Source organism: Humulus lupulus, chromosome 1, assembly GCF_963169125.1.
Source record: "Humulus lupulus chromosome 1, drHumLupu1.1, whole genome shotgun sequence".
Taxonomy (NCBI): domain Eukaryota; kingdom Viridiplantae; phylum Streptophyta; class Magnoliopsida; order Rosales; family Cannabaceae; genus Humulus; species Humulus lupulus.
In genome coordinates, this window is record NC_084793.1 from 212,254,597 (window position 1) to 212,326,685 (window position 72,089).

Sequence of the window (72,089 nt, forward strand, 5' to 3'; positions counted from 1 at the left end):
TTATGTTAATTGTTTTGGTGAAATCAATTGCATGTAAATTGCTAAGTCTTAAATTAGTTAAAACTTGGTAAATCACACCATAATAAAGGCAATAATTTTTATAGGCCTTTTAGGATGGATTAATTCAACTGTGTTTTTTTTTCTGGCTAAAAATCCTAAAGATGCTTTTAATGAAAGACGATCTCCTCCTATGCCATCATGGGATGCATAGAAAGAAGAACATTAGAAATATGTTGATTGGATAGGATCGAATCACATGGCAAGATTTTATATCCTTAGTGCCATGGAAGAAAACCTGAGGAAAAAGTTCGAAGGGATTGAATATGCACATGATATGAGGGATGCAGTCTATGAAGATCTACAGACAAGACCACATTCATGAAAAGGTAAATATGATTTTCCTTAACCTTAAGCTTGAATAGTGAATTATAATGTATCATTCTCAATCTTTTATTTAGAAACTTAGTTTCCTTATCTATGTTACGTGAACAATCTTTTGATATTTCTTTTGATAATAATGCGATTGTTATTTTGAAGAATGGTTTCAAGATTTGTGAAGTGGAACAAACAAATGGATTGTATATTCTCAATCCAACTAAACGATCGCTAAATAACTCTGAGTTATTTGAAGTAGTTAAACCAAAAGGTAACAAAAGATAAAAAAAAGTTTCAAAAGAGGATGACACATATCTATGGCATCTAAGACTAGGTCATATTAGTTTAGACAGAATAAACTGGTTAACAAAAGATGGGTCATTGAGAGAAGTAACTATTGGAACTCTTCCGATTCGTGAATCCTGTCTAGAAGGGAAAATGACCAAACGCCCTTTCTCAGCGTAAGGAAATAGAGCCAAAAAACTATTAGAGCTTGCACACAGTGATGTGTGTGGTCCAATTAATGTACAAGCTAGAGGTGATCTTGAGTACTTCATCACTTTCATTGACGATTACTCAAGAAATGGTCATACTTACCTAATGCTTAGGAAGTCAGAAACACTCGGCAAGTTTAAGGACTTCCAAACTAAGGGTGAGAAGCAGTTAGGTAAAACTCTTAAAACGCTTCGATCAGATTGAGGTGGAGAATATTTGGATTTAGAATTCAAATATTTCATGTTGTAGCATGGTATTCTATCCCAACTCACAACACCTGGAATGTCACAGCAAAATGGTGTTTCAGAGAGAAAAAACAGGACCTTGTTGGACATGGTCAAGTCTATGTTAAGCTACTCATTTCTTCCTCTCTCATTCTAGGGATATGCACTTCAAACGGAGACTTACATTTTGAATGTAGTCCCATCTAAGACCATAAGAAAGACGCCACTAGAGTTGTGGAATTGTAACAAACCTAGTTTGCGTCATTTCTACATTTGGGGTTATCATGCTCATGTTCTTAGACCTAAGTCAGGGAAATTTGACTCAAGGTCTAAAGTGTGCATTTTCGTGGGCTATGCTCTAGAGACACGAGGTGGATATTTCTATAGTCAAAGGACCAAAAGTTATTTGTTTCCACAAATATGACATTCCTTGAGCATGACTATATGACTAACTATAAACCTCAGAACAAGGTATTTTTGGAGGTACTCACAGCTGATCAAATTCCATCACCATCATCATCATCATTAACTGATAAATGACAAATTGAAGAAACCACTATTCTTGAAAAGGAAGCCCCAGTGCAATGTCATAGTGGGAGGATTGTGAGACAACCCATTCGCTATGAACACGAGGTACACATCCTTGTTTCTGAAAAAAAACAAGGACAACCCATTGAACTTTAAGGAGGCAATAGAAGATCCTAAAAAGGAAAAATGGCAAGAGGCCGTGAACCAAGAAATGGAATCGATGTATTCCAATTATGTCTGAGAACTTGTATACCCACATGAAGATGTCAGGCCCATTGGGTGCAAATAGATCTTCAAAAAGAAAAGAGGTGTAGATGGGAAAGTAGAGACTTTCAAAGCGATTCTTGTAACCAAAGGTTGCACTTAGAGAGAGGGTGTCGATTATAAAGAGACATTTTATCATGTTGCCATGGTAAAGTCCATATGCATCCTCTTATGCATAGTGGCCGCCTATGATTTTGAGATATGGAAGATAGACGTCAAGAGAACTATTCTTAATGGCTATCTTCAAGATAGTAACTATATGGTACACCCAGAAGGGTTTGTAAAGAAAGAGGAAGATCATAAGATGTGCAAGTTGCTAAAATCCATTTATGAATTGAAGCAAGCATCTAGATCTTGGAACATTACCTTTGATGAGACAATTAAAACATATGGCTTCGAACAGAATGTCGACAAAGCATGTGTATATAAATATCTCAAAGGTAAAGTAGTGGTTTTCTTACTTCTTTACATGGATGACATTCTTCTCATTGGAAATGATGTAGAGACACAATCAAACATGAAGAAGTGGTTAGCTGAAAAGTTCCAAATGAAAGATTTGGCCAAAACGAGCTATGTTCTGGGAATCCAAATCCTAAGGGATAGGAAGAACAAGCGCTTGGCGCTTTCTCAAGAAAATTATATAGATAAAGTGCTTGAAAGGTTCTCAATGGAGAATTCCAAGAAATTTCAGTTACCGACCAGACATGGAATTACTACTTCCAAGGAGCAATGTCCAAAGACACCTCAGGAAGAAGAGGACATGAGAAAGTATCTCTATGCTTCAGCAGTTGGTTGTCTAATGTATGCTATGATGTGTACTAGGTCTGAAATATGCAATGTAGTGGGAATTGTAAGTCGTTATCAATCAAATCATAGTTTGGAACACTGGATTGCAATAAAGAACATTAAGTATCTTTGGAGAGCAAGAGATTGTATGCTTGTATATTCAGGGGGTAAGTTAAACCTTATAGGATACACTGATTCTGATTTCCAATAAGACAAAGACAGTCGTAAATCGACATATGGGTCAGTATTCACCCTTGGTGGAGGAGCGGTAGTTTGGAGAAGTGTCAAACATCTAGTATTGCATATTCAACTATGGGAATCGAGTATATAGCGACTTTTCAAGAAGCTAAGGAAGCGATTTGGCTCTGGAATTTATACACTGATTTGGAAGTAGTTCCAGATATGGAGAAGCCACTAATCACGTATTGTGACAACAGTAGAGTGGTAGCTAACTTAAAGGAACCTAGAAACCACAAGAAAGGTGTAACGTCTCAAAGTTCCTAATAAGGCTTAGTGCCTTGATTAGGGTGCCGGGAAGGCATTATTGAAATATTATGTGATATTATATGATTTGAGTGCATATTTATGTGATTATGTGAATTGCATGAGTTATACTATAATATGACTGGTTATGCATGTTTAATTATATTAAATGTGCCTAAAGGCCTGCTTTTATTTAAAGGGACATAATTGTAATATTGACTCGCAGATGGTATAATTGGGATTGTATGTGAATTATGTGATTGAGACCACATTACTATGTGGACATATTTGATATATTCAATAGGAGTCGGTCCTTTTGAGCAAAATAGCAGTAAAGTCACAACGGGGATAAATACCCGGTTCGAGGAGAGCCAAGAGGTATTTTGGTAGTTTGGTGAGTTACCGAGACTCATTGGAGTATGATTCGTATTTGGGTAAAATTAGTGGTATTTCTTGATTGATGGAATTAATTAGGGATTATAGGTGAAATTTGAGGTTTAGCGGGATTGTGGTGTCAAATGATCATTTTGCCCTTAAGGGGCTTCGAGAGGAGAGTTGAGGCGCATGGGCATTTTTTTCTTTTGGACCATTTAGTTGATATAGCCCACGGCTGGGTTAATTAACTCAAGTCACCTTCACTCTCTCTCTCTCTCTCTCTCTCTCCCCCTTGGAGGTTCTTTGATTTTTTTGAAGAATGCTTGAATTCTTGAGTCTAGAAGGAAGCTTGGTGGGGTTTGGAGCTTGTGAAAGTTTTCAAGCTTGGGAAACCATTAGGGATTCGAATTCTCGGAGGTAAATTCAATCCTAAAAGTCTTTAAGTTTTTGTTTTTGAGTGTTCTTGAAGAATTTTTTTAATTTTGGGTTTTGGTTGAGTTTTGAAGGTTGTTTATTGTGTATCTGTATTGTTGGGACCATTTTGATGGTCAATTCTAATTAAAACTAGTTTTTGGATTGGATTTGGGAGAGCTACAATTTTAAAATCGTTGGTTTTCTTGGTTTGTAGGGTAGCATCGCAACGCTTGGTATGAGTGTCACAGCCCGCTTGAATGTCTTCGAGGCTGGGGGTCGCCTCGAACTGCCTTGGTGTCATGGCCCTTAATGGGTTGCGTCGCAATGCAAATTGGAAGGAAAATTTGGTGGGTTATTTGCCTAGTTAGGCTTCGTGGCCCTTAGTGGTGGCCACAGCGGTACGAATTGGGAAAAATTCAAAAATGAGGTTTTGGGTTATGGGAACCCAAATCTAAGGCTTAGGAATGATTCTACTACCCGGTTTAGTAGGATTTAAGGTCCTGGAAGCTAGGACTTGGTCTAGAAGCTTTTATCGGTTTGATTCTTGATGAATATCCCTTGTTATGGTTTGACTAGGGTGTACCGCTAGGCTTAGGAGGAAAGGATCGCACTCAGGGTCGTTATATTCACGTGCTCAGGACTCGAGGTAAGAAAAATGCACATGGATTGTGATTAGGGCTTGAGCCTCGGTTATGGAACATGGTTATAACCATGCTTAAAATGTTTGATTAAAACATAATTGAATTGCACTATGCATATCTGTATTAAGTGATAAATGCTTATCTATTTGTATCTAATTGAAAATCTCGGCTTATAAGTCGTGGTCAGAATTAGCGTGCAGAATGAAGGTCGTTATGGTTGGGCCAACCCGAAAGCGTGATATACGCTTGCACAGCTCTATAGCCGCTTGGAATATAAAGTGTGGCTCACGCTCAGCCGTTTCAAAAGGAATAGTGCGATGGGCACATGTTTGGCTCTATGGCCGCTTAAATGTATTGAATGCATCCCTGAGTGTTGGTTATAAATGCTAAGGATGTTATTTATGAGTTGTAATCTGTTGAATAACTGTTCATGAGTATATCTATGTTTTCTTGCTGAGCCTTGGCTCACGGGTGCTATGTGGTGCAGGAAAGGGCAAAGAGAAGTTGGACCAGTCATGAGTTGGAGAGCATCAAGGGTGGAGTTTACATATTCGGCCTACTCGGCAGCCACAGCCGAGATTACTTGCTGGAACTAAGGTTGAACCCTAGTTTTTTTACCTACGTCAGTCCTTTGTATTTATTTTGTGTCTGTATCAGTTATAACTCTTGTTGGGATCCCGTGTACAAACTTAAACCTTTTTAATGAAATGATTACTGTTTGACCAAAAATTTTAATACTTGATCCTTCACTTAGTTTTAAGTACATATTTTAAGTCCAAATGACTCATTTACCGAGTTAAGCACTATTCAAAACACACAGTGTAACATTCCTGGATTAGTATGGCGTTACAAAAGAAGAGCATATAGAAAGGAAATACCATCTAGTAAGAGAGATTTTGCACCGTTATGAAGATAATGTGACAGTTATGAAGATAGCATCGAACCAAAACCTGGTAGACTAGTTTACCAAGACACTTCCTGCAAAAAATTTCATGGGTCATGTACACACTATGGGATTGAGAAAGCTGCCTCACTTGCTTTAAAGGCAAGTGGGAGATTGTTAGGGTTTGTGCCCTAAATGCATGTGAAAAATCATTTTTTATTTGAATAAAAGTAAATTTTATTATATTTGAATATTTTAATTATTACTTGAATAATTTGTATAAATATTAGAAAATTCCATATTCATTTATGAGAATATGATATTGTATCTCTACGAGAGAATTAAGATCATATATAATGAATAAAATTTCCAACAACATATTAAAGTATGGAATTTTTAATGAATTGTTGCTAGTACGATTTACTAAACATATGGGACACAAGTAATCTAAATTCGAATTACTGATGTGGATAGACATCTTGGTAAAGGTATTGTATATAATAGTAATTATATATGACATGGCCAATATGAATTAACTATCTTTATAAACTTACCGTTTGCCATAAATATTTAATTTATATCATAATAGATGATTATTTGTAGATCAGTCTAAATCTTGAGTAATCAATAACTCATGTTTATGTTTATGTTTATTGGATCCTTTGATTCATTCGTTAAGGTCTCTTGACATAATGAAGCTAGTGACTTTTGTTTTGGAGATTCAATATCACGAATGGTTGGGAACATGATGTAATGCCCCGACTATTTCTAAGACCTCGAACCATTAAAACTACTAAACATAACTACTATTTTGAAGTACATTCATATGAAATAGCATAACTTTATTTAAAACCTAAAATATTGTACGAAATACAAAATATGGTGTGGGATCCCATTGTTATAAAACATAAACAAAAAATTTAAATCAATTGTTTAGAATACTAAGTGTGAAAATACATTAAAACATAAATTAAAAGACTTAAAAACAACGTCATCCTCGATCTTCCAGCAGTCCATTCAATTCATTCATCCTCAACACACATGCCAAGCGGCCCCGAATCTGTCTCGCCTTCCATGTTCATTTTCCTGCATCAAGCTAAAAAGAAAGGAATGAGCCTAATGCCCAGCAAGAAAAATCTACTAACAACATATGTCATAAATCATAAACATAAGACTATATCATAAACATATACTATAAAACATATGAGTACAAAAACGTATATCATATAGGACTACAATATTAATGGCCATTAACTCATTACCGTAGCATGTGATAAAACCATCTAGGTCCTCAGTCTACTAATCGAGGTAGGTTAGATCACAAGGTAGTATATGATAACCCATCTAGGTCCTCAGTCTACTAATCGAGGTAGGGTAAATCATAACTCTAAACCACGATAATGATAAAAATCTTGGGGTTTGCTATCTAAGCAACTATGATCCCTAAGCGACTAAAAAGAGATTCATATAGTGATAAAAATCTTGGGGTTTGCCATCTAAGCAACTATAAGCCCCAGGTGATTAAAAATGTATTCATACATATATACATAGCATATCATAACACATAAACATATAAACACATATAATCTAACCTATTTTCCTTACCAAAAACTGGGATATGGAGACAAGAACGGGATTTGGAACACTCCTAAAACCAATAGTAAAACCATGAGTTTCTAAAGAAAAGGGATGAAAAAGAGAACTAAACCATCAAAGAAGAAACTTACCAAAAATAACCTTAAGTTTCAAGAAACTTAAACACCTAATCAAGAATCATAAACAAGAGTTAGGATCTGAAAGAAAATAAAAAGAAAACTAAAGAACTATGAAGAACTAAACATAAGGATAGGAATACCTTGAATGAACGATGACTTGATCTATACCTCAATACCGAAATAACACTATATCTTACTTCCCAAGTGTTTAGAAAAGCATAGATTAGAAAAGCTTTTATCCCAAAACCCAAGTGTTTCTCTCTATAGTAATCTTAGCAGCTTGGAGGCTCTAAATAATGCTTGAAGAATGAAGGAAATGGCTGAGTACTAGGCCCTATTTATAGAGTTCAAGGAGTGAAACTAACCCCTTTTAATTTGAATAAATAAATGAATATAAAATGAAAAATATTTGAATTTTCATTCAACAGATGCCCAGAACTTGGTCAAAATCGTTCAAAGGCAGGTCCAAGTGGTTAAGGCTATTTTTAAATTTAAAATCCTCATGTATTCAAAAATGTGTGCCAGGGGCGATATATCACCTACCCTGGGCGATATATCACCTAGACCAATATCCCGATCCCCGTTCGTTCGTTCGTGCGAAGTCGACGTGTTTTCCGTATCTCTCGTAGGCGATATATCGGCCCTTATAGCTGCGATATATCGGCATACGTTTATATATCAAACACGTATTTGCACTTTTTCAGCATATTTTGAATTGATTAAACAGCTTTGACTGAGTCAAAACGTGATCCTAACAGATGCTGGAAGGTTTTAGAGCTTCTAGATCTTTCTTTTAATTAATCTATTCAGCATAATACTTAAATCCTTAATAAACATGATTATGACAAGTGTCACATTCTTAATAATTCTATCTACACCTTAGGTTGTAATAAATAATATTTCTAGGACCAACAATATTAATCAAACCTTATGTTATAATTAATATTCTTAAACTATAGGCTAAACTTATAAAATCCATAACTGTAGCTATGAGTTTCCAACTAAGTCCCGGCTTGAACCAAAATCCACGGAAACTAACATACTACAAATTAATACTAACTACTACAACAATCTAGCTAAGTAAAATTCTAAGACACTACAATTCTCCCCTACTTAAAAGAATTTCATCCTCGAAATTTACTTACCAAACAATTCCGGATACTGTGCTAGGAAGTCTTCCTCCAACTCCCACGTTGCCTCCCGTTCAAAACTATTACTCCATAAGACCTTGACTATCGGAATACTCTTAGACCGTAATTCCTTCATCCCTCTATCTAGAATGCTAATTGGTCATTCCACGTAACTCAAGTCTTTCTAAAGTGTTATAGTATCGCACTTGAGAACGTGAGATGGGTCTGACACAATCTACGCAGCATCGAGATGTGAAATACATTGTGGTTATCTGCTAGAGCTGGCGGTAGGGCTAATCTATATGCAACTGTTCCCACCTTGTCCAATATCTCAAAAGGACCTAAATACCGAGGACTAAGTTTGCGTTTCTTCCAAAACTGTTTCACACCTTTCATAGGAGATATCTTTAAGAAGACTTGATCTCTGACTTTGAATTCCACATCACGCCACTTGGCATCCGCATAACTTTTTTGTCGGCTCCGAGCCGCGAGCACACACTTTCCATTCAGCGCCATTGCATCCTAAGCCTCTCTAACAGCTTCAGGTCCAAGAAGTTGTCTTTCTCTTACTTCGTCCCAATGTAACGGTGATCGACACCTCCTTCCATAAAGTAACTCCTAGGGTGCCATCCCGATCGTTGACTAGTAGCTATTGTTGTAGGAGAATTCTATAAGTGGAAAATACTTACTCCATGATCCTCTGAAGTCTAGTACACAGGCGCACAACATATCTTATAAAATCTGTATGGTACTAACCGTCGGTTTGAGGATGAAATATTGTATTAAGACTTAACTTTGTACCCATAGCTTGCTGCAAGCTTCCCCAAAATCTCGATGTAAACACCGATCCTCTATTGGATACTATGGTCTTAGGGATTCCATGCAGTCGTACTATTTCTTGAACATAGATGTCTGCGTACTGGTCTGCCATGTATGTTGGGAAACTTTATACAGGATCTTTATTTATTTTCATGTATATCTAATATTAAACAAATTAATATGAGATAACCTAGAACATGTTTCTAAAATTGAATTCGAAGAGAAACAATGATGAGAATACTTATAGTATACGCAACGAAATGAATGAGTCCTTCCTTCGGTTTCTCTAACCCTTGTATCCTTTCTGTCGCAGAGTATTACCAAGAAACTGAACCGATCTTCTATTATCTTCACAGTCTTCCAAAGTATCCTTAGAATCACCTAGACTAGAGTGGGCAATTCTCAACACATGAGATAGATACAGAGAGAAGAAGAGAAAATAACAAAGAGGCTTAGAAAAGGGCTTGTGTTTAGAGAGAATCTAAAAACTATCAGAAAATCTGACTTGTGACTTGTCAAACTTATGTTTTGACTTCTCTCTACGCACTCCTTTTATAGACTCAATTAGGCCATTTAATTTAATTAAAAATCAATAAAATAATAGCCAATTTGAAGCCCTAGGTCGAAATTATCATGGGCTTTAGGCCCGTGAAATTTCTCATTTGATTATAAGCCCATTAGACTTAAAATTAAGGCATGTATTATTTTCTATTGATTTAATTAATTAAATAATTATTAAAATCCTTTATAAAATTAATTACTTATAATTTGAACCTTGATTTAAGCTTATTTATTAATTTAGATACCAATTTATATTAATTAATAAATATGCCCTAATTTCTCTTTTCTTCTCAAAATTACATAACTCTGTGAAACTATCCAAAATGGACATGGTCAACTTTGATAATTCTAATTGATAATTAAATCAATTAATTGATGCAACCTAGATGATTTTATCCAAGGTACAATGGGGACCATGGGCCTATGAAATCAAGCTCCAATAAGTTATCATAAATCTAACAAATAAATTTACTAACTTATTAATTCCTCGTGACTCCACTAAAGACTTGAAATTGCACTCTTGAATTCATAGAACGCCCTATAACAAATATAGATGCGCTATTAATTATCCATTGTTACAACCATAATTGTCACTCAATCCTCTATAGACGGTCTACAATGAGATGGGACTAAAATATTGTTTTACCCTTCATTGTATTTTATCCTTAAAACACTGAGTTCCTTGTAAATGATATTTTAGTAAACTAATATTAATTACTGAAATGAGATCTCTATCATTTAGCACCTTGAACCAAACTAAAAGGAAACCATCATTTCACTTCTTCATCAGAAGTTATGTCTTCCCACTTCCATTCTGGAATACTAAGCGGTTGCAATAAGCCTGCAGGTTGCTGATGTTCTGCTTTCACTTGCTGGCATACTAAGCATTTAGACACATATTCTGGTACGTCTTTCTTCATTCCTGGCCACCAATATAATGCCTTAAGGTCGTGAGTCATCTTGGTCGACCCTGGGTGAACTGAGTATGGGGTATTGTGTGCCTCTTCTAAAATCTTCATCTTAATCCCATTGTCATTTGGCACGCATACCCAACCCTTATATCTCAAGAACCCTTGTCCTGATATCGAGAAATATGTGGTCTTGCCTTCTTTGACTGCAGCTATGTGAGATACTAATGTGTCATCATGCCCTTGTCCGATCCGTATATCTTCTAACGGACTTGACTGGATGGACAAGTTAGCCAATTGACCAATGACTACCTCTATTCTGACATTGATCATCTCTTGCTGTAGCGACCTTTCTATTCCGGAAATTGCTGCTAGATTCCCGTAACTCTTCCTGCTCAGCGCATCAGCAACTACGTTTGATTTTCCTGGGTGGTATAGGATTTCGCTGTCATAATCCTTTACTAGTTCTAACCACCTGTGCTGCCTCATCTTGAGCTCCTTCTATGTGAAGAAATACTTTCAGCTCTTCTGGTCTGTATAAATCTCACACCGTTCTCTATAAAGATAGTGGCACTAGATTTTCAATGCGAAGACCATTGCTGCCAACTCCATATCGTGTGTTGGATAGCGTTGCTCGTATTCCTTCAGTTGCCTTGAGGCGTGGGCTATCACTTTATCATTTTGCATCAGCACACAACCTGAACCTTGCTTCAACGCATTACAGTTTACTACAAACTTATCATTGGGTGTCGGTACACAAAGTACTAGTGCTGAGCATAACTTATCCTTAAGCAACTGGAAGCTCTCTTCACATCTATCCGTCCAGTTGAACTTTTGTTGTTTCTGGGTCATGTTAGTAATTGGAGTGGCTATCTTAGAAAAACCTTCTACAAACCTCTGATAATAGCTTGCTAGTCCGAGAAAACTTCTAACTTCCTATGCATTCTTAGGTCTTGGCCAATCCTTCAAAGTCTCTACCTTTGCTGGGTCTACAACAACTCCGTCCTTGGATACTATGTGGTCGAGGAACGCTACTTGCGAAAGCCAAAATTCGCACTTCTTGAACTTGGCATAAATTTGATGCTCCTTCAGTTGCAACATGGTCATTCTTAAATGTTCCTCGTGCTCGACTTCATCCTTGGAGTACACCAAAATATCGTCGATGAATACTACGACGAATTTGTCCAAGTAATCCTTGAAGACCTAATTCATTAAATCCATAAATGCGGCTAGAGCGTTGGTAAGACCAAAAGACATATCCAAAAACTCGTAATGTCCATATCAAGTTCTAAAAGTTGTCTTGGGAATATCCTCTTACTGTACCTTGAGCTGGTGATACCCGGACCGTAGATCAACCTTAGAAAACACGGTCGCTTCTCGGAGTTGATCAAATAAGTCCTCAATCTGGGGTAGCGGGTACTTATTCTTAATTGTCACCTTATTTAGCTCGTGGTAATCTATACACATCCATATGCTTCCATCCTTCTTCTTCATAAATAGAACTGGTGCTTCCCATGGCGAATGGCTTGGTCTAATGAAACCAAAGTCTAAGAGTTCTTGTAGCTGCGTCTTCAACTCCTTGAGTTTGGTAGATGCATATGATATGGTGCCTTTGAGATAGGCTCGATTCCCGGTACTATTTCAATTGTGAAGTCAATTTCCCGAGTCGGCGGCAACCCTGGTAAGTCGTCAGGAAATACTTTTGGGAATTCCTTTATAATGCGAACGTCTCCAACCTTTAGTGGAGTTTCTTTTGCAATATTTGTGACGCTTGCTAAGAATGTGTGACATCCTTTCTCTATCATCCTCTGAGCTTTGAGAGTTGAAATAAGCGATGACCGTAGTCCTGAAACCTTTCCCATAAAACATAGTCTCTGACCGTCAGGAGTTTCGAACATCACTTGCTTGCGTCTACAATCGATGGTTACGCCATGCCTTACTATCCAATCCATGCCTAGCTATCCAATCCATGCCTAGTATTACGTCAAAGTCTTTGATTTCTAGCTCTATCAGGTCTCCTTCTAGTTCTATGTCCTCAATTTTGATCAGTATGTCTCGTACTATCCGTGATGATAGGACTACTTCGCCCGAAGGCAATTCTATCACAAACCTAGTTCTAAATCTTTCACAAGGTTTGTCTAATTTCTCTATCATTCCTAACGAGATATACGAGTGTGTTGCTCCCGAATCAAATAATACTGAACATATATTATCGAGGATAGGAATCTGACCTGTGACCACTTTGTTAGTAGCTTCAACTTCTCCCTGTGTCAAGGCTAAGACTCTGGCTGGAACCATCTTGTTATCCCTCTTCTCTTCTTGCTTGAGCTGTGGACATTCCCTCTTCCGATGACCTTCCTGGCCACAATTATATCATCCTTTGGTGTGTGCACGACACTCCTAGGATGTTTCTTTTGGAATTTGGAGCAGTGCATATATTCTACATAACCCAACCTATTGCTACCATTGCTTGTTTGTGCTCTTTTGTCATTTTTGGATTGCCTATTGTTAGGATGCCTTCTCTACTGACCATTATTGTTGCTATGCTGATGATTGTTGTTGTGGTTCCGACCATTCTGAGGTTGATTCTGCTGATTGGGTTCAAGCTTGCTGGCTTCCTCCTTACTAACATTTGCCTGAAGCCTTTCCACCTCTATAGCCGTTTCTAGAGCATCGGCGTAAAAAGTGGTTCCAGGATTTGCTAGCTTGACTCCTAGCTCAATCTTTGGTCTGAGTCTTCTAATGAACTTGGTGACTCTCAAAATGTCGGTCGGGACCAACTCTGGTGCAAACTTGGCTAGTCAGTCGAATTGTCGAGCATACTCTGCTACTGTTAAGTTACCTTGCTTCAGACTGGTGAATTCTTCTACCCTTATAGCGATAACTGCTGAGTTGTAGTACTTTTTGTGAAAGAGCTCCACAAATCTAGTCCATGTCATGGTGGCGACATCGTGAGTCTGTTGTACTAAATCCCACCAGATTCTAGCATCCTTCTTTAGAAGAGATGAAACGCAGGATATGCGGTTCGCATTGCCGAGATTCATGTGTGCTAGGATCGGCTCTACATTCCTGAGCCATTCTTCTACCTTGAAGGGGTTGGTTGTCCCTTCAAAGTTTGGAGCGTGTTTCTTACGAAACCTCTCATAGATTGGCTCTATGTACTGAGCTGGGTAAGGCACATAATTCGCCATTGGCCATCCCCCATAAGGACCTACTTGTTGGGGTGCTTGAGCCATTTTTGAGGATGCGGTTACGGCTGAGGCTGAGGCTGCGGCTGAGTCTGTTGTCATTGTTGCTGCAACAATTCTTCCACTTGTTGCCATTGTCGGACAATCTCATCGGTGTTGTCAACCGAAGGTGGTGCACTTCTATTGGCAGCAGCACTGGTAGCACGCATTCCCCTTCTTCAAACTGGAGGGGCTTCGTTAGTCTTGTTGGCGGTATTGGAGGCATTGCCGGCTATGAGTGTAGACCTTCTGAGTGACATCTTCAGCAAAGTTCTAACAGTCGATAAGAACATATTAGAACTTACCCTAATAGGCTCTAAGACCAAACTTAGTCTAAGCAAACATAACTCGGACCTATTAGTTATGATTTCTTATGAAGAATTATGTAAGCCTTCTTTATAATTAGGGTGTGTTTCTATACTTAGAAAATCATTCATCTTTATTATTTTCTAAGTTTATTTCTAATCATCCTATATGACTTAATTCTCAGGCTCGAAACTCGTCGTTGTTCCAAAGTTAATTATATTGAGGGAGGGCTGGGATCAGTAAAATCATTCCCACTACTATGGCCCCCTAAACTCTCAATATAAAACCTGGTCCATTGATTTGTATCCACCCTCACCGAACTTGGTCATTATTTATTGAATTTATTATTTATTATGATTGTAAAAAAAATCAAACTCGTACATGTCATTCAAAAATAATAATAATATTCATTTGGAAAAATATTTTCACAAGTACAATCATAAACGCAAAAATAATAAATAAAAAAATAAACTAACATAACTAGGGTAAATCTAAAAATCAGGATCTTCTACGTCTGACCCTTCATCTAACATGTCATCATCTATTTCTTCATATTCATCATTATCTTTAGCCTCAAAATTACCTCGGGGAAGATTCATAAAGATGCTATGCTTTTGTTCATTAGTGAATTGAAATTCCAACTTAGAGGTGAACCTAAGTATGAGAAAATAATATCTCATGGCTACTGATAAATCATCATCATCATCTATAGTCTCCCATATTTCTTCTAATGTTGAAATTACAGAAGGAAAATCTTTAAAAAGCCTAATTACTATGACATATTGCTCCATAGCTCTCATCATAATTTGCTTATAGTTTGGAGGTGAACTATCTCCTTATGGAATAAGATAAATCTCTGAGTGATTCTTTCTAACACTCCTACAGTATTCCTTGGCTCTGATATCCTAATAGGTCAAGGCTCCATCCATTCTTAACAAAAAAAATAATGGCTAACACGTTAGCTAATAACATAAACATAATAACCATAACATAAACACTTACATTGGCGGTTAGATTTGGAGCTTGTGCGTGTGTATCAAGGAGAACTTCATTCATATGAATTGTTTCTCTGATTCCAACTATAATGCCCCGCCTATTTCTAAGACCTCGGGCCATTAAAACTACTAAACATAACTACTGCTTTGAAATATATTCATATGAAATAACATAGCTTTATTTAAAACCCAAAATATTGTACGAAATACAAAATATGGTATGGGATCCCATTGTTATAAAACATAAACATAAACTTTAAATCAATTGTTTAAAATACTAAGTGTACATTAAAACATAAATTAAAAGACTTAAAACAACGTCATCCTCGATCTTCCAGCAGTCCATTCAATCCATTCATCCTCAACACACATGCATAGCTACCACGAATCTTTCTCGCCTTCCATGTTCATTTTCCTACATGAAGCTAAAAAGAGAGTCTAATGCCCAGCAAGGAAAATCTACTAACAACATATGTCATAAATCATAAACATAAGACTATATCATAAACATATACTATAAAACGTATATCATATAGGACTACAATATTAATGGCCATTAACTCATTACCATGGCATGTGATAAAGCCATCCAGGTCCTCAGTCTACTAATCGAGGTAGGTTAGATCACAAGGTAGTAATAACCCATCTAGGTCCTCAGTCTACTAATCGAGGTAGGGTAAATCATAACTCTAAACCACGATAATGATAATAATCTTGGGGTTTGCTATCTAAGCAACTATAAGCCCCAAGCGACTAAAAACATATTCACATAGTGATAAAAATCTTGGGGTTTGCTATCTAAGAAACTATAAGCCCCAAGTGATTAAAAACATATTCATACATATATACATAGCATATCATAACACATAAATATATAAACACATATAATCTAACCTATTTTCCTTACCAAAAATCGGGATATGGAGACAAGAATGGGATTTGGAACACTCCTAAAACCAACAGTAAAACCATGAGTTTCTTAAGAATAGGGATGAAAAAGAGAACTACATCATCAAAGAAGAAACTTACCGAAAAGAACCTTAAGTTTCAAGAAACTTAAACACATAATCAAGAATCATAAACAAGACTTAGGATCTGAAAGAAAATAAAAGAAAACTAAAGAACTATGAAGAACTAAACTTAAGGATAGGAATACCTTGAATGAACTATGACTTGATCTATACCTCGATACCAAAATAACACTATATCTTACTTCCCAAGTGTTTAGAAAAGCTTAGATTGGAAAAGCTTTTATCCCAAAAACCCAAGTGTTTCTCTCTATAGTAATCTTAGCACCTTGGAGGCTTTGAAGAATGCTTGAAGAATGAAGGAAATGGTTGATTACTAGGTCTTATTTATAGAGTTCAAGGAGTGAAACTAACCCCTTTTAATTTGAATAAATAAATGAATATAAAATGAAAAAGATTTGAATTTTCATTCAACAGATGCCCAGAACTCAGTCAAAATAGTTCAAAGGCAGGTCCAAGTGGTTAAGGCTGTTTTTAAATTTAAAATCCTCATGTATTCAAAAAATGTGTGCCAGGGGCGATATATCACCTACCCTGGGCGATATATCGCCTAGACCTATATCCCGAGCACCATTCGTTCGTTCGTGCGAAGTCGATGTGTTTTCCGTATCTCCCGTAGGTGATATATCAGCCCTTATAATTGTGATATATCAGAAGAATAAAACAGTAATTCTTGACCATCTCTAATTAACGAACCAATAAATGGAGGATAAAACTACATTTATTGATTACATCAATGGACTACAAGAGAAAACTTTGTAATATAATTCTATAATTACTTAGAGTGTTATTCCACATTTATAGCGGAGTAATAATGGAATTGATAAAGAAGATTATTTAATTAAAGAGTTTAATTAATACTCTTGTTTATTGGAGCTTCGTATTATAGGTCCGTGGTTCCCGGGTCGCTTATGTCCTACACTGCCAAGGGTAAGGATGTCACATGCAAGAATAATGGAGAAAATGGCTAAATTGCAAAGGAATTAATTAATCAGGGCAAAGTGATAATTATGTTCAATTAATTAATTATTTAACTAATTAGATTTTATTTGAAAAACTTTGTATTAGCTAAAATAAACATTAATCAATGTTTGAATTAATAATTAAGAGAGTTAATTATTCTCTTATTATAAGATAATTATTCAAACTGATAGTTCTTAAGATAAGGTTAATTTTTAATTAACTGATATTTATTTTTGGAAAAAATATATTGTCTTAAAATTAATTAAACAAACAATTGAGAAAAACTAGGGTTGAGCATAAAATCCGGAAAAAAAAAAACCGAGTACACCGTCCTTTCGAACACCAAAAAAACCAAAACCAACTAAACCGAACACCAAAAAAATTGTTAACAGCGTAAACCGCTACTGTTTGCTCGGTTTTAAAATCTGGTTGGACCTACCGGTTTGAGCCGAAACCGACCGACACATATAAAATTATAAATATAATATTATATATTTATTAATTATTAAAATTATTGAATAAAAATAAAAATCAGAAAAATTGTTTTTTTCTTTAGTTTTAGGGTTAGGGCACCCGAATGTCTCTCTCTCTCGTATTCTCTCTGACCCAGTGACCCTATCTCATCTCCTCCCTCTTTCTCTTTCATTCTCTCCTCCTAAACGGACTAGCCGGCGGTGCCGCGGCAACAGCATCAGTTGCATGGCCCAGTCGCACGACCATGACCCACGCACGTAGCCGCCAGCCTAGCCGCACGACCCAGTCCCACACACGCATGGATCTCCCTGTCTTCCTGTTCTGGCGACTACTTCACTTCACGGAGTCCGACTGCTTCACATCATTGAGGTATAAAACTTTAAATACATTTATCGTAGTTTATATCATTTTTTTTTGTCTAATTGATAAGTAGATGTATATTTTATCAAAGCATTGAAGTTTAGACTTTAGACTCGACAATATTTTGCATCACAGATGAGTTACATGGTTAGTGTGTACATATTTTGCATATGCAGCTATGACTCTATGAGTATGAGATCATTTCTCAAATCACTAATTGGTGTTCTATTATTTAGATATATATTTTAAAAGAGAATATACAATATATACACATTTTCCAAGGCTTTGTTGATGTGTTGATGCATTTATAGTCAGTATAAGTAATTTTGTGTTTTGTTATTTTATTGTGATTTTGTGTATGTTTATTATTATTTCATTAGTAAGACAATTTCATGAACTCACTTGATTATGCCTTATATTTGTTACTGAAATTGTGTTTATAAATATGTAAATAGATCATTAACATGGATAACGAGGAAAATTTAGAAGGGATGATAGGGGAGTGGTTGGAGTATGTTGAAACTAATTTGTAAAGTTCTTATGGAGAAGAACAAGCAAAGGAAAGGAAAAAAGAGAACGTTCGAAAGAAGACGAATGATAGACAAAATCAAGATAAGGAAAAAGACAAAGAGACCGAGAAAGAGGAGAATGAAAAAGAAAAGGGGAAAAGGGTTGAACGCCCAGAAAAGAAGCAAAGGGTTGGAAAGAAAACATCGAGTGTGTTGGATCATTACACTATGTTGCCTAATTGTGATCCTAAGAAGCCAAGGGCTGCCTGCAATTATTGTGGCACATATTATGCGGCTGATACAAAGTTGAATGGGATTAGCACACTATGGGCACATGTGGAGAGAAAATGTAAGAAGTGTCCTTTCAATGACTAGGTTGAGTAAAGTAAGAAGCAACAATCAACTATGGATAGATTCACTAAAAAGACAATAATTTTCAACGAATAAGAAGTTGCTTCAAGTGGACTGCCACTAAGGTTTAATCAAAATGTTGTTAGGAAAGTTATCGATGGATATATCATTATGGATGAGTTATCCTTTAGGCACGTGGACGGAAACGGATTTCAAAAGCTCATTAAACATTTCTGTTCCCATCAAGATTTACTGTTGCGGGAGATATTTATAATGTGTTTCCAGATTAGAAGCAAGAGTTGAAGTCGATTTTGGTGAAGCACAGAGTGTCGTTGACCACCGATTGTTGGACATCAATCCAGAATATTAGTTATTTGTGTTTAATTGCACATTGGGTTGATGATAATTGGAAAATGCAGAAGAGAATTATCAACTTTATCAAAGTTCCTAGCCATAAAGGGGACTTGGTGGGGAAAGAGTTGATAAATTGTCTTAATGAGTGGGGTATCTCCTCAGTTTTTGTAGTGACAATTGACAATGCCTCCTCAAATGATGTTTTTCTTAGAAAATTGAAGGGGCACTTGTTGGACAAAGACAATACCAGTCCATTGAATGGAGAAATGTTTCATATGAAGTGTTCAGCTCATATTTTGAATTTGATAGTAACTGATGGGTTGAAATAGTTAAATGATGCAATTTCAAGCATTTGAAATGTGGTGAGATATGTGCAGTCATCTCCAGCTAGACTGAAAATATTTGAAGAAAGTTGCAAGGATACAGACATTGAATCAAAAGCCTTGTTATCCCTTGATGTGGTTACTAGGTGGAACTCCACCTACTTGATGTTAGAATCTGCTATAAAATTGAAGAAGGCTTTTGAGAATTTGGAAGCATATGCGAACTACACAAAGTATTTTGATGAAGAAAGAATGGATGGCCCACCAACCAACCTAGACTGGGAAAAAGCAGATGTATTTGTTAAGTTTTTGAGGAGATTATATGACCTTACGAATCGATTTAGTGGGTCATTATATGTCACACCCAATCTATTCCTTCCAAATATTTTGAAGGTTTAAGCTAATTTAACTACTATGGCTTCTAATCCTGATACTTTGTTAGGGGCTATGGCAGTTAGTATGAAACGAAAGTATTACAAGTACTGGGGAAGGATTGAGAAGCGGAATATGTTGACATTTATTGCCAATATCCTTGATCCAAGGTATAAATTAGAGGTTATGAATCGTGATTTCAAATTTGTGTACACTTCAAGTGAGGCTGAAAAAATGATAAAGTTGGTGACAAATACTTTGGCACAACTATATGCCTTTTATAAACAACAACAACAACAACAACAACAACCATCTCAAGCTCAACCATCTCAATCTCATTCTCAACCATCTCAGCCTGTTATCAATTCCACCACAGAATCATTTATTCAAGGGCAACTACAGGTTAGTGATGACAATGAATAAGATGATCTTGAATACTACTTGAGTGATCATCGTGAGAAGCTTGATCCTACCTTTGATATTCTATAATGGTGGAAACATAATGGATTCAAGTATCCAACAGTTGTGCGTATGGCAAAAGATGTATTGGTTGTTCAGATGTCTACAGTAGCATTTGAATCAAGTTTTTCTACTAGGGGGAGAATCTTAGATTCATTTAGGAGTTCCTTATCCCCGAGGATGGTGGAGGCTTTGATTTGCTCTAAAAATTGGTATACTTGTGAGTCTGAAGAGCCTGTTGTGCTTCGACAATACATGGATGAGATTGATGGTTTAGAGGCATGTGAACAAGTTTTGCCAAGTATTTATTTACTTAATAGCTTATGCTAATTGAAATATTTTATATATATTATAGCTTATTTGTATTAATTGAAGATCTGTCAGGTGATGACTCATGTATTACCTATATACCTGAGAATCTTGGTAGTGGGTATGGGAGCGAGAGTGGGACCGATAAGAATAATTTAAATCTCAAGGTAACTAGTTGAATTCTAAGATTGTAGTTTAGTAGCTTTATTTCTCTTAAAAGTATTATGTAGCATGTTTCATACATTATAATTTTATTCTTTCTTTTGTCTTAGGAGCAGGTGGTCATGGTTGCTTGATACAAGCCATGAAATGAATGCTGGATTTTGGATTGGACTTTGTTTTCTATCTACTCTTTTGAACTTGATTTGTGTTGTTGTAGTTGACCAAAACTTAGATTTAATTTGTGTTGTAATGGACTATGGACTTTGGACTTTAAGTTTAAACTTTAACCATGTGTTGTGATTTGTGGCTGTAGGCTAGGGGTGAGCATCGGTCGGTTTGGTCGGTTTTTTCACAACATAAAATACAGAATTCGGTTTTCGGTCCGAATTGGTGCAATCCAAAAACCGACCGACCAAACCAGTTAAAAGAAAAAACCGACCGTTTTGGACCGCGGTTTGGTCGGTTAAACCGACCAAACCGAATTTATTAATTTTTTTTTTTGAAAGTTTTAGTTAAAAAATTAAAAATTTTGGACTGTTTTTTCGTTTCAGCTTCTTCCTAACCATTAGTCACACACACACACACATATATATATATATATGTGTGTGTCAATTCACTCTGTTTTTGTTTCAGCTTCTTCTTTATGATGAAAGACTATCTCCACATGTTATTACTTAGTCTTATTTGATTTGGTCAATTTGGTTATCATTCAAAGTTATATATGCTAAACTTTAGGATTCAGTTTTAGCTTTTACGCTTTATCAGTAATGTATACGAGTTATTTGTTATTCTCAACATTGTATATAAATATGATCATTATTAATAAAATATGCAGTGGTTCTGCATATATCTATTATGGTATCACAGCCTTAAATCGATCCAAATATTTTTTTTCTCTCATGGCCACCACCTCTAATACCAGTCCAACCATTCTCAATACAAATGAACCCAACAAAACACTAATCAACTTCAACGTTGCTGCCCAAACTCCACTCAAACTAAACTCTACAAATTATCTCTCTTGGAAACTACAGTTCCAAAGTCTTTTTATTCCTTTCTTTCATAACCATTAGTCACACACACACACACACACACACACACACATATATATATATAATAGATAATTAATAATACAATGGCATACCTCGGGTCACTGTGTCCGTGAAGCGGTCACCGGAGTGGGCTGGGCAGTGCTGCCGCCGAGTCGCGTTTACTCGGTCCATTCCGTTCGTTTGGGCTAGGAAGGAGGATAGCGACACAGAGAGGAAGAGGAGGATATGAGATGATGAGGGAGAGAGCCGTTCCGTTCCGTTCGTTTGGGCTGGGAGGGAGGAGAGAGCAAAACAGACCAAAGACAGAGAGGAAGGAGGCGACACAGAGGGGTTGAGCTGCTGAGTATATGCGAATGCTATAGAGACCGAGAGAGATTAGATTTGGTGCCCTAAAAACATATCCGATTTATTTTTATTTTTAATTAATAATTATATAATATTATATTATTATATATTATAGTGTTTGGTCGGTTTCAGTTCCGTCGGTCGGTCCGGGCAAAATTTTCAAACCGACCGAACAGTGGCGGTTTGCACCGTTGGCGGTTTTTTTGGTGTTCGATTTAATTGGTTTCGGTTTTTTCGGTGTTCGGAAGGTCAGTTTATACGGTTTTTTCGGTTTTTTGGATTTTATGCTCAGCCCTATTGTAGGCTTTGGGTTTTAATTGTGTTGTGTCTTGGATTGGACAATAGACATTGGAGTATTGGACTTTTGATAATGTGTTGTGATTTGAGGTTATGTTATGCTTATGGACTTTTAATTATGTTTCAAACTTTCAAATTTGTGAATGTAACTATTTTATATTTATTTATGTTTAAAAAAGCACAAAAATGGATTCCAAAATCCAAAATCTTTAGTTTTTTTTAACTAAAACTTTCTCAAAAATTATGAAAAAAATGAACTTCGGTTTGGTCAGTTTGATTGACCAAACCGCGGTCCAAAACAGTCGGTTCTTTCTGTAATTGGTTTGGTTAGTCGGTTTTTGAATCACACCAATCCAGACCAAAAACCGAATTCTGAATTTAATAATATGAAAAAACCACCCAAACCGGCTGATGCTCAGCCCTAAGAAAAAATAAGGAGCCTACAACAGTGGCTCACGCCACTCACTATCTGGCATAGTGAGTGACGCCACTTTAGGTGCTAGCCTATTCCTGGGATTTTAATTTTAAATTTAATTTAAATAAATGATTAAATTAAGTTATAACTAATCTGTTTTGAATTAATAAAGTTAAAGAACAATAAAAATTGTTGTTTATCTTTAAAAACCTAAAAAGAAGTGATTGTTTTCATCAAATGTAAAATTTTGTTATCAGACTCTCTCAAAAAAGTGTCGATAGAATTTTCTAAGCCTGAAAATTCTAGAATTTTCTACATCTTCTCTTTTCTCCAAACTCTCTAGATCTCATGTGCTGAGAACATCTAGAGAGCTTAAATAATCAATATGTGGATCCTACATGCCCACACACGTCCTTGTGTGTTAGTGGAACTACTTGGAAGGCTAGGGTGTGAGTCTTCACTGGATAGGAAGATCGTTGATTATACAAAAAGACTCAAGAAATCTTGATAGGCCAAGAGGTAATCTCTTTTTCCTTATATGTGTTGATTTAATGTATAGATATATGTATTGATACTCGGTGGTATTAATGATTTTTTCAAATCCCCTCCCCACCTTCCGCTACGTCCCTGATTTTATTATAATTAATACCAACAAAAAATGTGTATTTAACGATTTTGTTTTTTCAACGGCTTTTTTTAACTTTAACAAACTATACATTTAAAACTAATTAAATATAAATATTTATTAATTATATTAATAAAAATTCAAATATTATGAAATATCATTATTATAATGATATTTAATACAAAACTACATATTTAATAATTATAATAACATAAATTCAAATGTTATAAAATATAATTATAATAATATATAATCTAAAATTAGGTAGAACAAATATTTAGTAACTATATTAAAATAAATTCAAATATTATAATAATATTTAATACAAAATGATATTTAACAATTATAAATTCAAATGTTGTAAAATATTATTATTATAATAATATATAATACAATTTTAAATTTTATTAAAAAAATTATCATTTATATTTTTTTTAAAAAAACCTATTTTTTTATTACTTAATCCACAACTTATATAAATATATAAGACAATTCTTCTATAGGGGTTTCACTTTAAGCCCTACTGGTGGGGCTCTTCAGTGTTCTCAACTCGTGAACAGTTTTCGGCGTGATTTTTTTTATGACCGTGTATATTGTAGTTGTTTAGAGCTTCCTGCAAATTTTCAGAAAATTCTGAATAGTTTACAATACCGAAAACTAGGTTCAAACATGTTACTTTCCACACTCATAAAAAAATGTAGTCACGTGTGCAAAAATATATTTGAACATAGTTTTCGGTACTGTAAACTATTCAGAATTTTCTAAAAATCGTGTCAAAGCTCTAAATAGCTACAATATACACGGTCATAAAAAAAATCGCACTGAAAACTGTTCAAATGTCGAGAACACTGAGAGCCCCATCGGTAGGGCTTAAAGTGAAGCCCCTATATGAGAAATTTGGCGCAATTTATTTTATGACCGTGTATATTGTAGTTGTTTAGAGGATCCTACAAATTTTCAGAAAATTTCGAATAGTTTACAATACCGAAAACTAGGTTCAAACATGTTGCTTTCCACGCTCCTAAAAAAAATTAGTCACGGGTGCAACATTATGTTTGAACCTAGTTTTCGGTACTGTAAACTATTCATAATTTTCTAAAAATCGCGTCGATGCTCTAAATAGCTACAATATACACGGTCATAAAAAAAAATCGCACTGAAAACTGTTCAAAGGTCGAGAACATTGAGAGCCTCACTGGTAGGGTTTAAAGTGAAGCCCCTAAATGAGAAATTCGGCGTGATTTTTTTTATGACCGTATATATTGTAGTTGTTTAGAGCATCCTGTAAATTTTCAAAAAATTCAGAATAGTTTACAGTACCGAAAACTAGGTTCAAACATGTTGCTTTCCACGCGCATAAAAAATATTAGTCGTGCGTGCAACAACATGTTTAAACCTAGTTTTTGGTACTGTAAACTATTCAAAATTTTCTAGAAATCGCGTCGATGCTCTAAATAGGTACAATATACACGGTCATAAAAAAAAAATCACGCTGAAAACTGCTCAAAGGTCAATAATACTAAGAGTCTCACCGATAAGACTTAAAGTAAAACCCCTGTAAGAAAAATTCCCTAAATATATATTCATAAATACAATTTAACACAAAATATCATACAAGAGCTCTTTTAACCACATAAGTTTTTCAATGTAAGACCTTGTTGACTTTTTATGCTTGATACTTTTATTAATAAAACCATCACATGAGTTTGCATGTAAGAAAGATGTCACAATCAAATCAAATATGATGAGTTTAAAACTAAAATAAACTATCAAAGTTTTAAAAGAATACCTTTCAAAAAAAAAAGTTTAAAAAGAATAGTATTTAGCTTTTCAAAAAATAAAGAATAGCAATTATAAGTTTAAACAATTTTTTTTAAGGAAGTTTAAACAATATTTTTATAATACAAATAAATCACAAAAAAAAAGTCTTAATCGTGTTTAGCAACAAGAAAATGGGCACAGGTATTAGCTGATCTTGAGCTGAAGAAAATCCACCAAAATTACACTTAATTGACTTCTATTGGACTCGCACACAATATATATTTATATCAAATGAACATAACGCAAAATTTGTTTTAGTTGACAAAATCGTAATGATAATATAAAATCTGTCTACTTATACATAAAAACAAATACTAAAAAATATAAAATAAAACAATAAAAAAGAAATTGAGAATTTACATTAATTATAATAGAGGTCTTAGTTGATGGTGATGAATCAAATGAGATGGATGTGGGTGTGTTGAAGAAAGTGGAGAAGAGAAAGGTTGGGCTAAATTGGAAGGCAGATGAGTTTTGGGTTCGAAGGTTGGTTGCTCAACTTGTTGGAGTAGGTACTAGGTACTAGGTGGCGAGCTCATCCCCGTTGGCTTTAGCCATTGCAACTCTATCAATTATAGTGGCAGCAAGCAATAGCCACAATCATTCTCATTCCAAATGACTCCACACAATACAATGCTTGCCAACTCGCTTGGGGTTGACGATGTTGGCTTAATTGTCAATTCAGTTGTCTTGGCTGGTTTGGACAAAGTTGACTCATCATTGTTTGGAAATCACAACTACTATATGCAATTTTTCTTATATCATAATCTATATAGAATATGCATATATCAATTTCAATCAGCAACCCAAATTGATTTGGATTTTGTATCAGATTTGTTGAGGAGTGATCTAACTCATGCCACATCACCTTTGCTGTTAGTTGACAGTCAATTCTGTGAACTATTTTTAGTTTTATGTTTTTGTCCAAAATGTATAAATAGGCTAGTTAGTCATTTCATTCATTCAATTGCCTTGTACAGAATTCTAACTAGTTCCTTAGATTGTTTTATTTTTCAAGACTTGTAAATATCCTCTTGTAATCCGAGTAAGAACATCATCAATAAAAGTTCATTCTTTCATGTTCAATTGATGTCCATAGCTGTTGTGTTCAATTGATGATTACTGTTTCAATTCGATTGCAGCAATACAAATCACTCACCAAACCTGTTGGTTTTCTTCTTTTTTGTACAAATATAACTAAAATATAAGAACAAAAATTTAAGTTACATAAATTTCAATTGGTTCATATTTCAACAAGTTTCCTACCTAATTTTATCTTCAATTGAAGAAGACTAAACTCATGCTGGTGATATAATCATTTTCGAGTAATCTTTTTCCTTGTAAACTGAATGTTGTCAACAGAAATTGCAAATGTAGCCGAATCTTAAAATGCGATAAGAAATTCTTTAAAGGAAAACAAAAAAAAAAAGCTTAAAATTTATTTTTCATGTGAAATACATATAAATTCAATATTTTTCAAATATATTATTTGTCCAATATTTTGTTTAAATTCCCTTACTAAAATAATATTGTAAGAAATCTCAAAAGAAATTGTTTTCAAAATCTTATCCGATCGTCTGAAATATAATAATATACTCGTTTTAACATGGAGGTAGGACCCACTTAATATCTTATGGTTCGACAAGGAAGAGAGAATAATGAAAATTGTTGACTTAACTCCACCCAAGTGCCACTAAAGTTACAATAAAGTAGAAACTACTAAATATACGTGCAATAGACACCATAAACTCCAGCGAGACCCCATTATCTATTGAATCGACTACGACCTTCAAGCAAAGCCCAGAGGGACCCACCCCGCCAGCCCGTGGGCCCATTTTAATCCCTACCCTTAAATTGCGTTATGAGAAAACCGCGTCTGACTTCGGAGTTCGGAGGCATTGTCTTATCCAAATCATTTAGTCCCAACTTAACTCCTAAAATTCACATAAAAACGTCATTATATATATATTAAAAGCCCTTCTTCTCCTTCTAGTATGTACATGTTTGGCTGCATTCTCACTAGAGAAAATTGGCAAATTTTTATATTTTTCTTAAAGTTAAAAAGAAACTATTGAAGAAAAAAAGTTTTTTTTTTTTTTTGCCTCATAAAAAATGTAATAGAAAAAGATAAGCAGTTTTCAGTCTTTTTCTTTCTCTTTTTTTGTTCTCCGCTGACCCAAAAGAGAGCCTTTGTTATCAGGCATCACCAGTGCCTGCCAATAGAACTACTGCTCCCACCTTTGTTCTTAGCAAAGAAGCCATTCTTTTGCTTTGCTTTTGGGAGCTCGTGGATGTCCATCACTTGGATAGTTCTTTGCTTCTTAGCTTCAACCAATAAAGCACAAAGTAAAAAAATATTCAATACGAATTAATTAGAAAATCCAAAGGTTAAAAAACGAAAAAAGGAATAAGCAGAGTAAATCAAATTAAATCAAACCATTTTCAGCTTCTTTGTAATTCGCTTGGAGTCGTTTTCTTGCTGAAGCCAGCTTTGCGGCATCAAAATTGATCTCTCTTTGTTCCCTTTCTCTTTGTTCCCTCTTTTGTCTCTGCAAATTGCCAAAACAAGTTAAACTTGATGACGATAATAATGCATGATTTCTTTATGTCACTTCTCATGTTTTTACACAATAAACTTCACAATGTTCAGCACCTGAGTAAAGACTTACACCTCTAATCAAACTAGGCTAAGATTTCAAGTATTTGGCAGGGTTGGGTTGTGTTTCTTATGTTTTTGAGAAATTTTATATTTTCTTCCTCCAATTTTCAGAATCCAAACATAGAGTTAGAAGACTCTAATTTGGAATCCATACATTTTGAAGAGCTGAATCAGAGTGTAGGGCAGATGAAGTGATTGGTTTTGATGGAGTTTCTCTCCTAGGAGGGACTGCTTTTGGCTTGCGTTCAGGCTCTGAATTGTTCCTCTCTGATCCAGAACTTCCATCTGTGTTGACAAGAATTAAAAATTAAAAATTAAAAGGGAAAATACTTAATCAGACCAAACTGAAAGTAGGAGCTTTGGATTTGGAATATGATTCTACTCACTGTGTGGGTTAGGAGAGTATGCAAAATCAGGAACCTAAGAACAAAATTAAAAGGCACAAAAGAATATTAGAAAGCATGACTAGAAAGACAGATTTTCCACAACTTTGTACCAAAAAAAACCAATAAGCTAGCAAAAGGAATCTCTCCAACCTGGTGATGACCATTTTGGGGAATTCTCTGTGGCGGTGAGTCTCCATCTACAGCCAATCATATACCAAATTAGAACTAACACTACCTTGTTCCTCAAGGTCAAAATTCAAACCTAAAAGATAAACTAAAATGGGAAAAAGGGTTATACTACTGACCCATGATTGCAGAAGCACGTTCTCCAGGTTGATTCAATTTTACCCATTCATCCACAATATCCTTCCATTTCCTGAGAAACAAACAGCCTTAAATCCAAATAAAAACCCAACCCAACCCAACCCCAATTTTTTTTATTACTCTTTTTCATTGCTAGCTCAAACAAAGAGAAAAGTTTCATAAAAACCTGACAAGTTGCTTCACCAATCTCCGAACTTCACTTGATGAATGCTTCCTCAAATGATTAACATGTCTCCCAATATCAGTTTCCTATAAATTACAAAAATTAAAGAACATTGCATGAGAAAAATAAGAGATAAATAGCAAACAAAACAGCAATGGCCACCTCAAAAAAATTACCCTGAGAGCTTGGAAAGTTATATCCATGTCGGCAAGACCTTGAAGCAATCCAACCAAGCTATCTTCCGACTGTATAATACAAACCAACCAATTCAGACCCAAATAAGCTACAGTAATAACATCCATGTGTAAAGGGATTAAATGAAATAAAAAGGTGAAACCTGGTCAGGATCTTCAAGAAGTTCCTTGATTTCTATAATCTTCTTCTGCTCATCGTCGAACAAACCTCCATAGGGATCTAATCCCTCATCATCGTTATCTTCCTCTTCCACCCTTCCAATAGACTCGGGCGTCGCCGGAGAAACCCTCTCCTTTACGGCGGAGGGTTTGGATTCCCTGTCATATTGCCGAGGAGGAGAAAGACTCCTCCGATCAGTGGCATCCATGTTTCGGAACCCAGCAGTAGTATTAGTAGTAGGAGCTGAAAAAGTCGCAGTCGCCGTGTAGAGACGCTCAACTATGCCGTCTCGGCGTTTCTTCAGATCGCTGCCGTAATCAATGGAAGCTACAGCGATCGCTGTGTCGATAAGGGTCCACACGTCCACGCCAGAGCTATCTACTATGGTACGCAAATCATCGTAGTCCATTCTCGAGATTCTGATCGACTGATCAACAATGGCGAAAAAGAGAAAATATAAACTCAGGTTCCAAACAGAAGGTAGATCTGAAAACCCGGATGCAAGCTCTAAAAGTCGTCTTCTTCGTCTTCGTTGTCGTAGTGGTCTCAATTTCGGCGCGAAAATATTATAATCCCTGGAAATTTTCCGGGAAAGCTGAAACTGGGTCAGAGGATTCTACGCGGAAAGTCTCCGATTCTTTCTGGAAAGCACCGATTCATTGATCTACCTCGAAATTTCGATTCATCCAAACAAACACAACCCTAATAATAATATCAACAAAAAGGGAAACACAAACTTCCTCTTTGGGGTTGAATGAAATCTTTATGAAATTGATTTTGGATTTTGGGTATGCTGAGCTAAGATGAAGCAGCTAGCCACCACGATATTGTTGGATGCTTTCTCTCCCTCTTGAGGTTTTGGTTTAGTGTGGGTTATGAGAGAGAAAGAAAGACAAAAAAAGAGAAAAATTGAATATATTATAATAATTTATAATTATAATAATAGTAATAATAAGGGATATATAATTGGTGAGAATATATATATATTTTTTTTTTTTCTAAGGGCTATCTCTACTCTAAAATGACCTGTATTTGGGTAGCAACGTAAAGGTGTAATTATAGCTTCATATTTTTTTTTATTTTGATCACAATACAAAAATTTACACTAAAAATATATTCTATATTATTTTATCTCTTATATAAAATAACATACATATATATTTATTATTAAATATTAATACTCAAATAGCTTAAAGCATAGTAATAAGATAAATGTATTTCGGTTGAATTGTATTGTGATATGATATTAGCACTATTTTGATATTTTGCACTGTCAGTGTTGTGGTAGCATTGAGAATGAGATGAGAATAGGAATACACATTTTTCCTATGGAGATAGGGTCCTGCAGGGCCTTGACCCTAATGAAGCGGGGAATTCCAGTCTAAATAGGGAACAAGGTAAGGACAAGGATAATTTGTAATCACTAAATATTAAATGAAGCGAGGGCGGGAATAGACTCCCCGCTTCAGTGCGGTCCTATTTAAATTATTATATATTTTTCTAATATTTTATATTTTTTTATATATTATTATAATATATTAGTCATTTTTTTAATATTTTAATTTTTTTGAATTAATATTTAATATTTTAAATCATAAATATATAATTTACTATTTTTATTTTAAAATTTTAATTTAAAATTATTTTTTTAAATAAATAGATTTTTGGTGAAAATTTTGTGTCCCAATAAGAAATTCTCTACCCCTCCCCAACGGGAAATAAACAAAGATAGAACTCTCCGTGTCAATTCTCCGACTCGTGTGTACCACGAGATAGGAATTGTGTTTGGAGTTTTTATTATTTTATAAATTAATTGGTTTTGGAATGTTAAAATTGATACTCACTGATTATGTTTTAAGTAAATATATATTTTTTTCTTGGTATTAGCAATTAGCGTAATGCGCGTGATTAAAAATAAGTAGCAAAGGCTATTATGTTTTCAATTCAATGGACCCAAAAAGTCTATTCGAATCGCCACTCATAGCTTAGCATAGGCCCATTTCTCTAGAACAAACTTATCTCCAACAACAAATATAAATATTATTATTTTTATAAAATATATTTTGATCTTTTTATTTGGGGTAAAAATATATGTTTTTGTGGAGATACATATGTTGTAGGATAAATGTCTATTTGGTATTTGGTGTGTTTTATCTTAATATAAATTTGGTACGTAATGATTATTTGGTACTCTTTACATATTTTCATACGTTAGTGTGTACAAATTTCTAATATTCTCAGTTTACCCTCATTTGAATTGTTTTTAAATAATTTAATTTTTTTAATTAATTCAACAAAAAAAAAATGTTTAAAATTACCCTTTAATAATTAAAATAACTAGAGCATAATTATAACTGAAAATATGCTACCTACAACATATTTACCCAAATTTATCATTAATAATACAAAAACAATCAGAGTTCATAACCAAACAATACACATATCACTCTTCTTGATTTTCATCATCATCAACAAATTGTTTCACCACTAAGAAGTGCCTCTGGCTAGCAGTGTTTCATAACCAAACAATACACAGACGACACTTTTCTTGAGTAAAACATGGCCTAGGCAAACCATCGACCTTTGTCTCATACTCAAATTCTCTCCATTCTGTGTAACTGTAAGTAGGAGCCACATGAACATAGATGTGAGACTTTCCATGACAACTTCGTAATAAGATAGATACTAAGTGGGTGTTTAGCTCCTTAATTAAAAACTTATTTTATATTATTAAAATTAAAAAATTATTTTCTGAAAACAAGTAAGTATTTTGTTATTGATTTTAGAAAATAAATTATATAAACAAAATTACAAAAATAGAAAATTTTGAGAACAACCAAAAAGTTGTTTTTAGTTGTTCTCAAATTTTTTTCTCACAAATTTTTTTAATTATTATATCTCATATCACTTTATCCTCATTAATTTATTTTTCCTGGTTTTTTCTCCCTTCATTTTTTCTAACATCACTTTCTTTCCATTATTTTTGTTCTCTTTATTTTTTCTCTCATCACTTATGATCTCATTATTTTCTCTCGCATCACTTTCTATATCCTAATTTTCTCTCTCCTCATTTTTTATCTCACATTTTCTCTCTCATTTTTTTGTTTGCATGACTTTCTCTCTTGTCAATTTTTCTTCCTCAAAATTTCTATTGGAAATACCGTTTTTAGTAATTACTAAATTAATTAAACCATGTGAATTAATTAAAGTGCGGAATTGTAATTAACTGTTTAAACAGATTGCAATTCTGTCAGAACAGAATCCGAACTTGTCACGACAGAAACTGAACACAATAAAAAGACAGTGCAAAACAATAAAGAACACAACGAATTTTTACAAGGTTCAGAAACACTTTCGGATAACCTACTCCTTGGGGCCACACCCAGAGAATAAAACCAATTAATAAAGAATCACAAGTACAAAATATTGACTTAAACAAAACAAGACTCCATCTTGAGATTTGCCACAACTTTGTTGTACTTCTCTTCACTAATCTGATCTTGATTGAAATGCTCAACCACTTGAACTCCCTTCAATGCCCAGCGAGTGCTTGCATCCTTCTGACGCAAGGCTTGTAAAAATCTTTTGCCGAAAACTATAAAAGTTGTGTTTAAATTACAATGTGCATTCACTCATGTACGTAGTATAAACTCACTACAAAAACCTAAACACTCATATTTCTACAAGATCATGTGAATACAAATAAGGAACTCTCACAAATATTACAATACACTCACAAATTATGCACCAAAGAGTTCACTATTTCTCACTGCCTTTAGAGCTCGATTTATAGAGTCATTTTTCGTGCTCATAAAGGCTGAGAAATAATCTCATAATAAATACAAGAATAATTGAAGATATTCTTGATTGATGAAGAATTGTCTTTTTTAGAAGATGATGATCTGACATATACGATTTTGGTGTGGACAGCTCAGATCTATGTCGGATCGAAAACATGCAATAATAGAAAGAACAATTAATGACATTAAAGATTCAGTTTCCTGAATTTTAATTCTTGAGCTGCACGAAAATATAATGTCAAATATTATAGTACTGATTTTGAGTAAATACTGAATATTTGTAAGATATTACTTTCCTTTATAATCAAATAAAATTAAATAAGAAATGTAAATAATCCACAAATCACAAGAAAGAGAAAGTTTAATTCTGAAAAATACAATAAAGAAAAACAAACAATTGATCTTTTAATAAAAAGATATTTCTATGAAATATGTCAATTTTTAGGATTTACACTATCCTTACTTTCTCTTTCCTTATTTTTCATCATTTTTTCTTTTACATTACTTTATCTCATTATTTATTACAAACTTCTTAAAAAAATTCTATTTATTAATTTTTTATTTAAATTTTTTTAAATAAAACTAAAAAAATAATTTTAGAAAACATTTACCAAACACGGGTTGATTTTTGAAATCTACAAAATCTATTTTTTGTTCTCATTAAAAAGCAATTTTGAAAACAAAAAAAAACAATACGAAAACAAGTCCTAAGTTTCATTAAAACAAACCTATAGAATGAAGCCTCCATTTTTTCTTCCTTGTTTCATCTCCAAGTTGGCCTAAAACATGTAACATGTTGAATCAACCTTCCAGAACTCGATGTTCTTATGCCATCATTGCCCCCGATCTTGCCGTCGGAACCCTCTCTGATGTACTCATCCCACCGCTAACCACGACGTCAGCATCCTCACGCAGCTACAACCTCACTCAACTAGAAGCTTTCTTCATCGGCGCTACTGAGCCTCTGACAAGATCTCTCCATCCCGACGGTTTCAAATCTGTTCGCAACACCCAAATCCACCCAAATCTCGCCCTTCGTTCGCGAGCTCCGTTCAAAACGTCGTCATCTCCATCAACTCCACCCAGATCTGACCCTCCCCAATTACGCCGATGTGCCCTCCTCAACAACTCGACCCATCTTTGGCAGATGAAGAAGAAAGGGAAGAAGAAAGAGAAGAAAATAGGGGAAAAAATTGTTTTCATGTTTTAGTTTTGTTAAATTTTTTTTAAGAACCGATTTTATTTTCAGTTGATGTTAATTAAATATTTTTTTGTTTAATTAATTGAAAAAAACATTTAAAAATAATTAAAATAATGGTAAACTGAGAATAATATAAATTTGGATACACTAAAGGTACTGGGAATTGCGTAGAATTTTTGAACATATGGTACCAAATGATCATTATTATAAACATAGGGTACCAAATTTGTATTTTGATAAAAACATATGATGCCAATGGAGTAACAATTTAAACTAGTCAATTACATTTATTAAAATTAAAACTCAGTGTTTTAAAAATAGTGTCACGTCACTTTGAGTGTATAATTTTAGTATACATATCATATCATTACTTTTTTTTACATCAAAACCACTCAAAGTTTTTTTTTTTTTTTTTTTGCATATGTAATTCTGTTAAGTGTTGATTAATTTATTTTAAAATTATAAAAATTATATTTTAAATAATAATAAAATATTAAATTTAATTAATAATATGTTTTCAATTTAAAAATCAATTAACTAAAAATAAATTCTTTTAATGATTTTTTTCATTTCCTTTCTTCCTTCATCCTCTCTCTCTTGAACCAATCCCCACCTTCTCTCTTCTTCCTTGTTTCTTTTGCAAATCAACCAATCCCCAACCCCTTCTTTCTTCATCTTTATTTCTTTTACAAATCAACTAATCTCTTACCCCAATAACCCCAACCCATCTCCCTTTCGTTCTTTCTTTTTCTTATCACTATTGGCGTCCATGGGAAACCTCATAGACAGAGGAGCTCAGGGACTTTGATGGGTGGCAGCTAGACTTCTACTGTAACATTCCAAATTACCTAATAAGACTCAGGGCTTGATTAGGGGGCCAGGATAGCAAATTATGAAAAATTATGTGATTTAATTATGAAATATGTGTTTATGTGATTTATATGTGTATCATTGTGTGTTTACGTGAGTTATAGTATAATATGACTAGATATGCATGTTTAAGTGTATTAAATATGCATGTGAACTCACTTCTTATTGGAATACATGTGCATATATGTGATATGTGTGTGAGACCACATTATTATGTGGATATATCTGGGTTACTCGGCACGAGGCGATCTTAGGCAGCAAGTTAGCGGGAAGGTCACAACAGGACCTAATACCCGACTTGGGGTGAGCAAGGGGTATTTTGGGTATTTAGTATATTAATGGGATATCGGGTAATGGGGATAAATATTCAAGGATATATTCAGAGTTAGTGAGATTAGGAGGGAATTTTTACCATTTTACCCTCGGGGACGTTTTCGGTATCCCAAGCCTCGGGATTTACTTAAAGTTACTTGAACTCTCTCTCTCTCTCTCTCTCTCTCTCTCTCTCTCTCTCTCAATTTGTTGGGAAATTCTTGCGATCTAGGAGGAATCGAAGCTAGCTTAGGCTCGGGATTGCTTGGGGAAAAGCTTAACTTCATTGTGGGCAGCAGAGGCTATCGCTAGGGGCTCAGAACCGGGATCGTGCTCGAGGGTCGTTCTTAATATACATTGCACTCGGACTTAAGGTAAGAAAACTGCACCCAATACGTGATATATGTGATTAGGGCTTGGCCCAGTTGTTAAATGTAACTATGAATAGGGCTCAGACCCCTGAGAATGAACGTGATTAAGGTTATTTTTTGTGGTTGCTGATTAAGTATGCTTGAATGCTTTGTGCCTGGATAATTGTTTAATGATTTCTTGCATTGTCTACATAATTAGGGCTCGACCCCGTTAAGAAACATGGTTATTACTATGTATGTATTTAATTGGCTGAAATATATGATTAATATGTATGCATACTTGTATTGCCTGAAGTATGCTTATCTGTATATGTATTTGTTTGTCTGGTTATCTGAATATTTGGTTAAGGCCTTGACTTATTAGTTAAGGGCGACAATAGCGTGCTGTGCTAGTTGAGACGCTTAGGCCTAATCAGGGACGTACTATTACGTTGGCTGACTCTTTGGTCGTTGGAAAACAAAGCGCTTGGCTAGCTCTATGGCTTGTTACTTAGAGCTAGGGCAAAGGGCCCCGAGTGACTCTATGGTCACATAGCTAGGGCATAGGACCCCAGATTTACTCTATGGTCATCTCTTCAGGGCAGTGAGCCTCAGAATGATCCTATGATCATTTATTTGTAATTGTATGCATGCATGAATAGGTTATTACTGTTGGACATGCTAGATATGCATATGACATATGTATTTTATGTTCATGCACTTGTTTAAGTTTTCTTGTTGAGCCCTGTCTCACGGGTGTTATGTGGTGATGGTAAGGGAAAAGGAAAGTTGGACCAACCATGAGTTGGAGAGCTTCAGTGGCGGTGTGTACACATGGGGCTGCTCGACCACCATGACTGAGGATATCTCAGAGGAACTAGAGTTGTATCTCTCATTTTGCCGCTTAGGTCAGCTCGTTGTAACTTTTGACTTGTATATAACCTTTTAAACATCTGTTTATATTATTTTGGGATCTCATGTATGTACTAAACTTTTAAATGAGAAATCAAATTTTCATTTTTACCAAAAATTTTAACCCCAACCCTTGACATTAACCTTAGTTACACATTTATAACCAAATGACTTGATTATCAAGTCTGACACTATTTAAAGTACATAGTGTAATGGTCCTAGATTAGGAGGATGCTGCAACTTGGTATCAGAGCTGCCGAGGTTTAAGGGTTCCTGAAGACTGGCTAGGCATGTACACTCGCCACTAAAGACAAGCTCGACTCAGGGTTTGGTAACTACTTATATGATTAAGTGCTTAACTATTTAAATATATGTATACACCTTATCTGCATGCCTTATTAGGGAGCATGAGATATTATGATAGGGCCTGGCCTTTGATTATTGCACGAGCAATAAAGATATGCTTATTAGGGTTGTTATATGGATATGTAGGTCAGGATACGCTTATTAGCGGTGTTAATTGCATATAGGCCATGAAATGCTTATTAGCATTGTTGATACTGGCAAGGATTAAAGAACATGCTTATTAGCATTGCTATACATGTATAAGTGCTTGAACATGCTTATTTGCATTGTTAGTTGCTTATGAATGCCTGAAATGCTTATTAGCATTGCTATTTGCTGATGAATATCGGGAAGTTCTTATTAGCACTATGATTGAATATATTATGTGTTGGCATGATTATTAGCATTACATCTGTTTGTTTGTTTGGTCTTGGACCATTAGGCAGCAAGAGGTATAGTTATTACTTACCTAACAGTCGAATTGATCACTGCAGAGTGGGACAGTTATCAATATGCTTCCTCAAAGGTCAAAGAGGTTGGATGGCCAAGATATACAGGCTAGGGAAGAGGATGACCAGGGCCAGGCCCCACCGCCAGATCCAGAGAACTGGCAATAGGTGCTTGCTAATATGCAAGCCAGGTTATAGATGCAAGAAGATGAAATTTGCCTCTTCAGACAGCAATAAGTTCCAGCAGGGAACCTACAGCCCGCAGTACCAGCAGTGACACAACCAGTGGTACCCGCGGCAGTACAGCCCTAGGCAATGGGAGATAGATGGCAACCACTATATGAGAGGTTCAGGAAACAACACCCTCTAGTTTTTTAGGGCAGCTCAGACCCACAGAAGGCTTAGTAGTGGATGACAATGATAATCACCATCCTGGATTTCATGAGAGTAAGTGGTAATGAGAGAGTGGCCTATGCCACTTATATATTTCAGGAGGATGCCTGAATATGGTGGGAGGTGGTATCCCAGACCAGGGCTGTAAATACTATGGAATGGGAAGAATTCAGAACTCTATTCAATGAGAAATACTACAATGATGCAGTCAAAGCTGCAAAGGCTGAAAAGTTCATTAAGTTACTCCAGGGAAACATGTCAGTGACTGATTATGCCTTGAAGTTTGACAGATTGACAAAGTTTCCCGGGGATCTAGTGCCCACTGATGGGAACAAAAGAGAGAGGTCTCTCCAAGGGCTAAAACCTATGATAGCTTGGGATGTTCATATCACTACTATGTTAGGACTGACTACTTATGCACAGGCTATGGAGAAGGTGCTCACAGCTGAGAGCGCAGAGAACAAGATCTGGTGCGAGAATGCGTCCAGAAGGGATTCTAGGAGGTCGGGACCTCCATTTGCGGGCTTTGGTAGGGGCGGAGGCCCTAGTGACCAAAAGAGAAAGATTCCAGATACAGTTTCAGCTCCAGGGCCAGATAGGAGGCCACGGGGCGTACAGATAGGCCGCCATGGTGGCAGTGAGACCTGGAAAGCATTCCCATAGTGTACTTGGTGCAGGAGGCGCCATATTGGGGAATGTTAGGCGAGGGCCTGCTTTGTCTGTGGGAGTGTGGAACATCTGAAAAAGGATTGCCCGAAAGCCAGGAAGGAAGAGACCAAGAAGGTGGACAGCCTGGCACCAGCTCGGGTGTTCACCTTGAGCCAGGTAGAGGCTGAGGCTAGTCCCTCGGTGGTTACAGGTTAGCTTTCTAGTGCTGGGACCTTATACTGTTTTGATTGATTCGGGTGCTACGCACTCTTTTGTTGCTAGTAGGATTATTGATGGACTATGTAGACCTTGTGACTTTTACCATGTGGGGTTTGGTACCATGCTGCCTATTGGGGAGTTAGTGGTTTTCAGGAGATGGGTCAGATCACTACCAGTGACAGTGGAATGCAGGGAGTTGTCAAACAGCTTGATAGAGTTGGTTATGACTTACTTTGATATAATTCTAGGTATGGACTGGTTATAGAAGTATGGGGCAACAATAGATTGCAAGAAGGTGGTAACCATTGAGCCTAAGGGTGATGATCCCTTTGTATTTGTTGGCACTGTGCATGGACCCCGTATACCTATGATATCTGTACTTAGAGCTAGAGACCTATTGCAGGGGGGTGCATAGGATTATTAGCTAGTGTGGTGGATACCACTCAGGTCGTGCCAGTGGGACTAGGACTGACTAGATTGGTCTGTGAATTTCTGGATGTGTTTCCAAAGGATCTGCCAGGGTACGTGGAGTAGACAAAAGAGTTATTTAGACCCAAAGCGGAGGAACGTGGAGTTCCAAGTGGGAGACTATGTCTTCCTTAGGTTTTCACCACTGAGATGAGTAAAGATATTTGGGAGGAAGAGCAAGTTGAGCCCTAGGTTTGTTGGACCATTTGAGATCCTGGAGAGGATCAGTCACGTTGCCTATAGGTTGGCCTTACCCCCAGAACTGTCTAGTGTGCACAACGTATTTCATATTTCCATGCTAAGGAAGTATGTATCAGATGGGACTCGTGTATTTAGTCACGAGGATCTGGAATTGGAGACAGATTTATCCTATGAGAAGCAGCCAGTTCAGATTTTAGGCAGGAAAGACAAGGTCCTGAGGAACAAGACTATACCTTTGGTTAAGGTATTATGGAGGAACAACAAGGTTGAGGAAGTGACCTGGGAGCTGGTAGATATGCAGAATTAGCATCCCGAGTTGTACAAGAAAAAATTTGAGGGCAAAATTTCTGTAAGGAGGGGATAGTTGTAACATCCCAAATTACCTAATAAAGCTTAGGGCCTAGATTGGGGGGCAGGATGGAAAATTATGTGACTTAATTATGAAATATGTGTTTATGTGATATATATGTGTATCATTATATGATTATGTGAGTTATATTATAATATGACTAGATATGCATGTTTATGTGTATTAAATATGCATGTGGGCCCGTTTCTTATTAGAAGGGCAATTTTCATAATTTATCTTGTTATGGGTATATTTGGAATATATGTGTATACATTTGACATATGTGTGAAACCACATTATTATGTGGATATATTTGGGTTACTCTGGACAAGGTGATCCTAGGGAGCAAGTTAGCAGGAAAGTCAAAGCAGGACCAAATACCTATCTCGGGGTGAGTTAAGGGGTATGCTTTGTGGAGGGGTTTTCCAAGATTGCGTCACCACTGATAGAGTTGACATGCAAGAATCAGAGGTTCATGTGCCCAGACAGGTGTGAGGACAACATCCAGAGACTGAAGAAGAGTCTGATCACCGCTTCAGTTCTGAGTCTTCCTACAAATCAGGACAAGTATGTGGTTTATTGTGACGCCTCAAGATGGCCTAGGTTGTGTCCTTATGTAGACAGGGAAGGTGATTGGCTATGCATCACATCAGCTGAAGGAGTATGAGCAGAGGTACCCCACACATGATTTAAACTTGCAGCAATATTTTTTGCACTGAAGGTGTGGCGACACTACTTGTATGGTGAGAAGTGTCAGATATACACAGATCACAAGGGTTTGAATTACTTCTTCACCCAGAAGAACCTTAACATGAGGCAGAGATGTTGGTTAGAGCTGGTGAAGGATTATGATTGTGAGATCCTTTACCACCAAGGGAAAGCCAACGTGGTAGCAGATGCCTTAAGCCGAAATGGTCTAGGATAATTGTATAGTGCTAGAAAGATATCGAGAGAGTTGGCAGAGGATATGACTAGAGTAGGTATTGAGTTAGTGGTGGGCCAGTTAGCCAACATTACCCCGCAGTCTACTCTTTTGGAGAGGATCAAGGAGAAACAGTTGAGTGACCCATAGTTGGGAAGGATTATAGGGGACATCCTAGCTGGAGTGGCTAAGGACTATATAGTGACAGACATGGGTTTATTGAGATACAAGGATTGGATTTGTGTTTTTATGGACACTGGGATCAAACGGGAGATTCTAGATGAATCTCATACTACCCCTTATTTTCTACATCCATGCACCACAAAGATGTAACAGGATCTAAAAGTTTTATATTGGTGGCCTGGGATGAAGAGGGATGTGACTGAGTACGTGGTGAAGTGCCTGACCTGTCAGTAGGTCAAGACAGAGCATCAGAGACCAGCAGGGCTATTATAGCCTCTGGACATCCCAAAGTTGAAGTGGGAGGACATCACAATGGATTTCGTGGTGGGATTACCCAGGACAGTGGGCCACCACGATTCAGTCTGGGTCATTGTGGACTGATATACGAAGTTAGCTCACTTTTTACCAGTGAGGATGAACTGCATGGTTGACCAGTATGCAGATCTCTATGTGAGAGAGATAGTAAGCCTTTATGGGACTCTGAGGTCTATCATTTCGGATAGGGACACTATCTTTACTTCCATGTTTTGGGGAAGTTTACAGAAGGCAATGGGTACACAACTGAAGTTCAGTACAACTTATCATCCTCAGACTAACAGCCAGTCTGAGAAGACTATCCATATATTGGAAGACATGCTGAGAGCATGTTTATTGGACTTTGAAAGGTCATGGAGTAAATATTTGTCTCTGATACAGTTTTCCTATAATAACAACTATCAGTCGACTATTGGAGTGACACCTTATGAATGAGATGTTGTATGGTAGGAAGTGTAGATTGCCCATTCACTGGGATGAGATGGGTGAGGGGAAATATTTGGGTCCTGAGGCATTTTAGAGGACCACTGAGGCTATTGAAAAGATTAGAGCTCAGATGCTCGCGTCTTGGAGTAGATAGAAGAGTTATTTAGACCCAAAGTGGAGGAATGTGGAATGCTAAGTGGGAGACTATGTCTACCTTAGGGTTTCACCACTAAGAAGGGTAAAGAGATTTGGGAAGAAGGGCAAGCTGAGCCCTATGTTTGTTGGACCATTTGAGATCCTGGAGAGGATCAGTCAGGTGGCCTATAGGTTGGCCTTACCCCCGGCACTGTCTAGTGTGCACAACGTATTTCATATTTCCATGATGAGGAAGTATGTATCAGATGGGACTCCTGTATTTAGTTACGAGGATTTGGGACTGGAGACAGATTTTTCCTATGAGGAGTAGCCAATTCAGATTTTAGACAGGAAGGACAAGGTCCTACAGAACAAGACTATACCTTTGGTTAAGGTATTATGGAGGAACAACAAGGTCAGGGAAGTGACCTGGTAGCTGGAGTCATATATGCAGAATCAATATCTCGAGCTGTTCAGGTAAAATTTCTATAAGGAGGGAATAATTGTAACGTCCCAAATTACCTAATAAGGCTTAGGGCCTTGATTAGGGTGGCAGGATGGCAAATTATGGAAAATTATGTGATTTAATTATGAAATATGTGTTTATGTAATATATATATATATATGTGTATCATTATATGTGTTATCCCCAAAAATTTTGTTCAATGACGTGGCAGTCGGATAGACAAGTGGCAATGCATGGTCAGTAAGTAGCACATTGATAGTCAATAAATGTGTTGATTAAAGAAGTGAAAAGGTTGGGAGTTGAGTTGTGATATTACTGGTCAGGAAATAGATTTACCTGGTCAGGAAGTGATTTGCCTGACCAGGAAAGGTGTCTTGGCCGACCAGTCACTTCGGGGAATGGAATTGGTCGACCGGATGGATTAGATTCTTAGGAGTTAACCATCCAGTGACTCTTCAGTGAAACCTCAGTAACAACTTCAACCTGAATCACTCATAACTGCTGCGAGAATCTCTCAGATTTCCCAAAGTAATACCTATGTTGTTGTAGTTTGAATTTATTTATATTTTATTAATTAAAGTTGGTTGAAACAACCACAGACCCCGTCAAAATGGGATATTTCTCATGTACAATCTATGAGCCTATAAATAAAGGGCTCATGGAATCATTTTAGGGACGAATTTTTGGGAAGACTTTGAGACTTTTAGGACTGTGATTTTAGGAGCATTTTCTGAGAGTTTAGAGAGAGAAACACTGTACTTTTCTACTTATACTTGAGGAACTCAGTTGAATAAGGTTAATCTGATCTTAAGTGTAGGCTACATATATCACAACTCTAAGTGGATTAGGCTATTACCAGCAAATTGGGGCTGAACCATTATAAAAATTACTTGTGTTATTTATTTTCTATTCAAGTATTTTCGTTTTTGCGTCTACTCGCAGTTGGCCAAAATCGTGGTCAATATTTTAGGTGCTTTCATTGAGAGTCTAAATAGAAGAAATACACCACTATCCTACCAATATGGTGCCTAGGAAGCCCGGTACATCAAAAGAACCTGTTAGATCAGAAGGTCCTGGACCTCAGAACCTTGAAATTGAGTCGAGGGTCTTTCTTGAGGAGACAACTCCTGAAGTCGAACAACTCTAGGAAGCAATGGGGGCTTTCCAAGAGGAGATGATGCAATTCAATGCTCGACAGGAGTCTTTCGCTGACGAAATGGCCAGGGAGAAGGCTGCATTTGAATAGCAAAGACGGGAGATGGATGCCAGAAGTGAAGATTTCAGGCGACGGCAGGAGGAGGCTGTAATGACCCAACTTATTATAGACTTTGGACCTATAATGACCCAACTTATTCTAGACTTTGGACCATTAAAACTACTTATACATAGACACTATTCATAAGAAAACTTACATACAAAATAGTCATAACTTTATTAAAAACTGTAAACAAAGGTTAAAATACATAAAATTCAGAGTATGGTATGGGATCCCATTGTTTGAAAATAAAGCATAACTTAAATCTTAAATAAATTATTTACAAAATTAAGTGCGGAAAATACATAGAAAACATAATTAAAAATGACTAAAAACAACTTCATCCTCGAATCGTTCACGCAGTCCACCGAATCCATCCTTCCTCAATACACAATCCCAAGCCGCCAAGAATCTTCCCGCCGCCATAATTATTTTCCTGCACATTTAAAATAAAGGAATGAGCCTAATGCCCAACAAGGAAAATCTACTACAAGCATAAAACATAAACATATACACATATACTATAAACACATGCATACAAAATAAGACTACACTATTAATGCCCATTATGACATGTGATAAACCATCTATGTCCCCTATCTAATATTTGAGGTAGGTTAGATCACATGGTAATATATGATAACCCATCTAAATCCCCTGTCTAATATTTGAGGTAGGGTAAATCATATGGTAGTATATGATAACCCATTTGGATCCCCTGTCTAATATCTAAGGTAGGGTAAATCATAACTACAAACATAAAAATGATAAACACTAGGGCACTAAGCAACTATGAGCCCTAGATAAAACATAACATAATGTACTATAGCATAAACATATTATACAGAAACATACACATAAGCATATAGAAACTATCCAATTTTCCTTACCAAATATCAGGATGTGAGAACAAGGAGGAGATTTTGGAACACTTCTAAAAACCATTAATGAGAAGGTGAGTATTTATAAAAGAAGGAGATGAAAAAGAAATGAATGAACTAAACCACCAAGAAGATACTTACTGACAAGAAACCTCAAGTTCAAAGAACTTAGATGCCTAACCAAGAATGGAAAATACTGGGTTAGGATTTGAGTTGAGAAAAACTATAAAAACTAATGAAACATACAGAAATGAACTAGGAATAGGAATACCTTTAAATGCACTATAACCGAACTATACCTCGATATCGAAATACACACTATTAACCTTACTTCCCAAGTGTTTAATAAGCTTAAAATGATAAAGCTTATAACCCCAACCCAAGTGTTTAACACTCTAAAGTAAACTTAGCTGCTTGAAGGTTCTGAACTCAGCTTGAAGAATGAAAGAAATGGCTGGGTACTAGGTCCTATTTATAGAGTTCAAGAATGAAAAGATCATATTTTAGCTTGAATAAAATAATGACTTTTTAATTGAAAAACATTTGAATCATCGTTCAGTAGAAGCTTAAGACTCGTTCACAAGATTCTAAGGCTTATCAAGAGGTTATGGAATAAAATGAGCCCGGTTTCAAAATTGTTTGAAAAACCTGCCCTAGGGCCAATATATCGCCCACGGTAGGTGATATATTGCATGGGCTTATGTTCCCGAGGCTCGTCAAAGTGTTCATGCGAAGTTACGTGTTTTTTGTATTCCCCGAGTGGCGATATATCGCCCTCTAGAGCTGCGATATATCGGCATACGCTGAAATATTATACACATAATTGCACTTTTTCAGCCTAATTTGAATTGAGTAAACAGCTTTGACCGAGTCCTATAACGATTTCAAAGCTGTTGGCAGACTCTGGGATTTTATAATATTACTCTTAATAAAATATTCCTCAAAAATACTTAATTTCTCAATAAACATGCATACTTAATTTCTCAATAAACATGCACATGACAAGTGTCATGATCTTATTGAGTCTATCTAAACCTTATAGTATAATAAATATCATCTTCATAATCAGTTGTAATAATCAAACCTTATGTTATAATTAATATTCTTAAACTATAGGTTAAACTTATAGTGTTGCTACGAGTATCCAACTAAGTCCCGGCTTGAACCAAAATCCACAGTAATAAACATACTACTACTACTACTACTACTACTACTACTACTACTACTACTACTACTACTACTACTGCTGCTGCTGCTGCTGCTGCTGCTACTACTACTACTTCTACTACTACTACCACCACGACCACCACGACCACGACGACCACCACCACCACTACTACCACCACCACTACTACTACTACCACCACCACCACTACTACTACTACTACGACTATTACCACCACTACCACCACCACCACCACCACCACCACCACCACCACCACTACCACTACCACTACCACTACCACTACCACTATTCTTGGACTCTACAAAGGCCAACCAGCGACATCGCGAGGCTTCACTTGCTCTAGAAACGGCTACTCAGTTGACCCAGGCCAATGCCCAAACCGCAGCACGAGAAGCAACCACCCAGGGAGTAAGGAATAATAATGCTGGTCAGAGGACCTCTGGCAAAGCCAATTCTCGGGGGTCAGACAGAAGTAGGAGTAATCCCACTGGTTGGGGAGATGATGGGGTCTGCTTCAAGACTGCCTTGACGTAAAGGGAGAATTCTAAAACCCCTTCCAGGAGCCACCCGTCAGAAACTTCTAGATCAGGGAGTCACCGATCAGGCGGTAAGAAGACTCCACCCAGGCATAATCAGACCAAGGCTCCTCGAGATAAGAAAACTTCATAGTTTAAAGACGGATATGGTCATGATGAGGTTGATAGTCATCACACCGATTGGTCAAAGGATAAAGAGGGCAACGACCAACAAGGAGGAAAAGACTGCCCGAGACGTACCGAAAAGCTGCCACTACATCTTGGCAAACAATGTAGTGGGAGAGAGCAGGTCTCGCATAGTAAGCCTTAAAAAAATCTAAGAGCACAGTGTTTGATCGGTTAGGAGGATGCACTTCTCGAAAGGATCTAAGGGACGTTATAAGCGACAAGAGGAGGACTTTCTCGGTCGAAGGGGAAGATCTAAATCGCCTTGCCAATCAAGTAGAAATACTTGATGACAGTGCACCAGATGGAAATGCCCGACTAGGCAATCAAGACCTTGGAGCCCCATCAGTTGCACCAGCCATCCAAGCCTAGCTTGACGCACTAACGGCTGTAGTGCAAGGTTTATCAAAACGACCTTCCGGGATGGATGTGGTAGACCACATGAGTGGTAGTCCATTTTGTGCCCAGATCAGAGTAGCCCAGCTGCCGACAACATATAAAGCACCAGTGTTGCCAATATATACAGAAAAGGCAGATCCCATTAGACATGTTGGGAAATTTGAGGACCAAATGGAACTGTTTGGGGTAAGTGACGATTATCATTGTAGAGTTTTCCCGACTACATTATCTGATACTGCCAATGAATGGTATTGGAAATTCAAGCTGAATTACATTACCTCGGGAAACTTTCAGGAAGGAGTTTTGTAGACATTTCAGCACTGCCCGGACTCCACCATTTTATGCCAACCACTTGGCAGATATCAAATAAGGAAAGGATGAGTCTCTAAAGAACTATATACAGAGGTTCATGAGAGAAGCCAACCGAGCAACTGCTATCGGAGATGAGGGAAAGATTGTTGCCATATCTTCTGGAATCACATACAGGAGCCCATTGTGGGATAGTATACATCAAAATCCAATTTCAACACTTCAAAAATTTCTTGACCAAGCAGACAAGTATATGAAATTGGATGACGCGATCGAGAAAGAGGAGAAAGACATAAACAATCCGGGCGGATCAACTGACCCTCCTAAAAATGGTGGAAAGAAACGAGGGAATAACGGGTCTGACCGCCATGAAGAAAAGACGGTTAAGTCAGGTCCAAACAATAAGCCAACCAAGTATGAGCCTCGGTTCACTAATTACACCACTCTCTCAGCCAGTGGGTGGAAATATATCTCGCAAGTCATCAAGAGGTTCCCTACTGGAAACCCCCACCCATTAGGAAGGAGATGAGTAAAAGAGACATAAATAAGTTTTGTCGTTTCCATGGATATTATGGTCACGATACAAACGAATGCAATCATCTTAAGGACGAGATAGAATTTCTTCTCCAGTCGGGAAATTTGAAAAAGTATTGGGCAGAGAAACCCCAAGGAGAAGGAAGCAACAATCCTGGGTTCAAACGACAACAGTCTCCACCCTTGCAACCCGAGCCTGTGTACTTCAATTTAGACACTATATGTGGAGGTCCACACTTGGCTGGGGATAGTAATAAGGCAAGGGAAAGATATGCTGGACACTTCAACATGAATTGGATGCAACATCAACATCAGAAGTCATGACTGTAGAGGAGTGGCCTCCAAAGAATCCACGGTACGAAAGTGAGTCTCTTACTTTTACGGAGGATGATGCTAGACATGTAAGGTATCCTCATAATGACTCACTCGTCATTACAGTCCAAATTGCAAACATGAGAGTGAAGAGATGCCTAGTTGACACGAGAAGTTCGGTGGACATTATCTACAAGTCATATTTTGAAAAGATGAAGTTGTCCGTCAATGACTTGAAACCATGCTCTCAAGTTATTTACGGGTTTACTGGAGAACGATTGTCACCGAACAGAATAATCAAGTTACCGATCACAGCAGGAGACACTCCTAGGAACGAGATGGTAATGATAGATTTTTTGATAGTAGATTGTTCGTCGGCGTACAATATGGTGATTGGTTGACCACTACTCACGGCTCTACACACGGCAGTGTCTATATGGCACCTTTCCATGAAATTCCCGACCAGTGCAGACATAGGCTGTGTCCAGGGAGACCAAAGAGAAGCTAGGTTATGCTATAATGCTTCAATTGTTAAAGCACAAAGGGGAGCCAAGGAGAATAACATGATTATGTGTGGAGAGAGTGAAGAAGTAGTAGACAAGATGGACATTGACCAATATAGCATTGTGAATTTAGCCGACCAAGAGAAAGTTTTAAAGGTTACCAACCAGGAAAGTACTCCTGGTGTTAATGAGCAACAGGCCCCATCTAGTGACGAAGTCACCAAATAGGGCGTTGCCTAAAGCGAGGGAATGGACATTGTTCCTTGCTTTGGGGATTTATAGAGTGAAGTAGGACCTATGGAGGACTTAGAGGAGGTCCTGATAGATGAAAATGAATCGAACAGAGTGGTCAAAGTTGGGAAGAATTTAAAGATGGAAGTGAGAACGCAGCTGGTAGAATTTTTGCGAAAGAATCAAGATGTCTTCACTTGGTCTCACAAGGATATGGTGGGTATCTCACCAACTATGATCAGCCACGTGCTCAACGTGGATAAAAACTACCCAATAGTGCAACAAAAGAGAAGGTTGCTTGACAAGGAACGAACGAAAGCTCTAAAAGAAGAAGTCAAGCGATTGAAGGAAAATGGGTTCATAAGGGAAGCTTATTACCCCGCCTGGGTTTCTATCTCAGTGTTAGTGCCCAAGTCAAATGGGAAGTGGAGGACCTGTGTGGACTTCACCAATTTGAATAAAGCATGTTCCAAGGACTATTTTCCCTTTCCCGAGATAGACCAGTTGGTTGACGCAACTTTTGGTCATGAAACTTTGTCCTTCATGGACGCTTACTCTGGGTATAATAAGATAAGTATGCACCCTCCCAATAAGGAGCATACCAGCTTTCGGACAGACATAGGATTATATCGTTACAAGCTCATGCCATTCGGCTTGAAGAACACAGGAGCCACCTACCAACGTTTAGTGAATGGAATGTTTCGTGACTTGATCATTAAAAACATGGAAGTGTACGTCGATGACATGATGGTCAAGTCAAAGGAAGCTGGGGGGCATGTATGAGATCTGGGGGAGTGCTTTGCAATACTTAGAAAGTACTGCATGAAGCTGAACCCCCTCAAATGCTCGTTTGGAGTAAGTTCTGGAAAGTTTCTCAGATTTACAGTTAACTCGTGAGGGATAGAAGCCAATCCTGAGAAGATTAAGGCACTCATGGAAATGAAGTCTCCGACCAGAACCAAAGATGTACAGAGTTTGACTGGGCGGATTGTTGCTCTAAGTAGGTTTATTTCCAAATCAACGGACAAGTGTGTCCCATTTTTTAACTTACTATGAGGAAGCAAGAAATTTGACTGGATAGAAGAATGCGAGCAGGAATTCCAAGTCATAAAAAAAACATTTAACTCAGCCTCCAGTTTTATCAAAGCCCATAGATGGAGAGGACCTTTTCATTTATCTAGCAGTCACAGAACATGCTATCAGTGCTGCTCTAATATGAGAGGAAGATAAGGTGCAGCATCCGGTCTACTACATCAGTAAGCAGTTGGTAGCAGTAGAGTCAAGGTACCCTATGATCGAGAAGTTAGCATACTGTTTAGTGCTTGCGTCTCGCAAATTACGACCATACTTCTAGGCACATCCCATAAAGGTGCTTACCGACCAGCCCTTACGCCAAGTCTTACAAAAACCAGAAACCTCTGGTGTTTTACTTAAATGGGCTGTCAAATTAGGCCAATTCGAGATCAAGTATCAACCCCGATCAACCATCAAAGGACATGCTTTAGCGGACTTCATTGTTGAATGCACCAGAATTCCTGATATTCCTGACGAGAAAGAAAATGTAGCTGAGCAGAGGAAAGTTTTTCCTACCTGGAAACTTTATGTGGACGGATCTTCGAATGAACATCATGCGGGGGCCAGACTTATATTGATCACACCAGAACAACATCAAATTCATTGCCCGTTAAGGTTCAAATTTAATTCCTCCAATAATGAGGCAGAATATGAAGCCCTTTTAGCAGGATTACGATTGGCCAGAGATGTACATGCCCGGTCGGTTGAAGTAAATAGTGATTCTTAGCTGGTGGTTTACCAAATTTTGGGAGAATATCAGGCGAGAGGTTTGCGTATGTTGGCATACTTAAATAAAGCTAAGGAATTGTTATCACAGTTTGAAGAGTACACAATCAAGTTGGGGCCACGAGAGCAGAACTCCAACGCAGACGCCTTGGAAAAATTAGCCAGTGCGAAGGATGCTGATACTCTGAACATAGTACCAGTTGAATACTTAGCAAACCCAATTATTACCGAGCAAGAAGCAATGCCAATTACTGTAACTGTCACTTGGATGACACCCATCATCATGTACCTCGAGCAAGGGACCTTACCAGATAACTGCAATGATGCCAAGAGGACGATGAGACAGGTTGCTCGGTATGTCATGATGGAGGGGGTGTTGTATAGAAGAGGGTATTCTATGCCACTACTCAGGTGTGTGACGCCCGACCAGTCAAAAAACCTGTTTGCCAAAGTACATGAGGGATTTTGTGGAGATCATGCTGGGGTGCGAAGTCTCTCTAAAAAGATTTTGCGACAAGGATTTTTCTAGCCTACAATGAACGAAGACTCCATGGAATATGTGAAGAAATGTGATAAGTGTCAGAGATTTTCTAAGGTACCCAGAGCACCTCCAAATATTGTTAAAACAAATGCAAAGTCCTTGGCCCTTTGCAGTATGGGGATTGTTTTGGTCAGGAGGCTACCTAAAGGAAAAGGAGGAGTGCAGTTCACAGTAGTTGTTGTGGATTATTTCACTAAGTGGAATGAAGCTGAACCATTAGCCACAATCACGTCAAAGAAAGTGTTAGATTTTGTGGTGAAAAATATCATATGTCGCTATGGCCTGCCAAAAAAGATAGTGTCTGATAATGGTACACAATTTGATAGTAATATATTTACTGATTTTTGTGCTAGGCATGGCATCGCGAAGAACTTCTCCTCAGTGGCTCACCCACAGGCGAATGGGCAGGTAGAAGCGGTAAACAAAATGTTGAAAGATACCCTAAAGAAGCAACTTAAACAAGCTAAGGGATGTTGGGCAGAAGAATTACCAGAAGTTCTCTGGTCATACAGAACCACTGCTCGGATAGAAACTGGCCATACTCCTTTTTCATTAGCATATGGTTATGAAGCTATGATACCGGTCGAGATCGAGCCCCCATCCCATCGAAGAAGCACTTATGACCAGGACAAGAACAATCAATTACTGGCTGAATCTTTGAATTTTATTGAAGAAAAGCGAGAAAAGGCAAGCATGAGAGTTGCTGCTCATCAACAAAAGGTGGCCTGCTATATCAATTCCATAGTTAAAGATCGAAAGTTCCAGGTTGGAGATTTGGTTCTCAAAAGAGTGTTCATAAAAGACTCAGGAGTTGGAGTGCTAGGACCAAATTGGGAAGGACCGTATCAGATTGAGCAAGTCTTACCGCCAGACACTTACAAACTTTCTAGGCTGAATGATGAGCTGATAAAAAATTACTGGAATGGCGAGCACCTTAGGAAATATTATCAATAAATACCAATTGCACAGTGCTAGCTTAGATTCAAGTGTTTCACTTGTTATTTAAGTATGTTTATGGTTTGGTTATTTGCTGACTAGTCATTTGTTAGTAAATAATTTTTGTTTGTTTGAGACTCATTATTAGACATGTTTTTTCATTTTCAAATTTATGAATAATAAAAGAGACTACGTGCAGTGTGGTCGATTCTTGCTACAAATATGCATGTGTGTTAATTTTTCGAACAGTGTTTAACTGATCAGTAAAATCGGGCAGTGTTCAACTGCTTGAATATTTTCTTTATGTTCAATGTGTTTCACGAGTAGTAATTGCTCGAACAGATTCGGTCAAGTAGCAAGTGACCAAGGATTTTACAACCCTCGATCACTTGGGGGGTACATGGGGTATACTGGTAAATAATTCAACACAAGCAATGAGAGCACGAATTAATATATTTGTTTTTAGGCTGACTTGTAAATTTTCGAAGTCGAGAAGGCCATTGAGCTAACTTGTTCATCAAAGCTTAAGTAACTTGGAATCTTTCAAAATTCCAAATTAAAAGCAAATATTCATGTGAAATTAAAACATTAGGCTCATAAAATGTTAGACCAATAAGAGTGTGAGAAAGTATACTTAGCAGGACTTATGAAATGTCTATAATTTCTAAGTTAGAAAACTAAGTACTCATGCGAAAAATTCATGGCATAGATCAAAGAGATTTTACTATTCACAAAAGACTTGGAATGTTTTAAGAAAAGTAAAGTTAAGTGTCAGGCAGCTTGGCCGTACGAGCCAAATATAGTAAATACTCAGCAATAATTGTCTTCACAAAAGTATGAGAAAAAGAAATAAACTACTGACTAGGAACAAAGTTTTCACTAGTCAAGTTGAGCATGCTCTCTGGTCAGCACAAAATGCTCACTGGTCGGGAAGACTGTTGCCTTGTTGGTCAACACCGTCCTCAGCATCAGGGACATCCTCTGGCCGAAATGACAGAGCAGGAGAAGCAGGCACAACACCAGCTGGATTAGCTGCCTCCTCAGCGGCCTTGGTCTCATATTTGGCATGCTCTTCCGCCCTTGTCTCTTCTGAGAGAAAGTCGAGGTTGAGAGGCTTGTTTAGCTTCCATATCTAGTGGAAGCAGTTGAAACAGATTTCTTCATAACGGGCAAGATCAACTTCTTTGTCTTGTTTCAACTCTTCATTCTCATGAGTCATTTTCTCTAGCTGGTTAGTCAACATCTTATTGGTTTGGATCTGTTATTTTATTTTCATCAGCCAACTCCCTTAGAGATCCATCTCGCTCGGCAATTGTCTTCTCTGCCTACTTAGCCTTGGATTGAAGATCTTTCTCAGATTTAGTCAAAGTTTCAATCTTAGCTTGGGCTTCCACCAACTGATCATTCAAGACCTTGATCAACTCTTTATAGTCGTCTGCTCGCCGTTTGGTATGACTAACAGTGATAAGTCCCTGGAATGAGTAACTGGAAAATATTAAAATACGAGTGATCAACAAGAAAGTAAATGTTTATGATAAGATGCTTACACTCATAATTTGAGCCAGGCCTTTGTGGAGGACAACTTCAACGCTTTGTCGGGGTAGAGTCTCAAAGGTCTGAGTTGTAGTTGCATGGTGAAGAGTATGGTCTAGTAACTCTTTATCATATTCACCAACGACGCGAAGAGGCTCACTTAAGAAAGTTGACCGAGTAGTCTGTAGACTAGCAGAAAAGAGAATTGACGGAGGAGCCAAGTGTGGGATAATGATTGACTGGTTAGATGGTTTCCCCTGGATGTGTGGTGTAGTCTTTATAGCCTTGCTCGGAGGAGTTGAGTTGCTACCTTCACCAGTTTTCCCCTTTTGGACAGAGGGGGTGTTGAATTGCTTAAACATGGTAGGATCTGTATAAAAGAAAAGCAAAAATTGGGTTAGTAGAAACAATAAATGAACGTAGGTGAAAAATAAAAATCTATAGATTCATCACAAAATCTAATTATGGTTACCGTCAGCAAAACCTGAGTTCAGAATTTTGTTAAAATTCTTGTCCTCATCCACTGACGATGAGTTGTCTTCTCTAAAGAGCTCTATACTTTTGCCTTTGCCAGGCCTGACGAGGAAGACGTGTCGGGGAAGATTTTCAAAAAGAGGCTCCCTCATAATGGGACCACTTGGTCAGTGTGGATGAGGGGATGGTATAGGAGAAAATTGGTTGGTCACTACTTCGGTATCAGCATTAGACTGATCAGTCATGTGATCAGTCGTGTCTATTTCATTAGTTGTACTACCACAGCAATATCTTGGTTGTTCGGTAACAAACCCACTAGTCGGAGATTCTCCAAGGAGACCAACTGTTCAATGTCATTTTCTCTAGGGGCATGTTGGCAAGTTCTTCTGCTCGGGCATGCATTTCACTGGTTGGGAGAGGTTGATCAAAAGGGTCGGCATGCGTAAAAGCCAGGTTGTTGGCTTTAATGTCTGAAGTAACGAAGTATTCCATATAATATTTCCCAGGATTTGATTTATGGGCTATACCATGAAGGTACTTAACCCTTTTATGGGATATATCTCCCTTTTTTTATTTATGGGCTATTCTTGTGGCAGGGGTTAGTCCTAAAATCAAATAAATAGTGTACCTTGTGAGGAATAGGCGGGTTCCAGCCCTGGAAGTGGTAGAGAATGTATAGAGCAGACAAGGCTTGTACCCCATTTGGAGCAATCTGGAAGGGAGACACATTGATGTAATCTGCTATTAATCTAAAGAAGGGATGCAAGGGGATTGTGGCTCCTGCATAAATGTGATACTTAGACCAAACACAATAGGCTCCACCAAGATTATTGGCTCTTTGGTGTGGGTGTGGACATATCACATTCACTCCTTTGAGACCCAAAGTCTCAATATGCTTATCAAACATGTAGCTTAGAAGGCTTAGCTAGAAACCAGGAAGGCACACGATCTTCTTCTTTCCTCAGATTAAGTGTAGCAATTTGTTGGATTTCTGTGGCAAATGTCTAGGTAACTTTTCTCTTGGGTTTTCCAGTTTTTTGAGCTTAGCGAGGGGGTTTTGAAGAAGCTTTAGTCTCGGCTTCTCCTAATAAATTTTCTACCACATAGGATACTCGATCTACCATCTTTTGTGTTGCTCTACGAGCAACTTGGGGATCTTGTTCTTGAGGGAGTCGATTAGACTTCTTCACCCTCATCGGTTGGTGCTGGTGTTATTGCTTAAGGAACTGATCTTCGTGAAGAAAATATAAAGCTAACCATGGAATGATTTTCTTGAGACGATGGAGACGGTCTTCAGGAGTTCGTTTGCTGGGGGATTTGGAAGAAGAATCACTGCTCGAAAGAGTGTCCCTTGAAGCGGGAACTGACGAATTGGAGTTTGTTTGGTTGTCACCTCCCCTGTAGTCAAAGCGATTCATCTACAAAAAATAAGGGGAGGTGAGTAAACCAAACATAAAGTGAATGAAAAACAAAAATATTCACTACACAGTGAACAAATTTCTTTGAGAAGAGAAATCAACTTACCCCAGATAAAGACATTTTTTGGGAAATAATAATAATTTTGAGAGATTCACATAAAAGACAAGCAAATTGTTTTGACTGCCATGTGGTGTTCGGGGGTATAAGGCCTAAAGTGTGTCCGAGCATTTGGGTGTGTGTACGAGTGGTTGTGCGGTGCCCGAGCGGCTAGGAGCATGACCGAGGAGCTTGGGACATGTCTGAGTTGCTGGGGCATATTTGAGGTGTTGGGGTGTGTCTGAGGAGCTGGGGCATGTTCGAGGCACTGGGGCATGTCCAAGGAGATGGGAGCATGTCCAAGGAGTTGGGGTGTGTCCGAGGTGTTGGGGCATGTCCGAGGAGCGAGGCGTGTTCGAGGAGCTAGCGTGTCTGAGGTGCTGGGCGTGTCTGAGCAGCAGGGAGGTGTGTTCGAGCAGCTGGGAGGCGCACCCGAGGGCCAAACAGGGGTCTGAGCAGCTAAGATATTATTTGGGTTCCGAGGGGCCAAAGGAATCTGATTGGCTAGGTATGGAAAAAGAAACAAGTTTGATGGGCTAAAGGGTATGGGGCATAGCGTGATGTATAAACATATTTTCTTAATCTTGGACTATGTAAACAAGATAAAAAAGTAGAATTCTAAGAGTTCAACAAGTCTCAAGAAAATATCATATGCTCTTCTTAAACCCATGAACCCGAAACTACAATGTGGAATGGGAATTCATTTTTCTTTCAATTTTTCATGAAATTGAAGGAAAAATTGACTAACACAAAGCCTAAACAACACTATATCAGCCACAAAATATCTATTCTACAAAGACTTATCACAAAAAATCCAAGAATGTATTCCAAAAAGGGTTTCGACATGTGTATGTTCTAACAAGTTTTTGTGTAGATTTTTAAAGTTTAAAAAGCTTAAAAATGAAGATGAAGAAGGAGAAACTTACCCAAATGTATTGAAGAGCCTTTGATTTTGTGAAAGTGCTTGGGTTTGCTTGGAGAAATTAAAGCGCCTTGGAATTTTGTGGAGGTTTTGGCCAAAAGAAAGGAAGAGTTTTGTTGATGATAAACTTTTTACTTATGAGTAGTGGGCATCTGTGGGTCTATTTAAAGGGGAGAGAGGAAAACTCCCACTTACCCTGAAAACTTGGTATTCTCTCTCCCATGATTGGGAACAGGTAACTGCCATTTTCGTGGGCAGAAAAATTTAATTATATCTTTATTTGCAAAAGGCGGGAGAATGCCAAAGGTCATTTTTGGAATTTTAGTACACAGTAATTATTAAATTTACTGCGGATCCTTACGAGGAGTAAGAGGAAAAGTTTATCATATGAGAAAATCTTATAATAAACTTGGGGGGAAAATGTTATCCCCAAAAATTTTGTTCAATATTGTGGCAATCAGATAGACAAGTGGCAATGCATGGTCAGTAAATAACACATTGATAGTCAATACATGTGTTGATTAGAGAAGTGAAAAGGTTGGGAGTTGAGTTGTGATATTACTGGTCAGGAAATAGATTTACCTAGTCAGGAAGTGATTTGCCTGACCAGGAAAGGTGTCTTGGCCGACCAGGAATGTGCCTTGGCCAACCAGTAATGTGTCTTGGTCGACCAGTAATGTGCCTTGGCCGACCAGTGAGGTGTCTTGGCTGACCAGTCACTTTAGGGAATGGAATTGGTCGACCGAACGGATCAAAATCTCATGAGTTAACTGTCCAGTGACTCTTCAGTGAAGCCTCAGTAACAACTTCAACCCGAATCACTCGTAACTGCCGCGGGAATCTCTCAGATATGCCGAAGTAATAGCTATGTTGTTGTAATTTGAATTTATTTATTAAAGTTGGTTGAAACAACCACAAACCCCGTCAAAATGGGATATTTTTCACGTACGATCTATGAGCCTATAAATAAAGGGCTCATGGCATCATTTTGGGGACGAATTTTTGGGGAGACCTTGAGACTTTTAGGACTGTGATTCTGGGAGCATTTTCTGAGAGTTTAGAGAGAGAAACACTGTACTTTTCTACTTATACTTGAGAAACTCAGTTGACTAAGGTTCATCTGATCTTAAGTGTAGGATACATATGTCACAACTCTAAGTGGATTAGGCTATTACCAACAGATTGGGGCTGAACCACTATAAAAATTACTTGTGTTATTTATTTTCTATTTAAGATTTATTGTCATTTTTTTGTCTACTCCCAGTTGCAAAATTTGTGGTCAACAATATGATTACATGAGTTATATTTTAATATTGACTAGATATGCATGTTTAGGTGTATTAAATATGCATGTGGATCCATTTCTTATTAGAAGAGAAATTTTCATAATTTGACTCGCTATGGGTATATTTGGAATATATGTGCATATATGTGATATGTGTGTGAGACCACATTATTATGTGGATATATCTGGGTTACTCGGCACAAGGCGATCCTAGGAAGCAAGTTAGCGGGAAGGTCACAGCGGGACCTAATACCCGACTTGGGGTGAGTCAAGGGGTATTTTGGGTATTTATTATATTATTGGGATATCAGGAAATGTGGATAAATATTCGAGGATATATTCGGAGTTAGTGAGATTAGGAGGAAATTTCAGGGATTTTGACAATTTTACCCTCGAGGACATTTTCGGTACCCCGAGCCTCGAGATTTACTTAGAGTTACTTGAACTCTAAGTAACCACACAAAAACAAAAAACTAAGGAGAAGCACTCAACTCTCTCTCTCTCTCTCTCTCTCTCTCTCTCTCGTTCATACACTCTCTTTCTTGCGATCATGATTACTTGAGGAAAGGTTTAACATCGTTGTGGGCAGCAAAGGCTATCGCTAGGGGCTCGGAACTGGGATCCTGCTCGAATATCATTCTTAATATACTTTGCACTCGGACCTGAGGTAAGAAAACTACACCCAATACGTGATATATGTGATTAGGGCTTGGCCCAGTTGTTAAATGTAACTATGAACAGAGCTTGGGCCCCTGATAATGAATGTGATTAAGGTTATGTTTGTGCTCACTGATTGAGCATGCTTGAATGCTCTGTTCCTAGATAATTGTTTAATGATTGTTTGCATTGTTTGCGTAATTAAGGCTTGGCTCCCTTAAGGAACATGGTTAAAACTGTGTATGTATTTAATTGGTTGAAATATATGATTAATATGTATGCATACTTATTCTATCTGTATCTGTATTTTTTTGTTTGGTTATTTGAATATATTGTTATGGCCTTGACTTATTAGTCAAGGGCGACAATAGCGCGCTGCGCGCTCGTCGAGAGGCTTAGGCCTAATCACGGACGTACTATTACGTTGGCCGACCCTATGGTTGATGGAAAACAAAGCGCTTGGCTAGCTCTATGGCTAGTTACTTAGAGCTAGGGCAAAGGGCCCCGAGTGACTCTATTCACATAGCTAGGGCATAGGGCCCTAGATTGACTCTATGGTCATCTGTTCAGGGTAGCGGGCCCCAGAATGTTCCTATGATCATTTATTTGTAATTGTATGCATGCATGAGTAGGTTATTACTGCTGGGCATGCTAGATATGCATATGGAATCTGTATTTATTGTTCATGCACATGTTTAAGTTTTCTTTTTGAGCCCTGGCTCACAGATGCTATGTGGTGAAGTTAAGGGAAAAGGAAAGCTGGACAAGCCATGAGTTGGAGAGCTTCGGTTGCTGTGTGTACACATGCGGCTGCTCGACCACCACGGCCAAGGATATCTCAAAGGAACTAGGGTTGTATCCCACATTTTGCCGCTTAGGTCGGCTGTTTGTAACTTTTGACTTGTATATAACCTTTTAAACATCTGTTTATATAATTTTGGTATCCCATGTATGTACTAAAATTTTAAATGAGACGTCAATGTTTCCTTTTGACCAAATTTTTTAACTCTAACCCTTAACATTAACCTTAGTTACACGTTTATAATTAAATGACTTGATTAGCAAGTCTGACACTATTTAAAGTACACAATGTAACAGTCCTGGAATGGGAGGACGCTACTTCTACTTATAACTCCATTTTAGTGTCATTTTAGGATGTGTTTTTGTGGTAATCTTGAGTCTTTTTGTTTGTTTTGTGCAAAATTACACTTGTGTTTGTCTTTGTTGTAGGTCGGTGCAATGAATCCTGAGAAAAATGCAAAAAAAAATAAAATAAAAGAAGAAATGGTTGAAAAATGGAGCTTTTGGTGGTTGTTCGAGTCAAATTTGCATTAAGGAGGATCTAGAAGAAGTTTTTGATGAAGTTGATGAAGGAAGGATTTAAATTGGTCAAATTCTGAAAAAAAAATAGAATTAGAATCGCAACTCTAGCAAAGTCATAAACTATGAAAAATCAGGCATGAACTAATGTCGCGGCATGCCCTTTAGGGCCGCGACATGATGAGTGGGCGAGAGCAAAAGGAAAAAGTGGGATTTGACACGGGCCACAACATGGAGTTTAAGGGCCGCGACGCTTGAAGACGGAGGCGCAAACCTCCTGGGTATTTTGAAGACACGGCCCGCGGCGCACCTCCCTGAAGAGAAAAAAATACTATTTAGGTTTAAAACATTAGAGATTACGTATTGATTATGGTTTTCTGTAGAGTCCCAGAATGTTTACTTAACCTAGTTAGATAGTCGTAGTAGTAGTTAGTATTAGTTAGTAGTATGTTAGATACCATGGATTTTGGTTCAAGTTGGGACTTAGTTGGAAACTCATAGCAACAGTTATGGATTTTATAAGTTTAACCTATAGTTTAAGAATATTAATTATAACATAAGGTTTGATTAATATTGCTGGTCATAGAGATATTATTTATTATAACCTAAGGTTTAGATAAAGCCAATAAGAGCATGACACTTGTCATAATCATGATTATTAAGGAAATTAAGTATTTTGATGAGTAGTTTTAATAAAAGAAAGATTTAGAAGCTCTAGAACCTTCTAGAAGCTGTTAGGATCGTATTATGACTCAGTCAAACCTGTTTGTTCAATTCAAATTATGCTGAAAAAGTACAAATACGTGTTTAATATATCTACGTATGCCGGTATATCGCAGCATAGGGGCCGATATATTGCCTAACGGAAGATACGGAAAACACGTCGACTTGCACGAACGATCGAACGAACCTTGGGAATACTGGGGGAGGCGATATATTGCCTAGGGTGGGCGATATATCAACTCAATGGGTATATTTTTGAAAGTTTGACTTTTTGAATTTTAAAAGATACCCTTAACCACTTAGACCTGCCTTTGAACGATTTTGACCGAATTCTGGGCGTTAGTTGAACAAAAATTCAAATCTTTTTCATTTTATAATAATTTATTTATTCAAATTAAAAGGGGTTAGTTTCACTCCTTGAACTCTATAAATAGGACCTAGTGCTCAGCCATTTTCTTCATTCTTCAAGCATTTGATCAGAGTCTCCAAGGTGCTAGTGTTACTATAGAGAGATACACTTGGGTTTTGGGTTAAAAATTTATCATTCTAAGCTTTTATAAACACTTGGGAAGTGAGAAATAGTGTGATTTCGGTATTGAGGTTTAGACCACTCCATAAGGTCAAATATCCCGACTTTTGGTAAGGAAAATAGGATAGACTTTATGTGCTTTTATGTTATGTTATGTTATGTTTATGTTAAGTTAAGCTTATGTTATGATATCTATATGTATGGTATGTTTTATAGTCCTTTGGCATATGACTTGTCTAGCTAGCAAGCCCCAATAATTTATGGGCATATGACTTGCTTAGATAGCAAGCCCCACAAAATTTATGGGCATATGACTTGCTTAGTTAACAAGCCCCAAGAAGTATGATGGCCATTGTAGTCCTATATGATATATGTTTTGTTAGTCATATGTTTATAGTATATGTTTATAGCCTTATGTTTATGATCTATGATTGTTAGTAGATTTTCCCTTGCTGGGCATTAGGCTCACTCCTTTATTTTTAGTGTGATGCAGGAAAATAGATATGGAGGCGGAAGGATTCTTGGTAGCTTGGCTTGTGTGTTAAGGATGAATGAACTGAGTGGACTACGTGTCGACCGAGGATGACATTTATTTAGTCTTTTGAAGTTCCGCATTTAGTTTTTGAATAATTAATTTAAAGTTATGTTTTATGTTTTACAAACAATGGGTACCCATGCCATATTACATTTTAAACTTATAATTTTATGTTATTGATACAATATTTATTTTGGAGTTTTAATAAAGTTATGATTATTTCTTATGTTTCCTTCAAAAGTAGTAGTTAAGTCTAGTAGTTTTTAATGGTCCAAGGTCTTAGAAATAGTTGGGTCATTACATTTTCTAATTACTATTTTTTTCATAGAGTTCTTGACGGCTAAGCTTATTTTCTGCATTTTTCTTCTTTAATTTCTTTTTCAAGTTTTGGATGTTAAAATTGATAACAATTATTTTTATTATGTTACCTATGTTTGTCATGAACTAAAGATTTTTCTCTAGGGTTTAATGTAGTCGCTTGGATTTCTATTTAATGTTATTATGATGTTCTATTGATTCTTCTTCTTTATTCTAATCTATATAGTGTTTGCCTAATGCTAGTAAATACTTAATCAATATTTTCTTGATTTATGATTTTGATTCAAATTTCGAAAGATGCGAATTGAATATGCTATCGTTATATAGACATAGGTTACATATGGGACGAAAGTACCTGTATGGCTTGTGTACTAATTAGGTTTTTATGCTTAATGTTTGCTATGTGTTTAAGTTTATCACAGAGATGTAGAAAACCTACATATAGGTTGAGATCTTATATCTTGAACAATAGTAGGAATCGATTTTTGTTAACCTGCTATTAGAATAGGAATAAGTGATTTAGAACTGATTAGTAAAATTAATAGAAAGAAAAGTTGATGAAGTTAATACCCTAGGTTTTTAATTATTAAATCAATCTTTATTATTGTGAAGTTTATTTCAATTTTAAGTCTTAGTTTAGAAATCACTCTATTTTCGACAGCCAAATAGAAATTGAAAAGCAATTATTGGTAATTGGTTGATAGTCCTTGTGGGAGAGATACTTTATGTGACACCCCACATCACTATGGCTGCTTTCTGGAATGACGACTAGCCCTACAAACCAAGACAAGTCTTTCCAGCGTGCTTTGTCCTCACTTGCACACTTCCTGGAAAACTTCCCACGAGGTCACCCATCCCTAGATTACTCCAGGCCAAGCACGCTTAACTATGGAGTTCTCAAGTGATGGGCTACCGAAAAGAAGATGCACCTTCCTGATATAGGTAGTACCCATCAATCCATTTAAGCCCTCTTCAACTGTGTAGTCCCATACCTACACAGTCTTAGAATCATTACACTTGACCTTCCCCAGGCAGTGTGGGATTGCACAGCTTACCCGGTCTTTCCCCTTACGAATCACGGGATTCTGACTGTCACACTTTACTTACTATTTTATTACTTGAATCGATTGTGTATACTTGCACATCATATTTTACCGCTCAAGTTTTTGGCATTGTTGCCGGGGACTAATATCCAATATAAAAAATTCATTGTGTTTGTGTTCTACTTTGGTTTTTTTCTTTTAGTACCCATTTAGATCGAGACTATATTATGTTTAAGGAATTATTGGTATATGCAACGGAGTAGACAAAAGGAACTCATACCAGTAGATCTTTAAATTGAAAGAACGTGCAGACAAAATCGAAAGATAACGAAAAGGCTGGATTTTTCCATGGCTGAGAATCGAGGAAATGCAACAAAAAATGCTGCTAATGTTATTAGTATCCCAAATATTGCAGAGGTTCCAGTGGAACGAGGACCAAGGAAGCTTAGAGACTATGTACTTCTTACTGTCACAGGAGTGCATTCATGCATTACACACCCCACTATTGCTGGAAATAATTTCCAGATTAAGCCAGCAATATTACAAATGGTGCAATCTACTGTTCAGTTTGGGGGGTTGCCCACGGAAGATCCAAATTTACACATAGCCAATTTCTTGGAGTTATGTGCAACATTTAAGATGAATGAGGTGAGTGACGATGCAATTAGACTTAGATTATTCTCATTCTCTCAACGAGACCAGGCAAAGAGTTGGTTAATTTCACTACAAGATAATTCTATCACAACATGCGAGGAGTTAGCCTTGAAATTCTTAGCGAAGTTTTTCCCTCTAGCAAAATCTGCAAAGTTGAGAGGGGAAATTAATAATTTCTCTAGATAGAAGGGGAATCATTGTATGATGCATGGGAAATATTTAAAGAGTTATTAAGGAAGTGTCCACATCATGGTATAGAGAAGTGGATGCTAGTTCATAATTTTCAAATGGGTTGAATGGTACTACTCGTACCATAATAGATGTTGCAGCAGAAAGTGCATTCATGAGCAAGAGTGCTAATGTGGCGTATGAATTGCTAGAGGAGAGATGGCAATGAATAACTACCAGTGGCCAACTGGAAAGGGACAAACCAAGAAGGTGGCTGGTATGATCGAATTGGATGCTATTTCCATGCTTACAGCGCAAGTGGCATCTTTAACGAAGCAATACAACAGAGTAACCTGTCAGCCCAAACCATGCAAGTTCAGAGTTTATGTGGGGCATGTGGGAATGCTCATCCATTAAATCAGTGTCCTGCCATGGATATGAATAATATATCTATGGAACAAGTCCAAGCTATAGGAAATTTTCAAAGACTAACCAACAACCCCTTTTAGATGTCATATAACCAAGGGTGGAGGAGTCACCCTTACTTCTCATGGACAAATAATCAAGCTGCACAACAGCCTTTCCCTCAAAATCAGCGACAATACTCACCTCCACAGCCACAACCACATCAACCAACACATATGAAACAACCTGATGCATAGTCTAATGTATTGAACCAGTTCATGACCGAAACCAGGGCATCTATCAGGAGTTTGGAGACTCAAATGGGGCGGTTGGCTACTTTGATGACAAAATGTGCTCAAGGGAACTTACCAAGAACTATTGAGGTTAACCCAAAAGAGCAGTACAATGCAATATCTTTGAGGAGTGGCAAGGAGTTAAAAGTGCCAAAAGTGGTTGATAAGGAGAAGGAAGTGAGTGGGTCAAATGTTACTGAGAACATAGAGAAGTAGCCAGAAATAAGCATAGATCACCATATAAAGATCCCATATCCTTAGAGGTTTCAAAAGAATAAGTTTGATAAGTAGTTTTCTAAATTTTTGGATGTCTTTCGAAAGCTACACATCAATATCCCGTTTGTTGAGGCACTTGAAAAATGCTAAGTTATGTGAAGTTTATGAAAGAAATTTTGTCAAAGAAAAGGAAGTTGGGGGACTATGAGACAGTGGCACTTACTAAGGAGTGCAATGCGATAATTCAAAAGAAACTACCTCCCAAGCTTAAAGATCCTGGCAGTTTCAATATCCCATGCTCTATAGGGGGCTCAGTGGTGACAAAGGTTTTATGTGATTTAGGGGCTAGTGTGAATTTAATGCCTTTATCAATCTTTTGAAAGTTGAATTTGGGAAAAGCTCGGCCTACTACTATGTCTTTGCAAATGGCAGATCGATCAGTCAAACATCCTCGTGGAGTGATTGAGGATGTATTGGTGATGGTGGACAAATTCATCTTTCCTGCGGACTTTATCATTCTTGATATGGAGGAAGATGACAATATTCTAATTATACTTGGAAGGCCATTCTTGGCTATTGGTAGGGCTTTAATGAATGTACAAAAGGGTGAGCTAAATCAGCGAGTGCAAAAAGAGGAGGTAATATCTAATGTTTTTGCAGCAATGGAAATTCTAACTTGTTGTAGAGTTGAAGTGGTAAAAAGAGGAGAGAACATGTTGGAAGTCTCTAAGCAAAGATCCATGGCTAAAAGTGGAATGCAAAAAGTGCGTCATCGTTTAAAAAAGTTCTTTAGTGAGAGGATTCAAATGTTACACGAGCGGGGTAAAGTTCCTCTAATTTATAATAACAAGAAACGAGGGCCAACTCATGACACCAGGGCTCTCAAGGATGTGAGGGGTGGACTTGATCCAAGTTGAATATGAAAGAAAACAAGCGTCCGACTAAATGACGTTAACGACAGTCCATTTGGAGGCATTTCAATATTTTATTTGCATTCTTTTTATTTAGTTTTATTTAAGTTTGGATTATAAACACTTTAATTATAGTACTTCGTTTATTTATTTTTATTTGATTTTAATTTCTATTAATAATGAGACTAATTCGAGTTGCAGCGCTACTTCGGGCTCCAGCATAATGAATTATGGGCTAACCCAAAATTTGTCTTTCCCCATTTTCGATTCATCATCTCACTCCATATCATTTGAATTAGTCTGAGGTGTCAGGTAAGTTTCTTTTCCTTAGCTTTTATTTAAACATTGGGGACAATGTTAAGGTTAAGTTTGGGAGAAGGGATTTATTTTTTTGTATATATTAAGTTATTTTGTTAGTCGTGTTGTGTTGTGTTTGTTATGTTTTGTCTAGGTTGTTTAGAGTATTAGTTGAATCAAGTTGACAATGATTAGCCAATGATAATATGATTGAATGATATGCTGTATAAATTGAATGGGAATGAAACTATAAAAATCTATGTGCTTGGTTGAATAATTCATTCTATTTTTACTTTGTCTACTTAAATAATTAAGAGCTTAATCATGATTTTTAATAAATTTATGTAATTGAACAATTTTTATGCTTGCTGAATTTTGAAAATAATTTTTTTTATGAAAATGTTGTTATTCTAGAACTTGTTTGCTTGCTATTTGAGATGAAATCCTTGATGATGCATGCTTAGGAAGATGATTTAGGAAATTCTTTGGAACGCTTGAGCCTTTCAAGCTAACCTTGATTTATTAAATCCCCAGTTGCCGAATTTTGAGCCTAATTTGATTCTCTTTGTTTGACACTTATTTTGAGCTTATTTGAAACTTTGTTATTTTTCCTTCCCTTTGATATACCATGAGCATATGAAAAATGATTGGGGGATGGTTTGTAATGGGGATTTATTTGTGGAAATTTGTGTCAATAGAAGAAGAAAAGTTGAGAGAAGGAAAAAAAATATATTGAATATGAACTACACTCCAAATTAAAATACAAAGAAATAAGTTTGGGGGAGTGTAGTATCATTAAAAGAAAAAAAAATAATGTTTATGAATTTTCTCTCAAAGCAAGAAAGATTGAGAAATTTGGGATTATTTTTGGGGTTTCCAAGTTGATAAAAGATTGGTTTGTGTGCTTATGGTATATTTAAGCCTAAATGACTTTTTCATCTACCTTTACCTAAGCTCTTTAAATTATAAGCTATGAAAGTTCTATTGATTTCTGAGCATGTGTTTTCTACATTTGTGGAGATTAGTAAGTACACTAAGCTTATGGGATAATGATTTTAATTGATTGTAATAAAAAAAAATTGTGAGCATGAATTGATTCGAATGCATTTTATTTATTAATCATGATTTTGAGAGCTTCTATTTTTGCTTGGACTTAAGTGAATTGGAAGAATGCTTTGACTAAAATTTTGGATTATAAGTTAATTTCCCTGAAGATTATATAAGTGTGTTAGTCTTCATAGTTTGAGGCTTGAATTATTGTTGTTGACTTGATTCAATTGTGTTGGTTGTTTAGGTTCTGAGTTTTGTCATGTGAGTTTCTGTCCTTTGCTTGAGGGCAAACAAGGAGTAAGTTTGGGGGAGTTTGATAACTCCATTTTAGTGTTGTTTTAGGATGTGTTTTTGTGGTAATCTTGAGTTTGTTTGTTTGTTTTGTGCTAGATTACGCTTGCGTTTGTCTTTGTTGTAGGGCGGTGCTATGAATCTTGAGCAAAATGCGAAAAGAAGACGAAATGGTGAAAAATGGAGCTTTTGGTGGTTGTTCGAGTCAAATTGGCATTAAGGAGGAGATAGAAGAAGTTTTGAATGAAGTTGATGAAGGAAGGATTTAAATTGGTCATATTCTGAAAAAAAAAATAGAATTAGAGTCGCGGCATGGGCTTAAGGACCGTGACTCTAACAAAGTCAGAAACTATGAAAAATCTGGCATGAACTAATGTTGCGACATGCCCTTTAGGGCTGCAGCATGATGAGTGGTAGAGAGCAAAAGGAAAACTGGGTTTCCACACGGGCCGCAGCATGGAGTTTAAGGGCCGCGTCGCTTGAAGACAGAGGCACAAACCTCTTGGGTATTTTGAAGACATGGGCCACGACATGGAAATGCAAGGGCTGTGGCGCGCCTCCCTGAAGAGAAAAAATTACTATTTAGGTTTAAAACATTAGAGATTAGGTACTGATTAGGATTTTCTATTTATGGATTTTTCAGAGAGTTCCTGACAGCTAAGCTTATTTTCTGCATTTTTCTTCTTTAATTTCTTTTTCAAGTTTTGGATGTTAAGAATGATAACAATTATTTTTATGTTGTTAGCTATGTTTGTCATGAACTAAACATTTTTCTCTAGGGTTTAATGTAGTCGCTTGGATTTGTATTTAATGTTATTATGGTGTTCTATTGATTCTTCTTCTTTATTCTAATCTATATAATGTTTGCCTAATGCTAGTAAATACTTGATCAATATTTGCTTGATTTATGATTTTGATTCGAAATTTGAAAGATGCGAATTGAATATGTTATCGTTATATAGACATAGGTTACATATTGGACGAAAGTACCCGTATGGATTGTGTAGCAATTAGGTTTCTATGCTTAATGCCTGCTATGTGTTTAAGTTTAACACCGAGATGTAAAAAAATTGCATATAGGTTGAGATCTTATATCTTGAAAAAGAATAGAAATCAATTTTTGTTAACCTGCTATTAGAATAGGAAGAAGAGATTTAGAATGATTAGTAAAATTAATAGAAAGAAAAGTTGATGAAGTTAATACCCTAGGTTTTTAATTATTAAATCAATATTTATTATGACAACGTTTATTTCAATTTTAAGTTTTAGTTTAAAAATCACTCTATTTTCGACAGCCAAATAGAAAATGAAAGGCAATTATTGGTAATTGGTTGATAGTCCTTGTGGGAATGATACTTTACTTGCTATTTTATTACTTGAATCGATTGTGTATACTTGCACATCATATTTTACCAATCTTCTCGAAGGCACGGTGACTTCAAGGGGCTTCGAGGCGTAGGGGACAAGGTTCGGAGGGCATCGCTGGGGCTGGGCAAAGTGTAACACCCCAATTTCTTGAAGCGTTAACTGACTATTACTATAATTGGTTTTGAAAAAAAAATGTCATTTTTATAGAAAATCTATCGTGAATAACAAACCAAGCATTTAAAAGAATGAAACTCCGGAGTTTCATAGTTATCGTAAATAAAGTAAAATAAAACAAACTTTTAATCCCAACAATAAAACTAAAACATTATTCCAGAATACTTAGTAAATTTCCTTAGTAGGCCCGATCCCCTATGGTCATTATATCTATGACATGTATGCCCTTCGCCAATGCTCTCAAACTTATTGCGTTGTAATCACATCTTTGCCTTTACCTACAACACATAGTACCCATGAGCCAAAACCCAACAAGAAGAGCTGTGCAGAACACAACCCCATTGCCTTAACAATAAATAAAAACATTAAATAAAATAAAAATATATTAGCCCAAGTTGCGTTGGACAAGTGCACTGAGTGCATTATAACATAAGCATGCAATTTCAACATGTCATAAGCATGTAGTTTCGTAACGTAGACATGCATTTTAAAACATAAGCATGACACGTAGTTATCACATATACATACAAAACACATAAACCACAATAACATGTAGGCTATTAAACATAATCATACGCTAGCATATTCATACATTAACATAAACATATCATATAAGAAAAATTCTACCATAAAAATACTTCAAGCGTACACCCTGTGTGCAGGTGTCCACTCTTTTGACCTCAAAAGAAGCAGTGGTCCACATACTCTAACGCGTCTCTTCAAGTATCCTTAGCGAGTCTAAACATGACATATAACATCAAAGTTGAAAAAATCAAATCAACCCAAACCAAACCATATTAAGATACCCTTATATTCTTTTTAAGGCTAAATCATCCCCACAATATCCTTAAGAAAGTCTTAAAACTCTACTGCATAAAGCTCCAAAAAGGTACAAACTTATATCTAAAGGGTGCATTAAAATCCCCAAAATTCGCGTTTCAAGACAACAAGCGCAGTGTCGCCAGTGCCTGGGCAAAGTAGCGCTCACAGAGTGCTAGGGCTAACCAGCTAGGTAGCGTGGTCCTGCTAGATTTGGGCACGGTCGCACTTGGTCTTTATTTTGGAAATCGCAGATGCGATTTTTAAACTTAGAAATCGACCCAAATCGCAAAATCTGACTTTGAACCACTACCAAATCAATCCTAACATGTTTCTAACCTTAATAACTCGTAAATATTCAACTCTAAACATGCAAACAACCTATAATTCCCATCTAACACCATTGATAACCCGCTTTACTTCAAACCTAAATCTGACAAAATCTTAAACAATAAGGTTTGAACACTTACAGATCAAAATCCAGCCATAAAGCTTAGATCCTTGCTCCTTATGATATCTCCTAGCCCTTCAAAACTCAAATTAATGTCAGAACTTTAGGCTTCAAGACTCAAATCAAGAACGAGAGGATTGTTCTTGGTCTGTTATCTTTTCGTATATTGCAAAAACCAGAAGTCTGGAAAATTCGTACAACATCTAAACCTATTTTATTTATTATTTATTTATTTAATTTGATTTTAATCGTATAAAAACCAAATTACATCACTATTCCCAACCTTTATATTTTCTAACGTGACCTCCAAAGCCCTTACTTGTCTTTTACTTAAATTAATAGTTTTATTTTTTCTTAATTACACTTTCTACCACAAATACTTATATTTCTACTTTGACCCCCTATATCATAACTATTATTACTTTTTGGCTCTATAATACTTGAAGAAACAAATGTGTATGGATTGCCTGACGGAAAACATAAAATAACATACAGCATAATTCATACATATCATAGCCCATATAATTAAACATATAAGAACATACAATTTACCATAATACCTTGATCCTAAGCCAGATTACCATAATACTCTTACTAGTAGAAGCATATATTACACAGAGCTACATATTTTGTTCACATTTGGGTTTGTGGATTTAGTTTCTTTTCTTCAAATCTTCAAATGTGGTTTTGTGTATATTAAAGAATGAATATTTATGTAGCTTTAATGTTTATTTATATTGTCTGTGAGATGTTTCTACAAATCTTGATTGCATGAAGATCTTGAGTTTACTTAGTTTATGTTTATTGAGTTGTGGGTATACGAAATGGAAGAAGGTTGAATGTTTATTGAGTTTTGGGTATCCGAGTATACAAACTCAATTTTTTACTAGATCTGTGGTTTTAGAAGTAAGAAAATTGTGTATTTAGATTGGAAATGTTGGTTTCACATAGAAGAGGGTTGAATAATTTCTTTTTTAAAAAATGGTTAGATTTGTGACTTTAAGGTATATGAAATCTATATGTTTGGGTTGATGATGATATTAGAAATTTATTTTGTAAAAACAATAATAATTTGTTTTGAATTAATTCTATTTTTTATTTATTTAATATTTTTTATTAACTTTGATTTTTTAATAATTATATTTTTTATTATTTATAATCTATTTTAAATATTTTTTTATAATTTTCAAATTAATTAATAAATTTTTGATTAAAAATATAACATGGACCAATAATAAGCTGACACCTATCAATTTAGTAAGCTCAATCAACACTTAACATAATTGGTAGTGACAGATTTGGATGTAAACGGGGCGGGGTTGGGGATGGCTCCCCCATTCCCGCCCCATCTTAGTGTCGGGGTTCCAAGGAACCCATATAATAAACATGTTTAGTTTTTTTTTCCAAAATTGATAAAATAAATTAAAATAATTAACACTTTTTAATATAAAATAATTAAAATACAATAAATTATACCATTAGGAAATATAGTTTTTTATATAAATTATTATATTATATATTTTAATAATATTTATATTAAAAAAATAAATTAGAATTAAACTACAATGTAAACAGGGCGGGTTCGGGACGGGGGTCATGTCCCCCGTCCCTGCCCCATTAGGGGCGGATCTCCACGGGGACCCTACCATGCAAGTTAATTTATCATTTATAATCTATAATTTTATGTGAACCACAAAATGTAACAAGGGTTGACACAAATGAAGACTTGTTGTCCGAAAATCTCTATTCCTAGCCTCCTCCTTGAGATTGCTTGAAGCTACAACAATAGAATGAGATTGGGATTCAGAAGCCTTGAACCTTCATACAAGTCAAACTTTCTTGATGAAGCTCTTGGAGAAAACTAGCAATCTTGAAAGCTAGAGAGAGAGAGAGAGATGGGAGTGATCAAGTCACAAATTAACTCAAATAAACCCTTTTAAATAGTATAGGAACCTCATTAGACTCAACCAATGAGATTAGAGCATTTTAATTTTAATTTTGGAGCCAAAAGACGTCATCGTATGGTGTCATACGAACGACCCAGGCGATGCATTGCCTAGTAGTAGGCGATGCGTTGCCTGGGGTGCTCTTTTCAAAGGAGAACGACGCGTCGCCTCTAGAAGGCGATGCAATGCCGATGCCTCTGGCTTGACACTCCAAAACTTGCTCAAAACATCTCCAAATGCTCCCGAAATTTTTGGGTACTCTTATATACTCTAAAGAAACACTTTGGACCCAAAAATATGATTTATAAATGTCTATACCGAAAGTCAACTCTCACATGTTGACTTAGTGAAATCGTTGTGGTTTTTGCACCTCTTTGTGCCTAGCCAATTTTACCATGTATTTAAA

At 36.7% G+C, this 72,089-nt stretch overlaps 1 protein-coding gene and 1 long non-coding RNA gene across 3 annotated transcripts; both read right to left on the reverse strand.

The window, feature by feature from the left end:
* Positions 1–26,899: 26,899 nt before the first annotated feature.
* Positions 26,900–30,141, reverse strand: LOC133803137 (probable mediator of RNA polymerase II transcription subunit 26c). 2 transcript variants are annotated; one of them, XM_062241099.1, is made up of 10 exons: positions 29,218–30,141; positions 29,057–29,125; positions 28,884–28,966; positions 28,699–28,769; positions 28,544–28,590; positions 28,394–28,427; positions 28,162–28,292; positions 27,786–27,897; positions 27,587–27,673; positions 26,900–27,282 (listed from the first exon to the last, which is right to left on the reverse strand). In XM_062241099.1, the coding sequence occupies exons 1-10, from the start codon at positions 29,641–29,643 to the stop codon at positions 27,185–27,187; spliced, it is 1,158 nt and encodes a 385-aa protein (XP_062097083.1). In that variant the 5' UTR covers positions 29,644–30,141; the 3' UTR covers positions 26,900–27,184. The 2 variants fall into 2 exon arrangements, with proteins under 2 accessions (XP_062097083.1, XP_062097091.1); XM_062241107.1 differs by having other exon boundaries at positions 26,900–27,673; positions 29,218–30,139.
* Positions 30,142–32,562: 2,421 nt separating this feature from the next.
* On the reverse strand, positions 32,563–34,616 carry LOC133803151 (uncharacterized). The gene is made up of 2 exons (XR_009877810.1): positions 33,763–34,616; positions 32,563–33,171 (listed from the first exon to the last, which is right to left on the reverse strand). It is a non-coding gene; the product is annotated as an uncharacterized LOC133803151 (long non-coding RNA).
* Positions 34,617–72,089: the final 37,473 nt, after the last annotated feature.

Bases quoted from the DNA above. Each gene is read 5' to 3' on its own strand.
- LOC133803137 (XM_062241099.1), bottom strand. From the start codon at position 29,643: ATGGACTACGATGATTTGCGTACCATAGTAGATAGCTCTGGCGTGGAC. The intron at 28,591-28,698 runs GTCAGTAGTATA...GATTGGCTGTAG, and splicing joins ACGTGCTTCTGCAATCATGG to ATGGAGACTCACCGCCACAG. The intron at 28,293-28,393 runs GTGAGTAGAATC...TTGTCAACACAG, and splicing joins ATACTCTCCTAACCCACACA to ATGGAAGTTCTGGATCAGAG.